The sequence below is a fragment of the Balaenoptera physalus genome, assembly GCF_965194825.1.
Source record: "Balaenoptera physalus genome assembly, chromosome: 20".
Lineage (NCBI taxonomy): Eukaryota > Metazoa > Chordata > Mammalia > Artiodactyla > Balaenopteridae > Balaenoptera > Balaenoptera physalus.
The window spans coordinates 18,351,731-18,419,876 of NC_138901.1; the positions used below are offsets into that span (position 1 = coordinate 18,351,731).

The window sequence follows — 68,146 nt, forward strand, 5'->3', positions numbered from 1 at the left end:
CATTTCTCCGAAGAAGACATACAGATGTGCCAACAGGCACATGAAAAAATGCTAATTATTAGAGAAACGCAAATCAAAACCACAATGAGGTATCACCTCACACAGGTCAGAATGGCTATCGTCAAAGAGTCTACAAATAATTTATAGAGGGAGAGGGTGTGGAGAAAAGACAACCCTCCTACACTGTTGGTAGGAATGTAAACTGGTGCAGCCACTATGGAAAACAGTATGGTGGTTCTTTAAAAAACTAAAAATAGAGCTACTATACGGTCCAGCTATCCCACTCCTGGGCATATATCCAGAAAAGACGAAAACTCTAATTCAAAAAGATACATGCACCCCAAAGTTCACAGCAGCACTATTTACAATAGCTAAGACATGGAAACAACCCAAGTGTCCATCAACAGATGACTGGTTTAAGGAGATGTGGCATAGATAGATAGATAGATAGATATAGATATAGATATTACTCAGCCATAAAAAAGAAATATTGCCATTTGCAGCGACACGGATGGACCTAGAGAATACCACACTTAACGAAGTAAGTCAGAGAAAGACAAATATTATATGATATCACTTATATGTGGAGTATAAAATAGGACACAAATGAACTTATTTACGAAACAGAAACAGACTCACAGACATAGAAAACAAACTTATGGTTACCAAGTGGGAAAGGACCGGGGAGGGATAAATTAGGAGCATGATACAAACAGATATAAACTACTATGCATAAAAAAGATAAGCAACAGGGATTTACTGTATAACACAGGGAACTATATTCATTATCACGTAATAACCTATAGTGGAAAATAATCTGAAAAAATATATATCACTTTGCTGTACACCTGAATCTAACACAATATTGGAAATCAACTTACTTTAATAGAAAAAATCACTGCCCCATGGAACTGATATTCTAGAGCTTGCAATAATTTCAGAAGTCACTCTGTTTTCCACCTTTACGCCTCTGACCACCAATTCTGTTGCGGCTACTGAACTTTGCAACATGTACATCTGCTCCGCATCTTCCACAGGACCTCATGTTCCCGAGGTCAAGTCTGGGCCACAGGTAACGTGTCTTGATCCCTTCCCTCCCACTCCCCTTTCCACTCCTCCTTCATGGAACACTTGTACCCCTTGAACACAGCAGGGCTCTCACGCTAGCAGGTACATTTGCTCGTCCTTGGCCTGTGATGCTCTCCCTCTCCTGGCTATCCAGCAAACTCCTGGTCACCTTCAAGTCATAGCTCAGACCCTGCCTCCTCCAAGGAGCCTTGCCTGATTTCCCCAGGCAGACGCTGGGGCTTCTTCTCCAGGGCTCCCTCTGTAAATGGTCCACCCCCCCAACCCCCATCATAACACATATCACACTGCATGGTGCAGTTTGCCTGCCCACCAGCCAGCCTTTCCTCTCCACCCTGGGCGCCTTGCAGGGCTGCAACCCGCTTTGATCATTTCTGCATCACCAGTGCCTGGCCCATTATCTGGCACATAGTAGGGGTCAACAAATGGTGGTGGATTAAATAAATGACGGTGAATGAGTAGTAGCGTGACTACTACTAGGGAGATAGGGAGAGGCTTGGTGAGAAGGGGATAGTGAGTTCTGAGCTAGCCCCAGGGCAGCCCCCTTACTGATCATCTGGACTGACCCCATGGTTAAAGGCAGGGTTCAGATGCTGCTTCTGCACCTTCTGGCTGTGGTGCTCTTTGTGCTCTGAGCTTATTTCCTTCTCTGTAAAATGAGAACAGGAGTCAAATCTATCTCAGGTTTGTTGCAAGGAGCATGGCAGATGCTTAGCACAGTGCCTGGCACATCAGCTCTCAGCAAAAGTAAGCTGCTGCTGTTATCACTGCAATTCATCATCATCACCCCCATCACCATAGGTGTCCATCCTTGCCTCCTGACCCACCCGTCCCCCTAGTGCTGTTCTCTACTATTTCCTCCCTTCTCACCCCCCAATCCATGTTTGACCCACTGTGGTCACCTTCCACTCCCACTAGTGCCTGGAACTTTCCAGGTGGAAGTCACCAAGGAGGGACCTCCTCCTCATAGAACCCTTTCCTCCCTTGACCTCTCAGTGGCATTTCTTCCTTCTTAAATGTCCCTCTCTGACTTCCATGACATGAACTCCCTGCTTTTCAGGACACCCTTCTGGCCTGCTCACTCTGCTTCTCTCCAGCCCAGACCGCTGATCCAGACCCAGTCAACTGCCTACCGAACATCACCACCCCACGTGTCACACAGACACCCGATGTCGATGTCAGCACGTCCAAAGCGGCTCCTTGCCAGCTCCACCACCCCACCCCCGCTCCTGAGTTCTACTGTGAGTGCAGAGATGAGCCCCAACCAGCAAATCCTCCAGGCTGCACCTCTGGGAGGCATCCTCCCGGTCTTGCCTTGCCAAACAGCCCCTGTCGCGGTCTTAACATCCCACTTCTTTACATCCTCACACCCTGCCCTTCTCTCAGCCCCTCTGCTTCTGCCAGAGTCAAAGCCTCATCTCTCAGCTGGGCCCTGACAAGTCTCCTTCCACTTGCTATTCAAGTGTGCTCTTTGGAGCAGCAACACAGCATCACCTGGGAGTTTGCTAAAAATGCTGGGTCTCAGACCTCCACCCCAGACCTACTGAATCATACTCTGCATTTTAACAAGACTCTCAGGGGATTCACATGCACTTTAAAGGTTGAGAATTGCTGTCCTACTAATCTAGAATCCCCCCACCCTAACCAATCCCAGACTTGACAACCAGTGTGCAAATAAGGCTATGCACCGCTTACTTAAAAGCCCTTACTGGCTCCCCACTGCCCTCAGGATTAAATCCAAACTCCTTAGCAAAATATCCTAGGTCCCCTTAATCTGGTTTTTGGTCATCCCTCTAACCCTCCCTCCTGTTCTCCTACTACACATACCACCATGGGGTGTCCACAGTGTACAACCTCAATACACACTTTGCTGGTTCCTACCTCTGTGCCTTTGAACATGCTGTCCCCCCTGCCTGGAAAGCTCTTCTGCCCCTTATCTGCCCGCAAACCCTCCTTCACTCACTTGGTCCCAGCTCAGGCTTTCCCTGATCCCGTAAACATGGTTACTTCCTTCCTGCCAGTGTCAGCACTGTTCTTGGCACTGTCACAGCCCTTATGATCTTGAAGTCATTTCTCTATATATCTGTCATTCCCACCATCCCAGGGACTATCTGTGTATCTCCTATGGCCTGCCCATGATGATTCAATGAAGTGTTTGCTGAAAGATGGAATAATACAACTTTTTCCAATTCTGCCCTGATGGCAACTATAACAGGAGAGATGATTAGACTTCAGGAAGAACTAGTGGAAAAGAAGAACATAGCAGGGCAAATGTGCTATTCATCCGTCATCCCTCAGCCTGGAAATTTCCCCAAGAGCAAAATCATCAACCACAGAATGTTAACTCCAAGGGGAGTTTCAAGATCCAGTCACCCAACCAAATGCCAGAGAGGGCAACTGCTTTGCCCAAGGTCACACAGCTGGTTAGGGGCAGGGCTGGGACTAGATTCCAAGTAGCTCTGGAAAAAGTTTGGGCAGATGGCTACCTCACCCCATGAACCTCTTCCCTTCCTACCCATTTTAACTCCCTAAAGGAAGTCCCTTATGTCCTAACATGGTCAAAGGGACCATGTGGGCTCAGTCACAGCTCTTAAAACACCTGCTGGGAGCTTGGCTGGCTGGAGTTGCCAAATGGAGGAGGGGATCCAATTATCTCCATTTTCCAGATTGGCAAACAGAGGCAGTGAGACTCTGTGTTACACTGCTAGCTAATTTGACACTAAGCACTGTGCTCTTCCTGTAGAAAGATCGGAAAAGCCAAAAAATCCCACCGGGGTAGAGTCACTATTTACAATAATCGTGACGACTGGCCTCCTAATGCTTGGGGGAATCCCCTCACTCCCACCAGTTCCTCTTTAAATCGAGCCTCTATCCCTCTTGCACAGGATGTCTGACTTAGGAAAGAACCTGTTCACCCACCCTCGCACCCCAACCAAGCCTACTGTAGAGACCACGGCAGAGTCATAACCTTTGACGGGGAAATCACCCCTCCCTGTACCAGGTACCTGACTGTCACTGCTCACATCAACCCTGAAGTTGGTACTACGTCCACATTCTGAGATGGGGAAATTGAGGGTCCTTGATAAGGCATTACTAATCCATGGTCAAAGCCAGTAAATAGTAGGCTGGGTATCAAGCCTAGGTCTTTCTGACTCTAGTGCCCGCGCTTTCCATTTGGCCATGCCAGACTCTCCCAGCCGGCAGGTAAACCACCTGAAGCCTCTTACTGGCTGGGCTACCTCGGGAAAGTAACTTAACCTCTCTGAACTCCCCCAAGGTCAGAAGCTTTGCTTTCGGGGGAGAAAGTGATATGCAAACGAGACGCAAATAAAATGCAAACCCGCGGGCGCCGGCGCAGTCCTTTACCGGAGCCCGGGGCTTTCTAATGCGGAGGGCGCGCCCCCGGGGCCGGCGAAGCGCCCGGCCAGCTAGCAGAAGCGAAACCTCAACACTCTTCAGCCTCCCCCGCTCAGTTCCGGGAACCAGCGAGCAAGGTTTCGTGGAAATGCGATCGGCGGCAGCCGCCTCGGATCCCGGGACCATCCAGACCACAGCCCACAGTCCCGGGCCGGGAGGTGCGGGGGCCGGCGCGGTCGGGCCCGAGCAGCAGCGCGATGCGCGCTTCCGCCCCGCTCCGCTCCGGCGGCGGCCGCGGCGGCCCCACAATCCCCTTCTGGCTCCGGGGACGGGCGGGGCGGGGCGGGGCGGGCCGAGCGGGCGGAAATAATTTTCTGTTTGGTCCTCTCTGCCCCAGTCCCTTAGCCGCGGGACGCGCAAGGCGGGCGAGCGTGCCGGAGGCGGGAAGCGGGAGCGGGAAGGCGCTGCCCTGGCACGCTTAGAGGGGCGGAGAGGGGACGAGCAGGGGTTGAGCGCCTACTGTGTGCCCTAGCGCTTTACAAAAGGATTTTCGTTAGATCTTCACTGCAGCCCTTGCTGGAGGGGGTTAACGCCCCATTTAAGAGGGACAAGCTGAGCCTCTGAGAGGTGAAGTCACCCGCCGAAAACTGCACAGCCAGGATCAGCCTGACACCCCAGATCAGTGCTCCGTTACGCCAAGGAGAGCGCGATGAACTTGAACCACTTGTTGGCCGAGTCCTGCTCTCGCTTGTTTTTCGTGGATCGGCACATAGTAGGTGCTCAGGAAGATGTTGGAAGATGAAGAAGGAGCTTGACAGCTCAGCCCTGGGAGTACCCCAGCGAATCCAGCTCAGCCCGCGGGGCACCGGGTTTCCCCAGACCTCGGAAGGGAACACTTGCGATGGGCGGACATCCCAGTTCGACGCAGGCATTCGGCGAACACGTGGTGGCGGAGCCCCAGCCCTAGCGGAGAACAGACTGGGTTCAAATCCCCGCTCTGCCGCTTTCAGACAGTGTGGCATTGGGCAAGTCACTTCACTTGCCCGGACCTAAGTTGCTCCATCAATAAAATGGGGGATATTAACATACACCCCAAAGGGTTGTGGGTGGCTTAAACGAAACAATGTTCCTAGTACACTTAACTAAACGCACAGGTATAGCTACCCGGCCATCCCAGAAGCTTCGGGCGGTGCACCTGTACGCGGTGAGGACCCGAACAAAAGTTCCTCGGCCCCAGTGCGCAAGTCGCCCACCCCTGGACGGAGGGACCGACGGGTCTTCGAGTGACCCTCGTCCAGCGAAACCCGAAACTACGGTCGGTCACCTCGGCCAAGGTCGGTCGCGAAAGCAAATATTCCAAAACTGGCGCATGGCTAGGGCTGACATGTTTGCGTTTAATTTCCTTGATGTTTTACTCTTGTTAGTAAAGGTAATTCGTTAGAAACTCCTGAGTGAGACTTCTCGTCTGTGTCTTGTTTAACTTTTCGTATGAGCGAAGTTCACAAAGCAGACCAAGATGCCGGCGCGTGGCAGTCCTTACGGGGATCCCGGCCCTCGGACCGGCCCCCAACAATACCCTGCTTCTCGGCCCCCTCCCCCAGGCACGGAAGCGGCAGAGACAGGCCTCCCCTACCCCCGGCCCAGCCAGTTTATACAGAGCCTCTACGACCTGGCGGCCCTCCGGATTCTTGTGTCCCTACAGGAGCAAGGGGAGTTGGGGACTGCAGCCTAGAACTTAGCTTCCCCGACCTCCCCAAACTCCAGTCTCGTCGGGATTAAGGGAGTAAATCCCTGATGCCACAGACCAGGTCAAGGACAAGTTCTCCCCCGCCCTACTCCCCCCTCCTGGGCGGGAATTCACCCCCCTTCCCGGATGAAAGGTACTAAATAGACGCGAAGGGAGGGGTGGTGGCGGGCCCCGGCCCCTTGATGTTCCGGTTGAACAGGTGCTGGTGAAAAGGAGGCGGACCCGGCGGAAGAGTCGGCCAGGGGGGCCTGCGCCGAAGGGGGGGTAGCCTCTTCCACGCCTCAGTCCTCCGGCCGGTTTTCCCCCCTCCTCTCGGTCAGCCCCTCCCCCGCAGGAAGCGTTCCCGGCCCCGACGCCTTTGAAGTGTCGCTGAAGCCCCCAGGGCTGCTTCTCCCCTCCGCCACCGCATCTTACTCTGCGGGAGTGTGACCTATGGTCCCTGCGGGTGTCCACCCCCCTTTAGGAAGTAGGGGGGTCAGGTTTCGTCCCCCTTGCCCACACCGGCCTTGGGGATGAAGCCTTCGGGTTGACGACGCTCCCTCACTTCTTCCCCAGACGCAATTTCAGGAACTTTAATACTTTGGGGTGCTGTGTGTGAGTCTATGTTTTGTGTTTGTGTACATGTATCGAGCTCAAGTGTAAATGTGTTGTTCGTGAGCACTTCCGCAGTAGTGGCTCTCTAACTCGCGTGGGTCTCTAAGCGCGCCTGAATGGCTGGACCTGGGGTGTGCCCCTCTGGGAGGGTACGGTAGTGTGGCTGGATGAAGCTGAGTGAGTCTGTGTGTCTGTGGGTGCCTCGGCGTGCTTCTGAGGGGTCTGAGTCCCTGTGCGTGCGTGTGTGCCTGTGAGCTGGACCGGAAGCTCCCCGAGGGCAGGAACACCCGTTTGTTCACTGCTCTATCTCAACGACTGCACATAGTAAGCATTCAATAAATATTTGTTGAATGAACAAATGTCTGCGTGTAAGAGTGTCTACCCTCCAGACAGACCTCCAAGGGAAGAGCCCGCGAGCGGCCACTCAAAAAGACCCCCTCACACCGAGGGGTGAGCAGCCCACGTCGCTCCCGCTGCTTCTAGCGCCCCTTCCCCTGATCTCCACCTCCAAGTTTCCTTGGGGTTGAAGAACAGTCGCAGAGACGAAGACCTGGGCGGAAGGGGCTGGCGAATCGGAGACCCGGGGCCGAGACCAAAGGGCAGGCAGATGGAGGGCTCAGGAGCGCCAACCGAGAGCCATAGAAAGAAAAAGGAAGAGGGAGAATGAGCGCAGAGCGAGCAAGCGAGCGAAAAGCTCCCTACCAAGCCAGGCTTTGTTCCCTGAACCTAAGACTTTACCCGGCGGCGGGCGGCGGGCGGGCCGGGAGCGAGCAAGCGGAGGCGCGCGGCCATGGCTGCCGCGGCCGGGCAGGGGGGCCGGGGAGGCGGCGCGTGAGCGGGCGGCGCGGGGCGGGCGGGCGCCCGCGATGTGCCACTCGGCACCTCCCCCGCCGGGCCCGGGCTGCGCGGCGGCCGGGCGGCCCTGGTAGCTGGGCGTGCGGCGCGGAGGGGGCGAGCCCGGCGCGCGGGTCTCATTGTTGGGGGGGGGCCCGTCGGGGCATGAGGGCGAGAGCACGGCGGGGGGGGCGGCCAGACAGAGCGAGCGAGGAGGAGGAGGAGGAGGACGCCGAGGAGGAAGAAGGAGGAGGCAAAGAAAAGAAGCGGCGGCGGCGGAGGAGGAGGAGGAGGGAGCGAGGAGGCGCGCGGCCCCCCGCTCCCTCCCTCCCCCCCTGACCCCCGACCCCCGCCGGCCGGCCCCCCGCCCCAGCCCCGGAGGGAGCTCATGGGAGTATGAAGGAGATGGTAGGAGGCTGCTGCGTATGTTCGGACGAGAGGGGCTGGGCCGAGAATCCGCTGGTCTACTGTGATGGGCACGCGTGTAGCGTGGCTGTCCACCAAGGTACGGGGGTGGCCCGCGGGGGGGCGGAGGGACCCAGGGGGCGGCGTGGGCAGGGAGCCCCCGGCCGCGCCCTCTGGAGACCTCCCGGGGCTCGGGCGCCCCTCCCCCACCCCACCTGAAGAGAAGGGAGGAGTCGGGGGGCTGCCCCCGCCGGGTCCTGGAGGACCGGGTCAGGCATTGTTTTCTTGCCTATTGTTCCAGTCCCGCGCCCCCCACCCCAAGTTGAGGGAGTTTGGGGACAGTCTAGGGGCCAATGAGTGCACTCTCCGCGCCCCACACCGCCAGTGTCGGGGCTGCTTGGAGAATGTTTACCTGCGAGGTGTCCCCTCCCGCCCGGTTATTTTGGTCCCGGCTCTCGGAGGGAGAGGTCAAGGGGGGGGGGTCATCCTCCCCTCCTGCTTCCGGATACTGGGAGGAGCGGAATTGGGAAGGGAGGAGAACGGTCCCAGGGGAGAGGGGACTCCTAAAATCCTCCGGGGAAGAGTTGCGGATAGGAGAGAGGTTGCGCAGGGGGCCGGGAATCGAGAAGAGGGAGGTTTGGAGTTTCCCCCAGCAGCACATGGTTCGGGAGTTAACTCCTTGAGGAATCTTGCCGAGGGCGCAGACTGGCATCTCCCGCCTGTCTGGCACAGCCAGCTGCCCCCCCCCCCACGCCCTTCCTGGGACAGCCCTTAATCCTGTCGCTGTCGGGTCTTCCCGCCACTCTCCTATTGGTTACCTGCACTGCACCTGCCCTCGGCCTTGACTTTTGAGCTGTACCTATTATAGTTAGTGGCAGAAGATGAGCTCCCTAGACCCCCGACTCCCCCGCCTCTTCCATTACTGGCCCTTTAAGAAATGCCCCCCCCCCAATAACAACAAAACGCGTTTGTCTATCGTAAATGTTGTTCCTCTGATTTTCTCTTCCTGATGATGAGGACTGGTCCTGGCAGGAGCTGGGAAACAGAAAGCTGGGTACAGAAAGGGCATGAGGGGAGGATCTTCTAGAAGTTTAAGGTCAAGGACTCAGACGTCCCACCTCCGCTTGGAGGACTTGGTTATGTGGTTGAAAGCTGGCTGCGTGCTGTTGGGCATTCCTTGTGGTCCTGCTGTCTAGTGAGTGCCCCCCAGGCTGGGAACAGCCCCCTGGCCTAGTTCTTTAGAGTCACCCCCTTCCCCCAGTTATTCTGGGAACAGCCACTGGTGACAGATTTGCTTGGTGATTCTCCTCCCTCATCCCCAGCTTGCTATGGCATCGTCCAGGTGCCAACAGGACCCTGGTTCTGCAGGAAATGTGAATCTCAGGAGCGAGCAGCCAGGGTGGTGAGTTTGAGACTCCTCTCTCCCCTCCTATACACCTGAGGATCCCCCCCCTCCCCACCGAGCTATGGGACTCTGAGGCTGAGGCTGGGGTGGGACTGTCACACAGGATTTCCTGTTTCCTGCACACCTGTCACCAACCCCATCTCTCCCTCAGCTTATCCCTCACTCTGCGTCACCTCAGGCGCCGGGCCTTTTATTTTTGTTTGCTTGTTTGTTTGAGCCTTTTATTATGGAAGGTTTCCAACCTGTACAAAAGTAGAGGGAATGCTATAATGAGCCTCATGTTGATGTGGCTCACCCGTCTTCAACAATTATCACTCGTGGTCAGTCCTGTTTTCTCTGTACCCCCACCAGTTCCTCCTTAGACATCTTATCATTACATCCTGGGGCCCTCTGAATGTGTTCAGGGAGGGCCCAGCTCAGCAGATCCCCCACCCCCTTTGGGAAAGCCCACCCCCCAAACCCCTGTGCCCCCTTTTATTGGCAGAGGTGTGAGCTGTGCCCACACAAAGATGGGGCATTGAAGAGGACTGACAATGGAGGTGAGAGGGGTGCTGAGCCCCAGGGCTCACCTATTGAGGTCAGCAAGGCCCCCTGAGCAGGGTCTGGGAAGGCAGGAGTGGTCTGTGGGTGGGGGTGGAATGAGGAGGCTGGTTTCCCTTCCCTTCCCTGGCTGGCAGTGGAGTCTGATGGGAAGGCCACGGAGGAGGGGACCATCTGCAGTATGGGGTTGTGAGAGGTGGGGGTCTTGGGCTCGCCATCACAGCTGAGGCCAGCCCCACACTGCCCCAGGCTGGGCCCACGTGGTGTGTGCCCTCTACATCCCTGAGGTGCAGTTTGCCAACGTGCTCACCATGGAGCCCATCGTGCTGCAGTACGTGCCTCATGATCGCTTCAACAAGGTCAGCGGCCCCTACCGTGCCCCATACCAGTCCCTTCCCTAGCCAACCCTTCTTGGGTCCCTCCAGCCCTTTCCTCATCCAGTGTAATTTGATTCTGTCCAACCTACACTTTCGGGGAACTCAGGAGGTGGGTAGGCACCTTCCACTGATAGATTCAGGCTCGTGCTCTGGAACTCAAGTGAAATAGTAGGCTCCCTTGTACAAGTACCGCCTGAAGGTAGACCTTAGCGAGCAGTTCACTTATTCATTCACTGAGCACATTTTACCGAGTGCCTACTATGTGCCAAAACTGGGGCAAGATGCTAGACACACAGTGTTTAGATTGATCAAGACAGGTGTGCTCCCTGCCCCACGGAACTCACACTTCTGTGTGGGAAGACTATAGGTATCAATAAACAGGCAAATAAAGTAAATGCAACTTGTGTTAAGTGCTGTAAAGAAAACAAACAAGGTACTGAAATAAAGGATACCCTGCGGGAGGCGGGGGCGGGCCTTACTTTAGATAAAGTAGTCAAGGAAAGAGACATTTTGGTTGAGACCTGGGGGATGAGAAGGAGCCATCCTTGATGAGGGGGGAGAGTTCCAGGTACCAGGCAGAAGGAATAGCATGTGCAAAGGCCCAGAGGTGGGGTTGAGCTCACCGGTGAGGAAGGCAGACACAGTCCCTGGCCTTATAGGGCTCACCATCCAAGGACTGCACTGTCCAGTATAGTAGCCACTGGCCACATGTGGTTATGTAAATTAATTAAAATTAAATAGAACTTAAAATTCAGTTCCTCAGTCACACTAGCCACATTTCCAGTGCTCAGTAGCCTGTGTGCTTTGTGACTGCTGTATCGGACAGTGCAGTACAGAACAGTTCCATCATCACCGAAAGTGCTGTTGGACAGCCCTGACCTAGGATCATGTGGAGAGGATGGAATTGAGGGGGGAGACCAAAGGATCCCTCAGGGGGAAGGGAGGAGGGCACGATTGTACTGTATCCTGCAGACATGTTACATCTGTGAGGAGCAGGGCCGGGAGAGCAAGGCAGCCTCAGGAGCTTGCATGACCTGTAACCGCCACGGATGTCGACAAGCTTTCCATGTCACCTGGTGAGAGCCCCGCCTGCCCTGCACCCACCCCGCAGGGCTCTCTAGCCAGCTGTACCAACCCGCTCCGAGGTTTGCCATGGATGGCTGCCAAATAGGTTCATCCTAGCTGCTGTCTCTTTGGAGATGATGGCAGTGCTTTCCTTGGGTGATCTTGGCTTCACCCCAGCAGGGATCTAGGAGGGTGCAAGGGAGGTGGCTGATCTGGTTTGTGGCCACACCCTTCTCAGGCTGACCTCTCTTGCTTAGTGCCCAAATGGCAGGCCTGCTGTGTGAGGAGGAAGTGCTGGAGGTCGACAACGTCAAGTACTGTGGCTATTGCAAATACCACTTCAGCAAAATGGTGAGTTTCATCTGGGCATGAGTGGGTCAGTCAGCCGTGGTTTAGAGGGTATGGGCTCCAGGCCAGGCCAGTGCCCGGTGCTGGGAGGACAGACGTGGAAGGCACTATGTCCCTGCCCTTGAGGAGCTCACCACTGGATGAGGAATAATTGAAGCACGGCTGAGGGGTATGAATCAGAGCTCAACCAGGCAGTCCATCCAGAGGACGGAGCTCAGGCCCTGCCTGTCAGAGGCTGGGAGGCTTCAAGGAAGAGGCAGCATTTAAGCTGAGCCAACATTTGTGGGGCTTGCTGTGTCCCAGCCTCTGTACTAATCTCTTTACGTGTGATTTTTTGTGTGATCTTCCCCCAAACCCTAAGAACTAGGTGTACTGCATTTCCCCGTTTTTATGGATGAGTAAGCTAAGACCCACTAAGATTATGTTATTTACCTCACAGCTGGTGTGTGGGATTCAGAACAGACAGTCTGAAGCTTCTCAGGAGCCTGCTAAGCAAAGACAGAGAGAAAGGAATCCCAGGCAGAGGGACTGGCATGGATAAAGTCCCGAGATGAGAAAGAGCATTCATAAGCAGCAGAACAGGGTGTGTGGTAGGGACAAGGCAGGAGATGAGGCGAAAAAGCTCAAGCAGGGCCAGAGCTGGACTTGCTTCTGCCCCAGGTTTACGGGCCCAAGGAGAGGTGGGAGAAGGGGTGCTAATCCATGTTTGTGGAGAGACGTGCGTTTCCAGAAGCTGTGGGGTGTCCTGGAGAGGTATGCTGTGGCCTGACTGGGAAGGCAGCTTGGACCTTACCCCCAGGCCACAGGCTTGTAACGCTGCTTGAAAGCAAGAGGGTAACATGATCAGATTTGTGTTTCAGGAAGATTACCCTGGCAGCCACTGTGAAGCCAGATCTGAAGGGCCAGGGCGGCGGCTGGGAGACAGCTGTGAGAAGGGGGGCATGGAGGGATGAAGCTGGATTCTAGAACCATTTCTAGATAGACTTGCCTACATGTCGGGGTAGCTGAGAAGGAGGAGTTGAGGGTGGCACATAGGATCCAGGTTCTCAGTGCTGGGTGGATGGGGCTTGAGCACCTGAGGGTGCTGTGAACAGGTGGTGCAGTAGGCTTCTATAGGGCTAGCATATGTCCTGGTCTGCCCCGGAGAGTCCCAGTTTGTGCCTTTTGCCCTGGTATAATTATTAATAGCTCCTCCTTTCATTTTCAGAAGTGTCCTACTTTGGATCATAAGTCATAGGGTCATCTAGGTGCAGGGTTTGATATCAACAAGGTAGGGAGCTCGGTTTGGTTCATAGGAGGTGCCAAGTGGGGATGTTCAGATTTGGTGGCTGTGAGGCCCCCGGGCAGGGTGGTAGTGGCAGCCCCAGGTGTATAAGGCTGGGGCTGGAATCCCCGGGTGCCCATCAGGTAGGGGGCTCAGGTGTGAAGAGAACCATGAGGTGGGGGAGTTTAGAGCTCAGCAGAGTAGAAGCAGTGCCCACCGCTGGGGAGGGATGGGGTCAGACGAGGCCTGAAATTAGTCCTTGGATTTGACAGTTGGAGGTAGTGGGTGACCTTAGAGGGAACAGCTATAAGTCTAGGACAGGTGAAGCCATCAGCCCAGGCAGTGGGGAGTCCAAGGCCCTGGCTGGGAGGAATGGCAGCACAAGGGTTGTTTCGGTTTTTCTTATGGACGTTTACTCCCCACCGCTTCTTAAGGGCAGCAGGTCCTTTGGGACAAAAGGAACCACTGTGTTTGGTGGAGGGCCAGGAACAAAGGAGAAGGGGTGATGGCTGGAGCAAAGTGTCTGGAGGAGAGGATGGGGTATGGAGTACAGGGGAGCAGGGGCTCCCATGAGGGCTGTCCCGCATGTCCTCCACCCCAGGGAAGGAGGTGGTGGTGGGCCGTGGCCCAGGGCCTGAGAGGGGCCAAGAGGGCACCATGAAAAGAGGTGGGCGGAGAGTGAGAGGCCTACCTCCATCCGTGCCTTGCTGGGCCGAGACGCCCCACCTCTTCTGGGCCTCAGTTGCTGCTGAATCTTGTGCACTGGACAAGCCAGTGGGGAAACTAGGATTCCAGTCTAGGGAACGCACTTCCGTTGAGCAGAGTATCATTAAGGACACAGGGTCCTCTTAGTGACAGGCAGGGCGGGGGCGGGGGTCCCTGATCTTCAGGAACCTTTCCCTAGGCTAGTGAGAGGAGGGCGTGGCAGTTCCTCTCGGTTCTCTCCCCAGAAGACATCCCGGCACACGAGCGGGGCAGGCAGCGGAGGAGGGGGAGGCACAGGGGGAGGCGGTAGCGGCTTCATCGCTGGCCGGAGGAGCAGGTCGGCCTCGCCATCCACGCAGCAGGAGAAGCACCCTTCCCACCACGAGAGGGGCCAGAAGAAGGTAAAAGTCTTCTCCCTCTAACCCTCCTGCCCACTCACAAACAACTGTTTCTTTCAAGAAGCCACCACAGGTATCCGGAAGGCCATAGGGCCTACCCCCTTCCTTCCTCTGAGGCCACTGAGGGCAGAGAGGGGACTGAGGAAGTGACATGTGAGGGTCACGGAGGGTGAGGTGAAGGCTTGGCTTCCCTGGGGCTCTTTGTAGCTGTGTGGTCCCTCCGTGTCCTCCCCAGGACACGACAGTGTCCCCAACATCTGCACACACGCCACAGTCTAGCCATGTGTCGGTCCAGTTTGTAAGTGCACACGCCTGCGTCCCCGCCACACGTCACAGCGTGCCCGGCTCCCGTCCCTCCGCGCAGCTCCGTGTCCCGGGTGTGTGCTCACGTGAGTGGTGCTCTGTGTCACTGGCATGATAATGGGACAGGCTATTTTTAGCAGGCAGTGAGGGGGAGGGGGAAGGGCTGTCGGCTCTCAGAGGAACCTGCCTGGGCCACTCCTGTCCCGCCAAAGTCCCCCAGTCCCTCCAGAGGGGGAGATGGTGCCCACAAAGCCTCGTCCTTGAAAGGACCCCACTCCCCACATGCATGTGCTGTGTTTATCCTGACCCAGACTGTTCCGCAACATCAGTTCCGGTCCCTTCTTCCTCCCCAGAGTCGAAAGGACAAAGAACGCCTTAAACAGAAGCACAAGAAGCGGCCTGAGTCACCCCCCAGCATCCTCACCCCACCTGTGGTCCCCACTGCTGACAAGGTACTGCTGCCTACACCCAGGAGGGATGGCCACAGCAGCGGGAGGGAGGCACGGGGTGAGGGGTCGGGGTGAGTACCCCGGGAACCTCCGCAGCTTCAGGTTAATATGCCTCTGCTCCCCACCCCCTGCTCCGCCCCCTCTACTCCTGTTCTAGCCCAGCAGGGGCCTCTGCTCCCCACCCCCTGCTCCGCCCCCTCTACTCCTGTTCTAGCCCAGCAGGGGCCTCTGCTCCCCACCCCCTGCTCCGCCCCCTCTACTCCTGTTCTAGCCCAGCAGGGGCCTCTGCTCCTCAGCCCCACCAGTCACTGACCAGCCAGGAGAGTAGGGGTGGGGTGGGGGGCACCACCCTGCCTGCTGGCTGCCAGATGTTCACATCTGCCTCTGTCCAGACAGAGGGCCTCAGCACTGGGCTCCTGTCTGCAGGTACAGTACTCATGGTGTTTCTCTGATTTTCTGGGGCCCATTTCCCCAGAGAGAGGCAGAGAGGACCCCTTCACTTTATCCCTCCTCCACATCAGGAGGCTGCCCAGAGGCTGTTGCCTAACCGAAAGCCCGCTCCATGCGGGCTGGAGGGACTGAAAGTGCGGCCCTTGGTGGCTTGCGGGGCAGGCCTGTGGACCACACCCTGAAACCCCCACTGATCCCACCTTCCCGGTAGGGGCATGGCATGTCAGGCCTGACTCCAGAAACTGGCACCATCTGGATTAGCAACCAGCAGGCCCTACCCGAGGCCAGGGAATGGCTAATCCAAGCCAGAGCAGCCCTCCCTGCCCCTCCTTCCAGCCCATCCTCCCCATGGAAGGAGAACAGGGGCCTGGAGACACTGCCTCCTCCTGTCACCATTATTGCCCCATTCACCTCCACTGGCCTCAGGAGGTTGGCAGAGCTCTGGGCATCTTAGCAGGAGGCTCAGGTATCAGGTTTCCAGGGTGATGTTGCTGTGGCAACTGTCCCAGTAACCCTCTCCCCTCCCTGCTGCCCAGGGCTCACCTGGAAAAGCTTGACGTCTGCGCCCTCTGGTCTTTCCCTGGGGTTTGCAGGCAGGGGGAAAGAGAGGGCCAGAGATCTAGGAGTTACCCCAGTGGCCGGGCATCCCTTTGGATGTGTTGGAGCATTCTGCCCATCCCCCTCCACCCACCCCAGCATTTCAGCCACCCCTCCCCCTGGGCCCTCTCCTCCCTTGCTCTCATAACCACATCTGGCTCCCTTCAGAACTCCAGCTGTTGAAAAGAACAAAGAAAAAGACAAGAGACCAGGGCTCCGCCCAGGAAGGGGCAGCACAGGGTGGCTCTCATTCTCCCATCCATCCTCCCTCTGGCATTTGTTCATTTACTGAATACCTGGTCTCCACCAGGAGGAAAAGCCACCCCTGGTAGTAATACAAAGCCCTAACTCACTCACCACATGCCAGGCTCCCTTCTGGAACAGGGGGATGGAGGGGATGCCTGGGGGATTTGCTCATTTAATCCTCAAAATAATCCAATGAAGTAGGTATTTTATTAACCCCATTTAATAAATGAAGAAACTGAGGCACAGAGAAGTTAAGTAATTTGCTTAAAAGCACACAGCTAGGGAGTGGTGGAGTCAAGATTTGAACCCGGGCAGTTGGGCTTGAAGGCCTGTTCTCTTAACCACCACAGGACACTGTCTCTGCAGTGTATCACTAGCAGCCATGCCATCAGAATCATCATCATTATCGACCCCATACTATGTATCTGGCATTGTGGTCCTCGTAATTCTCCAAATAGGCATAATTAGCCCCATAAGGACACTGAAGCTCGGTGAGGTTGAGAGACCACACAACATAACACGGTGGTAAACGGCAGAACCCACCAGGCTCACAGACCCCAGAGACCCCGCTCTTCCAGCCACTGCTGCCGCCCTCAGACATGGGGGACTGTATCTTGCGGTACAATGTGGCACCCGATGGCTGATGTGGGTGGGTACACGATACCCTGGAAGTAAGAGGACAGAAAGATTTGTTCCACCCCAGGTAGCTATAGGGTGACTTCACGGAAGAGGGGGCTCCCGAGCTGGATTTTGAAGGAGAAGATGTTTCCCAGGAAGAGGAAGGCTAGGCTTTCCGGGCAGAGGGCTGGGCATGGAAGCTCAGGTTGTCTAGGAAGGGCATGGAGTGGCCAGGGAGTGGGCTGTCAGCCAGGTGGCTGCATCTGGGGGTGAGCATGGAGGGAGTGGTGGTGACTGGAGGGCCCAGGAGTGGGGCCAGGGCAGCCCATTCTCTGTGGAGTTCCTCTTCCCTGCGTACACCACTTCCCAGCACAAGTCCAGCCCTCTTAGGCCTAAGTATTTCTTAAATGAGTGACTAAGAAGATACGTGCATCAGTACAGGCTCTGGGACTGTTTTCATCTCTCGCCTGCCCGAGGTGAAGGACAGACAGTTTCTTGGATTCAGAGCTCCCAACTCTTCACACCCAGAAGTTACAGAGCTGCCTCCCCATCTCCCTGGTCTAGGAGCTCCTGCCACTATCCCCTTGCCCGAAAATCCTTCCTGAAGCTGACTCTGGGCTCTCCCAGTAGAGCCCTAGGTCCTGTGTCCTCCTGCTCCACTCCCAAGTCAGGGTGAGCCCAGACCCTGGGAGCTGGCCTCGAGCCTTCCTCTCCTCCTCCCCTCAGGTCTCCTCCTCAGCTCCCTCCTCCTCCCACCACGAGGCCAGCACTCAGGAGACTTCTGAAAGCAGCAGGGACTCAAAGGGGAAAAAGTCTTCCAGCCATGGCCTGAGTCACAAGGGGAAGAAGCTGAGCAGTGGGAAAGGTGTGAGCAGCTTTACCTCCGCCTCCTCCTCTTCTTCCTCCTCCTCTTCCTCCTCCTCTGGGGGCCCCTTCCAGCCTGCAGGTGAGTGTGGGCATCCCGGAGGAGGCTGGGAGCGGGACAGTCTTTGGCCCTGAGCTTTTCTACTAAGGGCCTTTTTATGTTGGTTTGCGTCTCATTTGCTTCCTAAATTGGTTGGGGTGGGGGGAATCTCCACCAAGTGACTCCTCTCCACACCCTCCCCTCAGCCCTCTCCTCTCCAGGTGGAACTCCCCTCTGGTCTCCCTCAGGGCTCACCTCTCCAACCCCCATAACCATGTTCATTATCCCCTGCACTTATGCTGTCAGGTACCATTTTTAAAGCACCACCTCTAATCTCCTGTAATCTCTGTAGTCATGGAGTGAGGTCACTAGGGTGGGAGTTATTCTCCTCCTACTTTATCACAGGTGGGAAAGCTGGAGGGCGGGGACACTAGTCCCAGGACACAGAGACAGTGGCAGAGCTGGGACAGGAAACTCAGCTTCCCCATCCCCTGACCAGAGCTCTCTCTACTAGTGCACACTGGGAGCGGGAGGGAGGCAGGGGATCTGGGGTCCAGCTGTAATTCTGTTTCCCTCTCTGCAGTTTCGTCCCTGCAGAGCTCCCCCGACTTCTCTGCATTCCCCAAGTTGGAGCAGCCAGAGGAGGACAAGTACTCCAAGCCCACAGCACACCCCCCTTCGGCTCCTCCCTCTCCCTCAGCCCCCGAGCCCCCCAAGGCTGACCTCTTTGAGCAGAAGGTGGTCTTCTCTGGCTTTGGGCCCATCATGCGCTTCTCCACCACCACCTCCAGCTCGGGCCGGGCCCGGGCCCCATCCCCGGGGGACTATAAGTCACCCCACGTCTCGGGGTCCGGGGCCTCAGCAGGCACCCACAAGCGGATGCCCACACTGAGCGCTGCCCCCGTGCCCGCTGAGGAGACCCCTGAGACAGGCCTGAAGGAGAAGAAGCACAAAGCCAGCAAGAGGAGCCGACACGGGCCAGGCCGTCCCAAGGGCAGCCGCAACAAGGAGGGCACTGGGGGCCCGGCCCTTCCCTCCCTGCCCGGTGCCCAGCTGGCTGGCTTTACCGCCACTGCTGCCTCACCCTTCTCCGGAGGTTCCCTTGTCAGCTCTGGCCTGGGTGGTCTGGCCTCCCGTACCTTTGGGCCTTCCGGGAGCCTGCCCAGCCTGAGCCTGGAGTCCCCCCTGCTGGGGGCAGGTTAGTGACCCTTGGGGATGGAGGGTATCTCAGGGCCCAGCCAGTCTAGTGAGGGGACAGAGGCACAAACATGCAGTTAGAAGGAAATGTGATAGAAACTGCTCCAAAAGACAAAGGATGCAGATGACAGTCACCTCTGAGACACTCCCCCATACCCATTTTCTGCATGGTTGTAGCGGGAGAGCTTGCCAACAGGACTTAACCAAGTTTGGGTTGGGGAATTAGAAAAACTGGGAATTCTCCAGGCTTTAGCAGGGCAGTGGAATAAGCAGGCATGGCAAGCAGATGTCACCCAAGCAAGAAGTGACATCTTTGCAGCAAGAGGGTGAGACTGGTGTGTGGCCACATCCAGGGGAGTGTTCTCCTTGGGGAGAGGCTGCTCCAGCCACCTGACTAAGGTGGGGTGTGGGGGAGTGGTGACTCTAAGCTTCCCTCTGTGTCTGTCTTGTGCCTGTAGGCATCTACACCAGTAATAAGGACCCCATCTCCCACGGTGGTGGAATGCTGCGGGCTGTCTGCAGCACCCCCCTCTCCTCCAGCCTTCTGGGGCCCCCAGGGACCTCGGCCTTGCCCCGCCTCAGCCGCTCCCCGTTCACCAGCACCCTCCCTTCCTCCTCTGCTTCTATCTCCACCACTCAGGTGAGGCCTTACTCCTGGGCTCCGCCATCCCTGGGCAGGTGGGGGACAGCCTGCTGAGGACCCCAGCTTTCCATGGGAATTTGAGAGATTGGGCTTCATCACCACCAGAACTTCTCCCTCTCTCTGGTCCTCTCTCCTCCCCAGCACACCTGGTCCCCTCCACCCCGGTGCACACAGTTGTGCTCTAGATCCAAGAATAACCACCAGGCTGGACTCTACCTCCTTTCCCTCAGGTGTTTTCTCTGGCTGGCTCCACCTTTAGTCTCCCTTCTACCCACATCTTTGGAACCCCCATGGGTGCCGTTAACCCCCTCCTCACCCAAGCCGAGAGCAGCCACACAGGTATGTGAGTCTCTGACCCCATTCCCCTTTCTTCCCAAAGGCCTGAGGGGCACCTGTCACCTGCTTGTCACCCCAGAAAGGATGGGAGGGCTTTCTGGCTGCCCCCACCCTCTGGCCATTGCCCACCCTGCAAAAAAACATTCCACACACAACAAACCTACACTTTCACATTAAAACCCCCGTGAGGAGGCGGGACAGGACAGGGCAGAATAAATACTGCTCCATCTCACAAAACAAAAAGGCAGAGAGATGAATGACTTGCTCAAGGCAGTTGGGGTAGGGAAAGGCAGAGCAGCAGCTGAAATTCTGGTACCCTGGCTCCAAGCCTAGTTCTCCTACCGCTGTAGCCTAGCTCCCTGCTGGCCTCTTAGTGAGTTCTTGGGATCAGAGTTTACTGAGATCCCACCAGCTGGACAACAGGCTCTCTGGGTATTTAGGAGTTAAGGGGGCGGATCACAAGTGCCCCTCCCTCTCCCTGGAGAGTCAACCCAGCCCCAGAGAGCTGATTGGTGCAGAGGTACCACCTGGCCGGCTGGAGGGCGGGGCTTACCAGTTCAGGTAAGCCTTAAGGGGGCCGAATCTGATTCCAGAATTAAGAACCCTACAGAGTAGGTGACTATTTTTCCAAAACTCAAAGTGTAATTCAGTGGCCCAACAGAGGGTTTTGACGTCTAATTTTTTAGTTTATTAATATAAAAGTCATACAAAACTGATTATAATAGCTACAGTAATTAAGGCCTTGCTGCATGGCAGCTAAACCGTTCAGATTAACACTTCACATTTACTACCTTATTTTAATCCTCGTAACAATCACTTCAGAGAGGTTAGTTTCAAGCCCACGGTCACACAGCAAGTAAGTATCATATCCAAGTTCAACTCAGGACTGTGTAGGCCCCAAGTTTCTATGACTCTGAAGTTGTAAGTTTTCCAGGAAAAAAGTTGGGAGGTAGATCTGAAAGTAGCCAAGCTGCAGGAGCCTTTCTGCCTAGAGAAGGAGGAAGGGAGGAGATCTCATGGCTTTGCCTCCCACGGCGCTGGGTTTCCAAGCCAGGGCTCCCAGCGCCTTAAGAACTAGAACTGGCTATCTGGGGTTGGGAGATCCTGGGGAAAGGGGTCTGCGGTAAGTTCCCAGATCCCGCACCCACTTCCCAGGCGGGGACTGTGAGGCCGACGGCACCTCTTCCTCGCTGATCCCTGCCCCCCTTCTCCTTCCAAGAGCCAGACCTGGAGGACTGCAGCTTCCGATGTCGGGGGACCTCCCCCCAGGAGAGTCTGTCTTCCATGTGAGGGAGAGAGTGCCGGCTTGGGGGAGGGGCTGGGAGCAGGGCGGAGGGACTGTCAAGGAGGAGAGGGCGGAGAGGCGGGCGCGGGGGAGAGGGTGGGATCCAGAGGGGATGACTGAAACCCCTAAGGCGGGAGGAGGAGGGCAGGGAGACTGGAGTGGGGGAGTGAGGTAAGCCTGAGCTCGGTTTTCCCTTCTGACCCCAGGTCCCCCATCAGCAGTCTCCCAGCACTCTTCGACCAGACAGCACCCTGCGGGGGCGGCCAGTTGGACCCAGCGGCCCCCGGAACGACTAACATGGAGCAGCTGCTGGAGAAGCAGGGCGATGGCGAGGCCGGAGTCAACAGTGAGAAGGGGTGACGTCGGGCTGGGTGACCTGTCCTAGGACACCCCCAGACTCGGTCACCTTTCCCTGGTCCCCAAATGTCTTTAAGGTTCCGCCTGCGGCCCCGCCCCTGCCTTAACTCTGACCAACCGAGGGCCTTGCCTTTAACCCTCGCTGGGTCCTGCTCCTGGGCCCGCCCCCTTTTCGCAGGGCTTTTGGCCCTCGGGACCTCCTGGCCCTTATTTTTCTAAGCCCCAACTTCCGCCCGCCCCTTCCCTCCCAAGCACTTGGCCTCCACCCCAAGCCTCAGGCCCCACCCATGGTCCTCACACCTCCGGCTCCCCAGGACTCACCTGAGTCCCTCGCTAGCCGGCGCCTTCTCTGCTAGGTCTCAGTCCGATTTCCTCCGTCAGGCCCCTCCCCTCCAGGCCCTGCCCCCGGTCACCTGGCCCCGCCCCCAGCCTTTCCAGGCCCGCGGGGCTCAGGCTCTCTCGCATTTTGTCTGCAGTCGTGGAGATGCTGAAGGCGCTGCATGCACTGCAGAAGGAAAACCAGAGGCTTCAGGAGCAGATCCTGAGCCTTACGGCCAAGAAAGAGCGACTGCAGATTCTCAACGTGCAACTCTCTGTGCCCTTCGCCGCCCTGCCTGCCGCCCTGCCTGCCACCAACGGCCCTGTCCCTGGGCCCTATGGCCTGCCTCCCCAAGGTAAGGGGAATCCCACCCAGCCCGGGGATGGGGGCCTCTGCTGTGCGGTCGGAACTGGCCCTGACTCCAGCCCCTCACCTCCTTCCGTGATCCCCCTCCCTCAGCCGGCAGCAGCGATTCCTTGAGCACCAGCAAGAGCCCTCCGGGGAAGAACAGTCTGGGCCTGGACAACTCGCTGTCCACGTCTTCCGAGGTGGGCGCCACGGGGAGGGGCACCAGGGAAGGGCAGGAGTGGGGAGGTGCAAGGGCCTTCTAGTTGCATCTCTACCTTGCGGCTATTGGAGGCTGGACAATGGAGTGATTGGCTGAGTAATTGGTTGACTGACCCATTCATTCCTTCATTAAATAAGTAATAATTATGAGGTGCCTACTTAGCTCCGGGCATTGGCTAAGCAATGAGTGAGCAAATCGGACAGCCTTGCTCCTGGAGACAGGCTCAATCCAAGAAAATCAATAATTACAAATCAGGAAAAGTGCTAAGATGGAAATAATTTGAGGGCTATGAGAAAGAATGGAGGGTGGACTTCTTCTCTGAATATAAGGTGGTTAGGGAAGGCCTCTTTGAGAAGCGTTTGTGAAGAGTTTATTATAGTTTGTTGTAGCTACACACAAAATAATCCCCGTGTAATTGCTGGCGGTTGGGGGAGCAGTTGCTATTGTTATATTGTGGTTGTTCTGGAAATCAAACAAAGTGGGTTCTTGTTCTCCCTGCTACTTTCTAAATGTGTGACTTGGGCAACAATAATCGTAATAGTAACTGACATTACTTGCGTACTTGCCCTTTGTCATGTCCTGTGCTGAGACTTTTAAAGGGTTTGTGTGTTTCGTTTTCACAATAATTGTATGGAATAGGTTCTCCTCTTACCCCCATGTTATGAGTGAGGAAACTAAAACAGAGAAGCCACTCAAGCCATTAAATTGTGGACATGGGATTTGAGCCTGAATCTTTCACTCCAGCTGCCTGCAGAGTTGTTTAGCCTGTCGCCTAAGAACCAGTGGTTTCACCCATAAAAAGGCAGTAACGAGTTAGTACAGGTCAGGCACTGAACCCTGGGTCTGGTTCACCAGGTGGTCACTACCGTCATCACTGTTCAGTGTTAAACAAGCATCATGAGGGGTGCTGGGCCCCCAGGAAGTGACTTGTGAAGACTGTTTGGATTCTTAGCCTTAATCCCGGGCCTTGCTTCTTCCTGGGTGGCTCTGCCTGGGGGAAGGGGGGTGTGGCTGTGCTCTGTGAGAATGCTGATGGGTGCCGGGCCGGGGGCCAGAAAGGTCATGCTGGCCCCCTGCCCCTCTGACCCCTCCCTTCCCCCTCCCTCCCCAGGACCCACACTCAGGCTGCCCAAGCCGCAGCAGCTCGTCGCTGTCCTTCCACAGCACGCCCCCACCGCTGCCCCTGCTCCAGCAGAGCCCTGCTACTCTGCCCCTGGCCCTGCCTGGGGGCCCTGCCCCGCTCCCGCCCCAGCCACAGAATGGGCTAGGCCGGGCACCCGGGGCAGCGGGGCTGGGGGCTATGCCCATGGCTGAGGGGCTGCTGGGGGGGCTGGCGGGCAGTGGGGCCCTGCCCCTCAATGGGCTCCTGGGGGGGTTGAATGGGGCTGCCGCCCCCAACCCCGCGGGCTTGAGCCAGGCTGGCGGGGCCCCCGCGCTGCAGCTGCCAGGTTGTCTCAACAGGTGAGGGAGAGCTCAGTCTGGGGAAGGGAAGGGGGAGGCTGGCTCTGGGAGGGAATCCCCCCGAACACCCACAGTTCCTCAGAAGGAAAGCTGTCCTCTGATCTTACAGGGTCTAGAATCTAGTCACCCCAGGTTCTCCTTGGATGTTAGATGTGAGTGCCCTCCGGATGGTAGCTCTCCAGGGACAAAGTTGTCTGTTTATGCCTTGTACCCTAGCTAGCCTAGGTTCTCCTTCTGGGAAAGTTCTTCCCTCTGACGTGCCTCCCTCCCACTGTCCTCTCTGAGCTCAGTCCGTTTAGCTCTAGTCCTCTAACATCGCACATCCCTGCCTCTCCCCACCTGGGTCTGAGGGAGTCTGGGAAGTTAGGGGAGCAGGCGAGGAGGGTTCCGCTGTCCCTTCCCATGGTCTGTGATTTGTCCCCCTGCCTCAGCCTCACCGAGCAGCAGCGACACCTCCTGCAGCAGCAAGAGCAGCAGCTCCAGCAGCTCCAGCAGCTCCTGGCGTCCCCACAGCTGACCCCGGTAATGCCCCTCCCTGCCTGGGCCGCCTCCCCTCCCCCAGCTCTGCTGGAAGGGCCCTCTCAGAGCGGTCTGGGCCAGTCCAGGGAGGGCAGCCCCAGGCTGGGTGGAGATTGCCCCTAAGGGTCATGTGGGGTCAGAGGGCATAAGGGTTCCTCTCGGGGGGCCCCTGGGCACTGGGGAAGGGATGCTGTAGTGGCCCCAGATCACATCCTAGCGAGAGGATCTGGAGGGTGGTGAGTCCTCAGTTACTGAGCGTTTCCAATTCCAGCCCCAAGGCTCTTCAGTGGGGAACCTCAGGGTCTGCGTAGAGAGGTGGCCGAGCAGGTGACAGACACCGCTTCAACCAGAGCAGTCCCTCCTAGGTCTTTCTTGTGTGTTGAGTTCTGCTAAGAATTCCTTTGGAGGAAAGGAATTCCTCCTATTAAAAAGGAGAGAGTTGAAAAAATAGAAAAATATTCATTTTCATATAAAGAAACATGAGAAAGATACATAAGAAACCAATTCAATTGGTTATCTACAGAGGCCAGATGGCAGCAGGGGTAAAAGCAAGATTTCTGAAGATAAGCCTTAATAAATCACTTTGGGTTTTGGAACACTGAAAATGCTTTGCCTATTCAAAGCAAAAATAAATGACTCTTAAGGGAAAAAACAAATGAAAAAGAGGGGAGTTGAAAACTATTGACCTCATTCAGTGTTTCTCAACTTGGGGTCATACCATCCCTGGGGACATTTGTGGTTGTCATAGCAACTGAGGAATTGATTTAGTGAGGGGGGGGTGGGGCCAGGGATGTTAAACCCCCTGCACTTGGCCGGTAGTGGCCCGGCTGACAAACGCTGTCGGTGTGCAACCACTTTCTTGTCTGGATGGGGAGACTGAGGCCCAGAGGAGGGAGTTAGAGACGGAACCTTGACTGTCTCCCAGGTCTTTTGCCTCATGGTCCTAGTGTGATAGGATGGTGCCCAGGCCAATGAGGGCAAGATGATCCTGGGGACCACTGGCCAGTAAGCAATCTGGCCCCCTTGCAGGAACACCAGACTGTTGTCTACCAGATGATCCAGCAGATCCAGCAGAAGCGGGAGCTGCAGCGGCTGCAGATGGCCGGGGGCTCCCAGTTGCCCATGGCCAGCCTGCTGGCCGGGAGCTCCACCCCGCTGCTGTCCGCGGGCACTCCTGGCCTGCTGCCCACAGCATCTGCCCCACCTCTGCTGCCCGCCGGAGCCCTGGTGGCTCCCTCGCTCGGCAACAACACAAGTCTCATGGCCGCAGCAGCTGCGGCTGCAGCAGTAGCAGCAGCAGGCGGACCTCCAGTCCTCACTGCCCAGACCAACCCCTTCCTCAGCCTGTCGGGGGCGGATGGCAGTGGCAGTGGCCCCAAAGGAGGGGTGAGTAAGGGGTCCGGCTTGGGGGAGGGGCCGGGAGTGGGGCAGAGGGACCGTCCTGTCTCCCTTCTCCTGGATGGGCAGCGAGGGAGCATTAGAAGGTCCATCATCAGATGCATCATCAGAAGGAGGGAGGAAGCGACCCCTAGGGCAGCAGAGTGCCCTGCCCTAGACCCCAGGGCCTCTTCCAGCACATGGGTGCCCTCCTGCAGATCCAAGAAAGATACACTTTGCACATGGGCTAATAGCGAAAGGACCAATTAGAAAACGGCGTTCCTCTGGGGAGACCCATTAGGAAAGGCTGTTTCCTCTCTGATTGGACCATTTAGAAGAAGATGGTGCTCTGGGTGGGCCATCTCAAGAAAGGCGCTCCCGTCTTCTTCTGAGGGCAAAGGGCCAGAGCCCGTGTGCTGCCCTCGGCTGGCACATGCCTGCTTAGCTGGGTTGCCCTATGCAGGGCAACTCCCCCAAACACACACACACACAAGGTGACCCTGGTGTGCCGCCGCCAAAGCCCAGACCCTGACTGCACCCAACATCAGCTTTCTTGACCCAGGAAGCTATTCTCAACTGGGTGTTAGGACCAGACACCTCCCAAAGCCCCAGTCTTCCTTCCTGTTTTTCCAGACTGCTGACAAAGGAGCCTCAGCCAACCAGGAAAAAGGCTAAATCCACCCAGGCTCCTGCTGACCCCCCAAGTGGAGGCGCAGATCCTGGTTTGAGGGGTCCCAGCCTGGAGCGGGCACCTGTACCCAGACACTGGAGAGCCCCGGCCCAGAGCATGTGCTGAGGCCTGGGGAGTGTGGGGTGTTCCTGGTGCCGAGGACTGAGACCGAGAGGGGAGCCCCTTCCATCCGGCCCCCCTCGCCCTCTGCACTGGCCCCTTTGTGAGGGGCTCAGAAGGAGGACAGGCTCCAAGCCCGCCTAGGAGCCCCCACTCTCAGCGAATGTTTTGAGGTTCCCCAGAGAGCAAAGTGGGCCATGGCATAAGTGGGGGGTTGGTTGAACCCGCCACGTAAAATGGATTAGCACTTGAGTGGGATAAGTGGGGGGCTAGGCCCTGGGCCTGCCCCTGTGCGGAAGTCTTTTATGGAAGAAGGGGTGGCCCTACTTGACCTGCAGTTTCTTCCCAACTTGGGCAGATGGCAAGAGGGCTTCCTGGGACTGTTTCTCGCTGGGCCCCTTCCCCTGCCCCCGACAAGGGTCACAAGCTGAGCTTGTAAAAGCCCACAGACTAGGGGGCCGAAGAAGGGGTAGGATGGCATCAAATTTGGCCCAAGCCTCCCTACCTCTGGGGGGTGGGCCCCAGTGATGGGCTGGGGGAAGGCAGGGGGTGGGTGGCCCAGCCCCCTTGATCCCCTGCCCCTTGTTTGCACTATTGGATTTAGGAGTGCCGAGGGTGGGGAGATGGAGCTGCCTGACTCAGAGAGCGTGTATGCGTGTGCGTGTGTCTGTCCGTCTGTCTGTCTGTCTACCCCTGGAGCCCGGGCAGCCGAGGGCAGGGATAGGAGCAGTGCTCTGATGAGGCAGTATCAGAGGGGCGCTCCCAGGTCTTGTTTGCACCCTCTCACCTCACCAACTTTGGTCCCTCTCTGGGGCCCGAATGGTTAACAAAAACCAGAACCGTACTCCAATATTGGAGAGTAACTGGGGGCTGGGGGCTTTGAATCAGGGTAATATCCTGCCTTTCCTCCCCCAGACTCCACATGGTCTCAGTGCCCCCTCAGCGCTCCCCTTGCCCCACTGATACTTGGTCCTGCTTCCCTGGCAAAGGGGAGCCCCAGGGATTGGGGGACGAGGCAAGGGGGGTTAAGTGCCACTTCTTTTAGTGAAACCTTCCTCCCAGGATTAGCCAGCCTGCCTTCCCGCACTCCACCCCCACCCACCAGGGGAGACTTAAGCTTACGCTGACCTACAACTGTCCCTTCACCCACCAGCTATTTCCCCGGGGTGTAGTGGGCAATTCTCACCTTAAAGAGTCCCCACCTGCCCAGAGCCTCTGGTGGCCAAGGTTGAGGGCCGGTGGGACAGCCAGGAGAGGGGCGAGGTTGAAGCCTGTGTCTGTGTCGGGTGCACTGGGGTCGGAGCCAGGAGGAGCGTGGCCAGCTTCCCTGATGACCACGTCTAGTCAGTCTCTTTGCATGTGTGGATTTGTGTGTGTGTGTGTTTCTGTTTGGGTTTTTGTTGTTGTTGGTTTTGTTTTGTTTTTTAAATAAAGAAAAGAAGATGTGTATATTTTTGGCAATGACAGAAACGTAGTGCAGATATATTTTTGCCTGTGCTGCTCAACTGGTTTTTTTCTGATACTGAAAATAATATTAATATTCCTGTTGATAAGACTTTGTAAGATGTTAGGGAGCTGATAATGGAGAGGGTGGGTGGGAATCCTTCAGAGGCAATTTCTTAGGCACTTGCAAGGGCTTGGGGGGGAGGGGGGCGGCAGTTGTGATGACCTCAGAAATACTCACTTTTTATTAACGCTAAATATCAGTTAGAAAGAAATGATAGAATTCAGCATTTTATTCATCTTCATCTATTAAGCTGTCTTAACTCCCTGCCCCCAAACCAGTGAAAAGAAAAATAACCTTCAGAGATTCTTAGAAGAGTTGCTCATTCACACCCACACCCTTGCCCAAGGCCGGCCCACTTACAGCCAAAGTCAGCTTCTGTTCTGGACAGTGAGGGAAGTCAATCCACCCCAAGGCCGCTGTGGCAGAGAGTGAGAGGTCCAAATGACTTAGTGCACTGGAACCAAGACCTCCCCTTCCCTCCAGCACCCGAGAGTCTGGGGTTCTCATCTCCAAGAGTCTCTGTTTTCTGACTTTCCCCAGGCTGGGGTGCAGTGGCAGGCAGGCAGGTTAGATTTGAAGAAGGGACCCAGGCTGGGTATGGATAGGTGCTGTGCCTCAGTTTGGGGCAGGGGGACATGAGAGCGGTGGTGCATTTCCTCTTTCGAGGGAGCTTTATAATAGGAAAGGTCTGGAGCGCTTCAGGACGGAGTGGGGTCCCAGTGCAAGGGGTATGGCTACCGAGACACCCCCCCACACACACACACACCCCTGCTCCCAGCCTCAGTCCCTTTCTCTAGGATGAATTTGGATGGGGAGTAGAAAGGGATGCAGATTTATATATGGCTCTGTCTAGGGGAGGGGAAGGATGTGGTTTGCAGGGCGGAAGTGGAGTTTGAAAATGCAGAGTGGCGCTTTAGTATGTCATCCCCCTCAGCGCAGAGGTGTGATTGCAGTGTGCATGCAGAGCCGCTGTCTCGCCTTGAGGTCACAACTAGTGCGCGAATGTCAGAGCTGGAAGGGACCTGTCTTTAGGTGTCTTTTGAGCCAGCTCCTTGCTTCACAGGTGATAGCTCCAAGCCTAGGAGGGGCAGGTGCTCAGGGGCAGAGCCAGGACCAGCCCTCAGGACCTTGGCCTCCCGGTCCTCGGCTCTCCTGTCCCACTGCACTGCCTCCTTGTGGCTGTCCGTCTGTCCCTGTGTGTGTGACGCGTGGTGTGAGTGCAGGGCTGTGCCGGGCTGGGGGGTATCTGTGAAGCACTGTCTTAGCTCAGAGCTGATGGATCCTCTCCAGAGACAATGACACTTTAAAGGTTGCCTTTTCTTCTCTAAGTTTTTCCGATTTGTTGATGAGTTTTTCCCCTCAGACTCCTAGGTCTATTGCTGCCTCCAGGCGCCCTTCCCTTGAGGCGATGAGAGCACCCCTGCCCACTCCCGTCCTGAGTTCTAGGGAAGTACTCCTGGGAAGGGAGCCGGGGCCTGGGAAAGAGAAGGAGCCAGCTCTGAGAAAGGGTCACCTTCTCCACACGGCCCTTTCCCAAACTGGAAATGCAGACAAGTTTTCAAAGGCACAGGCTCCCCCTGCCAGCTTCCAGCATCTTCCTTGGTGTGTGGTGGGCCAGAGTTAAGGGTAGGCAGCTTGCTTCCAGTTCTCCTTTATCCCAGTTTATTTCCTGGGGAGAGGTGCCTGGAGGGATTAAGGTCACTTCAATTGGGAGTTTGCAGGAAAGTGGGGCATAGTACCCTGGCTCCCTCCGGTCACATCAAACCAGATTAAAAGTGTGTCTGGCTCCCAACCACTTTGACTTGATCTACTGAAAAGTTGGGGACTGAGGGGGTGCCTTCATTGCCCTTTGGTCACGTCCTTCAGCCCAACTTGGGACTTAGGTGGTGGGACTGGAGACCCAAACCCTGGCTCCCCGCCTGTCCCCCCCCCCCCTTTCCGCCCCAGCCTGTCTCAATGTAGCAGACCCTTCCTAGGGGAGCAGGGAGGGGAAGCTACAGTTTGTAAACCCAGGGGCTCCTTTTTCATTCTTTCTAAAGCCTCCTTTATATCCTCAACCCAAAAGGCAATGCCCCTCCCCTGCCACCTCCAAGCCTGGAATTGTGCATAACCCGGATCTTGTATCTTTGTATAACGGATGTTATTTGTACGAAGGGCAGTTCGTAAACAGCACTTGTTCTTTTAATAAAAGAATGTTTTACAAAAAAAAAAAAAAAAACATCCAAAGAGACCCTGCTTTGTCTGGCTTTACTGAAGGGAAAGGGAGGGGGAGTGCCATCCGTGGGAGCCTTGGGAAGGGATCGGGGGTGGGGGGATGGTCAATGAACATTTCTTTAAGCACTTGGAATAGTAGTTCACAGATCAAAATGCACAACATACCCGAAATACCCTGCATATTGAAAACGCAGATACCTGTGCCCCACCCATAAGAATGTAATGTGTAGGCCTGGGCCAGGCGCGAATCCGATAAAAAAACAAGCTCCCTAGGCGACGAGATGTGTCCGCACCGCGCTTCTAGAAGCACTGCCCTAAGGCTCCGCAAGAGAAAACGGTTCCGGTCAGGGTCCCCGCTCGCAAGTGGGGGGCCCGGGAGGCGCAGGCAAGGAAATGAGCGGCGATGCTCCGCGCGGGTCATTCGCAGACACGCGGGAACCAAAGGGGGCGCCGGAGAGCCCTCCACACCCCGGGGCCCCCTAGGCGGCTGCGGGGTCGGCTCCTCGGCCCGACTTCCGGCGGCTGGGGCTGGTCGGCTTGCGCAGGCCCGCGGCCCGCACCGCGCGAACCCCGCAGCGTCTTCCGGGCCGAGGCGGGGCCGGGCCGGCGGGAGGCGGGGAAGCGGGAAGGTGACCGGGGCGCGAGGCGGAGCCGGCGCGGTGGCGGCAGCGGGGCTGGCATGGGCGGCGCGGGGGCGCTCCTGAGGCCGGCGGCCCTGGTGAGCAGCCGCGGCCCCGCCGGCCGGCCCCCCCACTCCCCTCCCGAGCCCGCCCCGCCCGCCTCTCGGCTGAGCGTCCCTCAAGCCCCTACGTCGCCTGGTCCTTTGCAGCCCTCCCTGAGCGCCCGCTGGGTGCCAGCACCTCCCCCAGCAACTCCCGTTCCTCTCTTGGGACCCCTTATTCTTACCCTCGTATTTCTCCCACGCGCTTACTAAGCCCTGTCGTCTCTTCCCTCCCAGATGACTTCCCTCTGGAAGTCTTCCGCTTTCCATTGACTTTATTTTTCTGTTTCCAAACCACCGTCTTGCGATGCCTGCTTGCCTTGCAGAAGCTGAACCAGAGACGGGACATCACCTCCTGGCTGGTAAGTACTACCCCCCAATGCCCCGTTTCCACTTCTCTCTGCCCTAGTCCCCCAGGTCCAGAGACCCCAAAGGTAGAGACCAGAGGAGGGAACCAGAATGGGTCAGCCCTGCGTTGTAGATTTCAGCCTGCGACTGCCTTGTCTATAGCTACCTTCCCGATGGCTCAGGGGAGATAGAGTGACCAGAGGGCACAGGGCAGGGAGCAGGCTTCTGCCCTGAGAACAGCGGTGCCTGATAAACCCAGCCCTAGGTGCAGTTAGTCCCGCCTAGGCTGGCAGGATCCTGGGTCTCCCCTCCCTTGCACCCAGGTGAGAGCCAGGGTTTGAAAGGAAGGCCTGGACCCCGAAACCTATGTGCTTGCATGGCCTTGAAATCTCTTCTCTATCTGGAGCTCAGGGGCCTTATGGTGTCCTGGGGGGGAGTGTCCTTGCAGGGTGGCATCAGATCAGCCTCCTGCAGAGGAAGCCTGTCACCAGCCAAGGCTCTTGGGAAATTGGACAAGGCCACAGGCAAGAAAGTGCTTCCAGGGCGTGAGCTGACCCTCACTCCCTCATCTTCTCTGCCACAGGCCCGATGGTTCCCCCAAACCCCAGCCAAGTCCGTGGTGGCCCTAAAAACACCCATCAGGGTGGAGCTGGTGGCTGGGAAAACCTACAGGTGGTGTGTGTGTGGCCACAGCAAGAAGCAGGTGAGAGACCTGTGTCCCCCTTCCCGTTGATATATGACACCTGTGGTTGGGGACGCTACCTGTTGCCCAGGAACTCCCACCCGAGATGTTCCTCTTTTTCCCACACATACCTGAGGGACAACAAGGGAGACTTGGGGGGAGGGATACTCTCAGGCCAGCGCCACCCACAGCCCTGAGCTCACGTTCTCTGCATCCCCCGCTTCAAGATGCAGCCAGAGAGACAGAAACCCAGTCCTGGGGCCAGTCGGGTGGAGCTGGTGTTCTGTCCTCCTCTCCTGGTGCTCCCTCCTTCTCAGAGGCTCTGGGCTCTGCCCTGAGCAGCTCGCCCGCCTCTCTCTCCCCTCTCTCCTCCCTCCTCCTAGGAAGCATCTGGGTCAAAGGTTCCCAGGCCTCGGACCCCAACATTGGGAAGACTTTGCACAGCCTCTCTGGCCCCGTGTGCCCCTTCCTGGCATCTGCTCCTGAAAACCCTCCCTTTCTCAGTTTCTGTGACTTTCCTGGCTTCTTGCTGTCTTGTCAGCCTGGCTGCCTGCTCCCAACTCCTTCTCTCTTCTGACCCAGGAGCCTTTCATCCAGCAGGAACCTGCTCCATATTCTTAGCCTCCGGGGTCCCTTTCTTTCTAGAGCTGGCTCTGAACTGTGTTCCTCCGAGCGGCATGGTGTGGTGTCAGCAGCCCAGGGCCCCGAGTCCCGCTTTGCCACTGATTTGCTGTGGACTTTGAGCAGGTCCTCACAAGGGTGGCGCTGTGCAGCCCACTGCTGAGGCCTAGCACAGGAGGGCCCTCTGTGCCTCTCTGCCTCTTGCCCTCTGGGACAGGTTGCTGATTTTTATCTGCACGCGTCTCTCATCCACTCTCCTATCCCACCCTGACTCCAAGGCCAAGAGGCCTTGGGTCCAGCTCTGCCACTAACTAACTAGCTAACCACCTCTCTGGGCCTGTTTCCATTACCCAGGAACACCTTCCAGGATGGAAGGGCATAGATGCTCACACCAGGCAGCCAGTTTGCTGTGGGACGTCCCCTTCCCCCCTTCCCAGTTATTTCCTGGAGCCAAACAAAATTGATACCCCAGTCTTAAAGCCCACCCAGAGAAGTTTTTACCCCAAGAATATGGAGAAGGAAATGAATTTCATGAACCAATGGAGACTCAGAGCCATTAAAAAAAAAAAAAAAAAAAACACCTATCAGCGTAAACATTGCTGATACCTAAGGGCCCGTTTCGCCTTGAAAATTCTGTTCTTGTGTCCTGGTCCTCTGGGGACCCCAGAAACTACTCCTGTAGAGACTCTTACTGAACACTTTCTACTGGCAAAGTGCATAACCATTATGTGTTTTATTTTCTTGGGATGACGCTACTCTTTTTACTGTCACATTACAGATGAGAAAGGTGTGGTAGTGAACCCAGGCAGCATCACTTAGGAGTCTGGGCCCTGACCCCTGTGTGCTGCTCCTCCCAGCCCTGCCCCGCCTCGGCAGGTGGGGTTGGGTCTCTAACTTTCTTTCTTTCCCTCACCAGCCCTTCTGTGATGGCTCCCACTTCTTCAAACGCACTGGCTTATCCCCACTCAAGTTCAAGGCCAAGGAGACCCGTGTGGTGGCGCTCTGTACCTGCAAGGCCACCCAGAAGCCCCCATACTGCGATGGCACCCACAGGAGTGAGCGGGTGCAGAAGGCAGAAGTGGGCTCCCCACTCTGAGGGGGCGGCTGCTGACGGGCCCAAGAAGGGATCACCCCAGGGACCCCAGTACCCGTAGCTGGCTTGTGAAGAACTTGCTCCTGTAACCCGAGGTCTCCAATCTGGGGCAGCCGGAACTGGCCCCTGCCCCAATGCCTGCTGGCAAAGATGGCATTAAATAGGCGTGCCGGCCCAGAGCAGCGTTCTTGTGGTCACTGGTGTGAGGGACATGACCGGTCGGTCCCTCTTCAGGATCTTAACATGGGCTGGGGACACCTGACTGGCCACAGGGAGGGGGCAGTTCAGGTTCATTCCATATAGGCAGGCTGAGCCCAGAGACAAGAGGAGGAGGCCAGGGCACCCACCCACCCTTTCCCTGTCCCCTCTATCCCAAAGAACTACAGGCTCTGGAGAGTATGCAGCATTTATTACAAAGCCAGGAGATACAGGTGTCCCAGGAGGAGGATACAGCCACAGCACCTCAGACACAGGACGAGGTGCGAACACAGACAAACCCACTGGGGGACACCTGACCCCAAATACATAGGTTGTGATAGTCTTGCCTCCTCCCCTCATCCCGATCTGACCTATGTACATTGGAGGAAAAACTGGTGGGCAGGGGTCTGTTGGGGTCTGCCCCTCAGGGGGCAGACCACTTGACTTCTTGGGATGGAGCTGAGGTCAGATCTCACAGGTTCTGTCTTCTTGTGCTTTTAGATGCCTGTTGCTCTTTCCTGACTTGGCCTCAGCTGCGGGTGGGGAGGGCACTGGAGGACTGTTTGCCTTTGGCAAAGTCTGGGGTCTGTGCTTATCTGAGGTCAACCCCCCCTTCCACCTCTCCACTACAGGCCCCCAAGTGAGACTTCCCCATCCGCCTTGCTAGTGCGGGCTCCTGGGTGGGGGGCGTGGAAGAAGGAGGTGAAGCGGTTCACAATGCTGACACCACAGTGGAAGTTCAAGGGCTGAGGCCTTCTGTGGCCTCAATCTTCTTTTCCACGAGATAAATGATGCAAAGGCCACACACACAGGGGGGAAAAAAAGGCAGAACTATCTATTACACAAAGTCTCTACTGCAAGAGGAGGAGGTAAGGGAGATGCCCTCTCCACTGCCCACTTGCTCCTCAGAACCAGGGGATAGGCTGCATTTGTAAAAGGCACTGTCTTAGCAATTCTCTGGACATTCAACAATGGTGGGGGGGAGGGTACTGGTCAGGGTCAGGGCAGGACAGCGGCCAAGATGGGGAGAGAAACAGGGTGGACCTCATACACAGCCAGCTCGAGTCGTGCCTAAAGCTTTGGGGGTTGGTGGGGGCCCTTCCAGCACCGCATATGCCTTGGGAAACAGAAGGAGGATGGGGCAGGCCTTCACGGAGCCTCAAGTGGCCCCACCAATCCACCTCTAGGCACCCCCAAAAAGAGCAGAGCAAATTACACAAGACCGCCTAAAAACGAGCACCCCATCCCCCACACATACACACACACATCAAGTTTGTTTCCTGTGGCATTTAAATTAATCTGGTTGGTCCATAGAAAATAAGTATGTATATTTGGTTTCTCCTATGTACATATATATATAGATTTATTTATAAAACCCATCCCCGACCCCTAAGGTGGGGGGAGCTGGGGAAAGTAGAAGAGGTGGAAAAGGGGGCCCAGAAAAAGTGGAGGGGTGGAGAGGCATTGCTGGAAAAGGAGGGAGAGGGTCCCTTTCCTCAAGTTAAGGGGGGCACGGGAGCTCCGTTGACAGTCATCTTGCGCCCCCTGCTGGTGGAAGGCGGTGTCTGCAGGCAGTTCGAGGTGCCCCCGTTGGCAGCTGTGGTGGCCCCACCGGCTGTCGCGGGGGGAGTGGGGGAGGTCGGGTGGGGGGCCGAGGGGCCATGGGAGCTGGGAGAGCCATGGGAGGGGGTGGCTGGGCTGGGCAGGGAGGAGGAGGTGGCCGGCAGGGTGGCAGGGCTGGGAGCCTTGTCGCTGACTGACTCACACTCAGACGCCCCGCTGGTATTGGTGCCCTCGGAGGGGGTGGGCGCTGTGGGTAAGGTGAGCCGCTTGCAGGCTGGCTGGACGCGATACTTGAGGGGGAGAGGGCCATTCTGCAGGGAGAGGGGAGGGGAGGGCGTCAGGAGAAAGAGGCTCACGGGGCAGCCACCCACCTTCACCCCACGGCACCCAAACAGGGAGAAGGGAAGGTCCAGGCCTTGGAGAGGAGAAAGACTGGGTAGAGAGGAGGAGACACGCAACGTGGGACTGACCAAGCAAGGCCGGAGAGACAGGGGCACACAGAGACCCAGAGAGGAAGGGAGCGCACGTAAGACCCGAGACAGAAAAAGGAGAGAGGGAGGCCGAAGAGCAGAAGGCGAAGTTTACTCCTCCACGCCCGAACTGGGGCACGTGATCTGCCCAAGGATGCTTTTCTCCTTCTGAGTGCGGAAAGTCATCAGTGAGAGAGCGTCCGGAGGCGGACCTGGTGTGGGGCAGGCCACCCTGGACATGTCCGGCTCATGAGACGAGGGATAAGCTGTCTGTGATTACAGCAGGGTGGCCCACGTGATGGCCCAGTGTCCCCTTTCGGCCCTGTCCCCTTTCTGGCACCACCCCACCCACTCACCCGCCGCCAGGGGTAGATGTAGGCGATGTCCATGAGGGTATAGTATTCCTTCAGCGGCTCGTCCTCATAGAGAACCTCAACCTGGAGGAGGGAAGGGAGGACAGCTCAAGCCTCCAACTGTTCGGCAAAGAGGCTCCAAGCAGGTGGTCCCTCGTTACTCTGGGGTTTCATGATGGATTCGACTTCCCTATCAGAGTTGTTCCAACATAACTCCTGACCAGCAGGTGGGAAGGGATCCAAAGAAGATACCCACATCATCAACAGCCCCAGCCCCAGCAATCCACACAGCGGTCTGGGTCCCCTTCTATCTCTGGCATGTTCTCCAGGGAGCTAACAGGCAAAGAAAAGGCCCAGGTGAGAAGGAACTTCTGGAGCAATGACTCTCACCCAGGCTGCACAGTGGAATCACACCAATGCTTGGATCTCACTCCCAGAGATTGTTTTAACTGGTATGACATGAATTGAGTTTTAATCTCAACAGGCAACCCCTCACATAATTCTGACATGTGGCAAAGTTTGGAATCCACTGTCCTAGAGCCTCAATAGTCCACAGACCAGCAGCACCAGAAGCACCTGGGAGCCTGCCAGAAATGCAAAATCTACTCAATCAGAATCTGCATTTTGGGACTTCCCTGGCAGTCCAGTGGTCAGGACTCCGCGCTTCCACTGCAGGGGGTGCCAGGGGGTGCCAGGGGGTGCATCTTCGATCCCTGGTCAGGGAACTAAGATTCCTGCATGCCTCTAGGCACGCCCCCCTCAAAAAAAAAAAGGAACCTGCATCTGCATTTTAACAAGATCTCTAGGGGATCATACACATATTCAAATTTGAGAAGCAATGTCCTAAAGCTCCTTGGCAATTTCAGACTAGCATTCCCACAGCCAGCTGGCACCAGATAAGGCCCTGCATTTTTACACACACACCTCTGCCATAGTTCTAAACGTGCAAGCATGTACACACACACACACACACACACACACACCATCTTGGTCTCATGCACCTCTGCACACTGGCTTCAGCAGACGCAGACTGCCCCACCCCAATCTAGTTTTCAATTACCCTTCTACACGGGCTCAATTACACAACCGTGCAGGCCCTTGGTGACGCCCAGCCAGCCCTGAACAATGGCTGAGATGCACAGATTGTCAGATGCATCCACACACGGACACGTTTTTCAAAAGGGCCCAGGGACTCACCTTGTACTTGCTGGGCACATCCATCTTGTTGCGGAGAAACTTGGCGAGATGCATGACAGTCATGGCTGCTGGGCATCGCAGGAAGCGCACCCCTGTCTGCTGCGGGAGAGGCACCCAAGGGCTGGGGTCCACCCCGGCACTCTCTCCCAGCCCACACCCCGCTCCTGGGCAGGCCCCAGCACTCACTTTCTCCTTGTCACCATCCCCATTTTCCAGGGGGCCCTTCTTCTCTTCCCGGTCCCTGCAGAAGGAGAAGGAATGAAGCAAGGGAGACCCTGGAGCAGGCAGGATCTAACTGCACACATCCGGAAGGCCCTCCCAGAAGCACCCTTTCCCCCCAGGGGAATGGGGACGGCATGGGAGAAGGGACCCGGCCTAGGACTCCGAAAGGACCAGGCATGGGCCAGACTTGCCTGACGCCTTCGTAGAACTCGATGGAGAGGCTGACAATCTCGTCGTCGCTCAGAGCCCCCTTCTCCTGCTCCAGGACCTCGCCACGGTCCTCGTTGGAGCCGTTGGGAACTGCAGAAGGAGAGAGCTCTGAGGCGTTGGCCTGGGGGGGGACAGGAGCCCCACCAAGGACCCAGGGATCTCAGAGCTCAGTGCGGTGAGCCCAGCCACGCCTGGGCTGGGGAGGCCGTGTGTGGTGCCCACCGGCCCTCCATGCATCTGGCCCTTACACCTGGGGCAGCGCCACGCGCACACACACGTGGACACACTCACCTTCTGTCAGGGGGTAGGCTGCATAGAAATCCCGCCTCCGTTTCATCTCATCTAGAAGAGAGGGAGCAGGCTGAGGCGGGGAGCAACAGCCTGGGCAGTGGGGGAGTGGGGGAGGGGGCGGGAGGACGAAGGGCGTAGGTACCTTTAAAAAGCCCAGGGACCAATTTGTAGACGATGTCTTGAAGGGTTTTGTCAGATCTGGAAAAAAGCACACAGGGGCCTGTCGGCAACCACCTCACCCTGACTCTCCAGCCTGGGGCCCCCTCTTCCCACCTCCCTTCCCGAGATCCAGGGCCCAGGCATGGGGCTCCCTAGAGGCCTTGCCTCTACCTCTCTAGAATTTCTCAGCTGGATACATCCCTGAGGGAAGGAAGGGGATTCGGTCCATGCCTGGTGCTTCTCCTCCACCTGCCACCCTGGCTTCAGGAAGCAAGGAGGGCTGGGGGACAGAGGGCAGCTGCCCCAGAGGATGGGCGGGGACAGGAGGAGGTGCTGGGCCCACCTGATGCTCAGCAGCGGCCGGGTTTTGTGCACCTGTACGTCGCACATGGGGCAGTACTTGTTGGTCTCCAGGTAGCGCACAATGCAGGTTTTGCAGACTTGGGGGGGTGGGGGGGGTGGTGTGGAGGGAAGAGGAAGAGTCAGAGTCCCCTTCATCACCCAGGACCAACCCCCATGCCCCCTGCTCGGGTTCAGGTGTCCCCTCTTCTCCACCTTGTTCCCGCAGCTCAGGCCAGTTCAAAGACCCAACACAGTCCTGTCTTGCACAGATGGCAACTGCCCCTTATCATCCATCGTTGGGGGAGGACAGAGTGTGTGTGTGTGTGTGTGTGTGTGTGTGTGTGTGTGTGTGTGTGTGTGTGTGTTCGTGGAGCCAGTGTCATGCACCATGCAGAAGGTGAGCCCCAAGTCCCAAGCCCCCCGGACGGAGTACAAAACAATAGCCAACCTATGAAGACACCTCCCAGGGTCCTTGACCCCCAGCCACAAGCCCGTGGTGCACACCAGGGCACCTGCGTCTTCAGGGAGTGCAATTTCAGCCACAGAGATTCAAGGAGAGAACTGAGATTTCAGGTAAAAGTTCCCCAAATGAACTTCTGAGCTGAACCTTCCAGTATCCCCTCCCAGGCAGCCTCTCAGGGACCTGGGACCCTCACCAGACACATGGACATGTTCGCTCTTCAGGGCAGAGGCCACCCACCCGAGGAGCAGCCCCTCGACCCAACTCACAGGAATGCAAGCACTCCACGATGGTAGTGGCGTCGATGAAGTACCCCCCGCAGAGGGCACACATGAGGTGAGGGTTCAGCTCGGTGATTTTAATCCGTGTGGTCCGATGCATGATGCCGGGGTGGGGGGCAGGGGACTGGGGAGCGTCACCCTGGGAAATAAACATGGAATCAGGAACCCACAGAGCCAAGAGCCCCTCCCACACTCTACTCCACCTGCCCCACAAGCGACATCGCTCCTGGGCCCAAGGCCCTTCCTTTCCCTTTAAGGCCGGACAGGGTGCACGTGTGGGGATGGTTCTTTCTGACTCCCTGTGAGTGTTCCCTGGGTGCCAGGGGCTCTGGAGATTTCATGACCTTGAGCAACAAGGTCAGGTTCTATCTCAGGACAGCAGAAAGACTGAGGTTAGACCATAGGAAGTACTACTCAACTCTCCAGAGGATGTGGGGAGGCAGGAAAATGGAAGAGAACAGAGATTTAAAAATTCTCCCTGGGCTTCCCTGGTGGTGCAGTGGTTAAGAATCCGCCTGCCTAATGCAGGAGACACGGGTTCGAGCCCTGGTCCTGGAAGATCCCACATGCCGCGGAGCAACTAAGCCCGTGTGCCACAACTACTGAGCCCGCACGCCTAGAGCCCGTGCTCCCCAACAAGAGAAGCCACCGCAATGAGAAGCCCGCACACCACAACGAAGAGTAGCCCTAGCTCACCACAACTAGAGAAAGCCCACGTGCAGCAACGAAGACCCAACACAGCCAAAAATAAATACATAAATAAATAAATAAATAAATCACACACACACACACACACACACACACACACACACACACACACACACACACAATTCTCCCTGATCCCAATCCGTATTCACTCAAGTGAACTCACTAGGAACTATGAGGAAACTTAGACTCCTGACTGGGTCTTTCTACTCCATCCTACCCTCCTTCCATCCCATCACTCCTTACTCCTTCTCCAGGAAGCGTTCCCTGGAAACACTGGGGGCACGACCGCCCTAAGGCTGAAGGGGGCACCCCATAACTTGTCCTTGCACTGCTGCGTCCAGCCCCAGCCCCGGAGCAGCTCCCTGGAAATGCACCATATGCTGACCATGCAGGTTGTAGGCCTGGTGCTCAAGCAGGAAATACTGAGGATGGTCCTTATGTGCCCAAAGTTGGGAACACACAGCTCCAGCCCGCCCCCTGGCCCAGCCCTGGACTCTGCAGGTTAACTGCAAAGTCTGGGCAAAAAGACTGCTACTGCCCCTTCCACAGGAAGGCCGCCATGTGCCCCGACAAAGAGCCTGCTGCACGTTGCCCCTCCCAGGCACACGCAGGAATCTCCCCACGTGGGCACTGCTACCCACCCACCGTATCCTGTCTGCAACCTGGCCACAAGCTGCCCAGTGACAGACCACAGGCTCTCAGAGATGCCTGCCAAAGCTATGCAGAAAGTTCTCCCCACAGCCCACCGAGTGCCCAGCCAGGCCCTGGCAGGGTCCGGGGAGGAAAGGCAAAGCCCAGGTCTGGACTGGCTGACGTGCTTACTTCTTGGTATAGAAATCCAACCTGCACCCAGAAGCGATGGCACCTCCCTCCTCTTTCCCAGAGTAGAAGCCCAAGGGGCGGGGCTTGGGAGGGCGGCCAAGTCCCGACAGCTCTTTTACAACATACATCCTTCTCTCCTTTCCAGAAAGATTTCTAAAGCCAACACATTGGGTTTTCTAGGACCCAAAATTCACAGCTGGGAAACAGCAGTTTCTATAGAGACCCCAGAATGAGTTTGGCCAGGACCCAAACAGCCAACAGAGGCTGGCCAGAGACCGAAAGAGATGGAGAGACACAAAGGCCACATGTGAGAGAGACACCAAGTTGCAGGGCAGACAGAGATGAATAAGCAAGCCCAGAGCCAGTGGAGACGCAGCGGCCAAGACCTGCAGACATGGCCCGAGGAAGGAAAGGGGTTCCCGCCTCCCCTCAGCCAGCTCTCCCTGCATGGGTCCCCTCTTCATAATTATGTAGAAGCCTTGCTGGCTACTACACTGTTTGGTCGTTCCCATAGTAACCCCTGGCAAGATGCCCAAATATTATTACAACCATCCAGAGGAGGGAACAAACTCCAAGTGGCTGACTCGCTGAGCGTGTGTAATATCCATCGGATGTGTACAGGCTGCTGGACCTCCAAAGGTACTTCATGTGACTACTTGCCCCATGTGTGTGTCTTGTCCAAACGAATCTAAGTGTGTGTGTGCACAGCCAGAAACAAAACATTTTGGGGTCTGATAATATATGAGGGTCCTGGTTGCTATTGGCAAATCTCATGTCTTCTTTTCTCTGTCTCTCACACACACTTACACACACACACACACACACACAAACACGTGGGCGCTTCACACTGCCTTAGCCACCTCATTCACATACTCACTGTGTTTTCAAAACAGACACTTGCTTTTAAGAACTCCCATGCAGTTCCCTCCAGGCCAACTGTGGCCTCAACATGCAAGAGCTCCTAAGCAAATGGCTTTGACCCTCACCCTCTCACTTCTGCAAGCACTCAGACCAAGACTACCCCTCAAGCTCTGTTCTGGATGCACGGGTGAAGGCAAGAGCTGTGGTGCTTACTGGATGAAATGTTCCTCCTTCTCCCTTTAAGAAATGAGCCCCCTTGCCACACTCCCTGCTCCCCCCCACCCCATCCCCAGGGGCCTCAGACCTCTGGGGCTGGGGGTGGGGAGAAGCACTGATTGGTTCCTCACCTGATTGCCATGGTTACCTGCAGGGCCCTGCCAGCAGGTGCCAAGAACAACTGTAAACAGGAGCTCTGTTCCCTCACCCACTCACCATCTCTCTCCCCCCATGAGCTCCCAGGCCCCACATCTCATACCCAGCTCCTCCCCAGCTGCAACTGGCTGGACCTCCAGCTCCCATCACCTTAGGGAAGAGCCTGAGGGTGAAGGAGAGGGAGAGACAAGTCCCAAGAAGCAGAAAAAGGGAGACCAAGGGCCATTTGGAAGTGGCCCTGTGGAGCTCTGGGGGCTTTCACAGGTCAGTACTGACCACATCCCCACAGTGAACCTGAGCACCGTCTCCCACCCACAATACCTCCCCCAACCGGGGGCCAAGTCCTTCAATATCTTCTGTCCCCAAACCACTGTTTTTGCAAGGGCATCATGGTGGAACAGCCCTTGCTCCTGGCCCCTGGTGCCCCGGGTTTCAGCTATAGTGGCAGGAAAGGAGCTTGATCAGCACCCAGCAACCAACCCCAACTCCTCCTTGCCATCCAAGCCTGGCATGTGTCTTTCCCCATCCTCAAAGCCCCCTACTTATAGAGATCACCCCCGATCTCTCCATTCTTACCAGTCTTTTCTGGAAGCTCTCCCGTAATTTAGACTTCTCTCAGCGTCAGTTTTTTTTCTTTTTCCCCTGCAGAAATAGCCAATCTCTGATAACCCAGAGGTTCCCTTCTGCTCCTTCAGATGCCCAGCTACAGAATTCTTTGCTCTGCTTTCCCTCCACATGAAATTCACCCAACTCCCTTACTAGAAAATCTCCAAGTCTTGGGAAGAGGCACTGAAGGTCACATCCAGACATCTAGAATTGCAGAGGTGGAAGGGATCTTATTAGAAAGCACCTTGTCCAGTCCTTTCATTTTACAGATGAAGAAACTCAGAAAGAAGTGACCTGTCTCAGGTCATGCAGTCACTCAGTGGCAGTTCTAGGACTAGACGCAGCCTGACTCCCGTTCCAGTGCTCTTTCCACACTGGCACCCAGGCCGGGCTTCCTACTCATCTAAGGAACCAATAAGCCTGGCCTGACTCCATCCAGGCAGGCGGAAGGTAGAAGGACTCCAGGTTCCACAGAAGACCATTCAGTGAGCCATCTGGGCCAAAACATAACCAACAGTACACATTCTCGCTTTGAAGTAGAAAGAGGAGAGGGGGCAGAGGCTAATGGCCTCACCCAACTTTCCTGATACAGATATGGAAGCAGGCTCTGTGGAAGCTCAGTGAGCCAGACTGTACTGGGTCCCAGGAGTTCGGGTTCAGCTGTGCAACCCTGTGTATTTGTGTGTGTGTAGGGAGAGTAGGGGGTGGAGGTCTGTCTGGGACACTGTCAAACTCTCAATGTTCCCTGATGCTTGACCTTGGGTGGAGGATCTGCACCTCCCACCAGCAGCATCATAAAAGTCCTCTAGTCTCCTGAAGACAGGCTCACTCTACCCTCCCTCCCTTTCCCACCTCTCAGCTTCCTAAGGTCAAACAAAGACAAAAATCCAAAATATACACAGATGCACACTGCCAGATACACACACACACATATGCACACACAGTCAGACACACCCCCTCCATTTCTCTCTCACATTCACAACACACAAGGCCAGACACTTGGCCAGACACACACACAGACACACCCCAACACCCATAGAGCCAGACCAGAGCCAGGCCCACGCTTGCCAGATGTACAAGCCGCCCCCACCCACCCCAGGAGCACACAGTCTGACATCCCTGCCTGAAACCAGAGCTGCAAACACACACCACCCTTCTGTGCATCCCCGGTCTACCGAGGGTAAATTATAACGTAAGTCTTCCAGCAACAAAGGCAGTGCAGCTCCCAGCCTCGCTCTGGGGGCCAGAGGCTGGAGGAGTGGGGTGGGCATCCAACCTGCATGAAGACGTCCCCTCTTCCTGTCCAGGCTCTCTCCATTCCCATGGCAACAGCTCCATCAACCAAGATCTCCCAGGGAAGACCAGAAGCAGGAGAGAGCACCCCCCACAAAGACTTCAGCTTGAACCCCGCCCAGCTACTCTCTGGATCCCAAGTCCCAAGTCCCACCTCAGGCCTGTTTCCTGCCTCATTCCAAAGACAGCTCTAAGACCTCAACCCCCAACTCCGAACCAGGAAACCCCGGGGAAAACCTCCCCACCAAAAAGCTGTAACAGAGCTGCCTTTATGCTCCTTCTCCAAGTACTGGCACCTTGGAACAGAGTGGAGAGGGGGAGGAAGAGAAATTATAGAGTTTCAGGAACAGATGCAAACTGCAAGAGGCCCAGAGAAGGAGGCTTAAGAACGGAGTGGGAGACAACCAGGAGACCACCCCCCGGCCCCCAGAGACAGGGAGGCCTGGAGACTGAGGCAGAGCAGCGTGGTGGTGGGGGGGGGGGGCTCTCTGAGAGACAAAGACCAGGGGGAAGCGCGGGGCAACGCTTCCACAAGATTTACAGGCAAATTCACCATCCCCAGGCCTCCTCCTTCCCCACCTCAAGCCATCCGGAGCAATTCTGGGCAGACGGGGGCAGTGGGGGAGGGAGAGAGGCATGCCTGGGCCCCCCGTGGAGACAGGAGGGGCAGGGGTGTCTGCTCGCCGAGGGGTCCCATCCCCTCAGAAATAGAAGCAGGAGGACCTAGGAAAGGAGGGGGCAGCCGGGCTCCCCAGTGGAAGAGCGGCCAGTCCGCCAGCCCCCTCCTGCATCTGCGGGCGATAGAAAATATCGCGATAAATCTTCCCCATCTCCATTCTACCCCCTCCACCCCGGCATCCCCAGGAACCTGGGTCAGAAGATCAGAGACCCCAGTTACCGGGTGGCCGCTCCTACCTTCCCTAGAGCCAAACTTTCGGCGGGGCCCAAGGAGGGGTGTTCCGGAGAAAGAGGCTCCGCCGAGGTGGTTCGGGGAGGGGGCGGGGCGCCCAGTCCCGGGATGGCGGGGGGAAAGGGACCGACTGGGGGAGGTGCCCGAGAGGACCGGTCCCGGCAGGGAAGAGCGCCCTCCCCCGGCCCCGCAGCAATCGAAAAGCTCGTCCCCTTCCTCCCAGCCTCAAGTCCTCGCGCGTCCACGACGCCCCAGTGCCCAACGAAGAAACCGAGAGCGACCCCTCCCCAAACCGAAAGGAGTAGTGGGAGAGGTCCAGGAGCTGCTCTGGCTCGTGGGGAGGGCTAGGGGGGCAGAGATCCGCCCCAGCGCGGAGCCCCAAAGCCCTTGTGGCTGCCTCGGACCCTCCCCCTCGCTACCTCGGGAGCAGGGTCTAGGGGGGCTGCGGCACAAAGAGGTGGTGGTCGAGGGAGACGCCAAATCGTTAAAAGGGGAATGCACTTCGGCCATCTTGGAAGGGAGGAAAAGGAAAAGGAGAGAGAAAAAAGGGAGAAAGGCGGACGGGGCGAGCTAGGACAGGGGCCGGCGGGGGTGGGGCGGAGACGCGAGAAGGCCCGGCTCGGAGCCTACCCCCACAGGGGTTTGTAAAGAAGGATGTACCGGCTCCCAGTCCCAGTCCCCAGATGGTTACGGGGTAGGAGGAGGAGGGAGAGGGGAGTCCGCGTCCGCTTACCTGGGTTCGGGGTCCGGTGGGTCTCGGGGAGGGGGGGATGGGAGGGAGGGAGGGAAGGGAGGGGAGGGGAGCCGCAGCCGTGTCGCTCGCTCGGGCGGCGAGAGGGGAGAAACCTACGGTAAGAAAGGAGTTTGTGAAAGCGGTTTGGGGTGGGAGGGAGAGAGGGGAGGGGAGGGGACGGAGGGGGGAGGGGAGGGACCGGAGCTCGGAGGCGGGGGGAGACAAAATGGCTTTTTTCCTCCAGACAAGAGTAGGTCCCGCCCACCACTCACCCACGTGACCTCATTCCTTCAGGGTGTTTGCGGAGAGGGGAAGAGGAGGAGGGGGAGAGGCTAAGGCTGCGCCCCCAACCGGGTGCCGGCCCCCCAAAAACTAGACCACGACCTCACCCTTCCTCAACTAACCCCTGCCCCCAAAATATGTGTGCGCCCCCCCCTACCCCCTGACCCTGCGATCCTCGCCCCTAGCTGGAGCGCCTGGAAAATGGTGAGATGAAGACTGGGCTGAAATGTGGCTCGCTCTGCAGCCCTCCACCCCTCGGCCTCGACCAAAGGGCAATGTGCTCAGGCGGGGGACGCGACGCTTCTGGCCACGAGTCCGGGTTATTTTCATTCACTTAAGTGACACTCCCTTGACATTAATAACTGCATGGGTGAGAGCGAGCGTCTCCTCCCCACTCCCCTTGCCCTCTCGGCGGCCCGATCGGCGGCTCTGAAACGCTGCGCCCAAGACCCGGCCCGGGCGCTTCGGGGGCGCAAACCGCCGGGGGGACGGAGGCAGAGGCCTGGAGGGACGTCTCGCGGCGAGGGCTCGGTTTGCTGTGGTGGAGGCTGGCGCCTCCGGTGTGCTTGGTCAAGATCGGAACGCAACCTGGGCCGGGAGGCAAGCTGAAGACGTCAGCTCAGACTCCGGGCCCGGGACACAGTAACCTGGCCTAACGCGAGAGGCCCGAGTGCACTCGAAAACAAGGCGCCGGGGCTCGGAAGTGGGCCCGCGCTTTTTTCCTGCCGGGCACTTATTCCCGCATTTTTCGCCCGCGCGCCGATTGCGCCCCGACCTCTGCAAGGTTGGTGCGCCTAGCTCGCCCAGGCGGCGGGAGGAGTCCGGCGAGCGAAAAGGCGGCTGGTGCCCGCCTACTCCGATCGTCGCTCCGGGCTCCGGTACCCAGTGGCTCCCGCCGGGAGGAGAAAACTAGGAGGGATCTTGGAAAAGCTGGGAGCAGCAGCTGAGGCCGGCGCCGGGGAAACCGATCGATACTACGTTATGGAGACTACCGTGGGCCCGCCTCATTAGGACGATCGATTCGCGTATTCGTTATTCAGGATTTATTAGGGATGATCATTATGTCAGTCGCTCCAAAGAGCTCGATTAGCCGGCCAGAAGCGCCATTAAGCGCACTGGCGGTGGGTGGCTCAAGTTAGGAAATTAGGAAACGAATCTTCAGCAAGCATCCGACCGCCTTCCTCTTCCTCCTTCCCTCCTCTTTGGCAGCCCAGGCAGACCCGAAGCTGAGGCCCCCGGGCTGAATGCTTTCACCCTTTGGCTGGCGACCAGAAGACCTGCGGACACTGGCCGCCAAGTGACCCCAGCTTCAGTCTTTGGCGCACACCCACCGAGTGGGGGCGGGGAGGAAGAGGAAGGGCTGGAGAGATTTCCGCCCAGAGAGGGTGGTCTGAGAACCCGCGGGAGCAGGGCCGGGGAGGATTCGGTCACCTGCTCTCCCTTCCTTCCTTGTGCGGGGAGACCGGGAGTTCTCCGCCCTTCACGGAAAGGGGGCTCTTGGCGGGGACACGCCCACTGTCCCTAGGGCAAGTGTGTTGCCGGCATCCTGGACTCTGCCCGGGAAGGCTAGCGCATCCTCTATGGTCCCCTGCGGGGAGGGGAGTGCAGCAGGGACTCCTGGTCTGCCACTCCTTTCGGGCTAGAAGATCCCGGGCAAGAGAAACCTGTAGGGGTTTCGCGAAGGTCTCGGTCTCACCCATGATCCACAGGGGGCACCCAGGGGCTGTCTTGAATGAAGGTGGGAGAATATCAGCTACTGGGAAGAAGGCTGACGTCCCTCTGAGTCCCCACTGCGGCCCTTTAATCCTGGAGTGCTGCCCAAGGGGACGACCGTGCTCACTGGGAATCCGTTCATTTGTTCCTCAGACAGTTATTAAGCGCCAATCACGAGCAAAACCACAAGACAGAAGACCCCACTACCCACTAAAGCTTCATTTTAATCACTTCCATCACTTTCCAGTCCCCACATCCCTGGCCTTTCTGGCTTTATCAGGAAAACCTCTGACCAAACCTTTCTCGCTTCTGAAGTTGCCAGGTTTCCCGACAAAGAAGTACCTGTCCTGTGCCATTGTCAAAGACTACACTAAGCACAGGGGTATAAAGCTGATGAGCCGGGCTTTTGCCCCACAAGGTGCTCACAGGCCGGCGCGGGCAAGCCGGAGGGTTACACAGCCTGTCCCGTTAGCTTCTATGGGCACTGTGTATCCTTCCGTTTGCCGCTTACCACCCCCCACCCCCGCCCCTGTAAACTCGAGGTAAGGGTGGGTGAGCACTGGGGAAGGCTTTCAGAGAGGCTTCCTTTCAGCCCAGTCTTGAGGAGACACCAGAAGTGGAAGGGAACTGCTTGAGAGAGTCCTTAGCTACCCCTCTTAAAAGTGGAGGCTCCCACTCCCAGCCCAGGGAGGCAGCTCTGGCGGACGTGAGATGCCATAGCTTCCCCTCCATTGTGTTAGTTGTAGTATTTCAGGAGGTCACCTAGCTGACAAACTCTTCATCAGAAGAGTCACTGTGTGTGTCATAGACTAGAAATTTCCAGAGGGCAGGAACTCGGGAATCCAGGTAATTATTTCCAGCACATATACCAAGGGATACTGCGAGGATAAGATCTCCTGGAAGAGGATGACAATGGTAGGAGAGGGCAGCTCCTCTAGTGATATTATGACTATCTTTACCTGTGTTCTTTATCCCTTCTCTCTCCCCAAAACAATGTCCTTTGTCAGATTCTGCTTCTAGTTCCGCATCCTCTTCCCCACGTCTCTGTATTTCTAGAAAAAAACCTGTTTTGTTGTTGTTGATTTATTTTTTCTCATGCTTCTCATATTAACTTAACTGCTTCTCTTTTCCCTCTCTCCATTTTCTCCGGGTCTTCCTTCCACTCACCCGCCTATTTCTCTGTCGTGTCCCCTCTTTCTGTCTCGCTCCGTATATCACAGCTGTGTTTTCCCTTTCTCACCTTTCTCTTCATCCCTCAATTTGCCACTGCCTTTGTCTCTCGCACTACTTTATTCCTTTCCAAATGTAATATTTCGAGATTGTAACATTGATTGAAGCAGACAATGGAAAACTGTTCAACCTCCACTGCAAATTCATTCTTAATCCTACGAAAAATGCAACGTTAAACGTATTGCATGGTGAGACAAAAACCTGTCTTTGCCTTTCCTGCAATCCAGCTTGGGGGCGGGGTGGGAGGTAGGCGGAGGAGGGAAGTGCTGGAGACATTATCCCGTCATTAACGGAACAACAACGAATTTTCAGTCACAACGACCCTCTGATTAGCTATAGAAAAAGTGTTGTCCCTGCTATTTCAATACAAAATTTGGCTTTACAGCGGTTAGGAAAATAATGCCTTTAGGTTTTCCTTTTCAGGGTGGAAAAAAAGCAGACAGCGTCCCTGGGTGGGCTCGAACCACCAACCTTTCGGTTAACAGCCGAACGCGCTAACCGATTGCGCCACAGAGACGGTGATAACGACTCGTGTCGCAGTGAGCCGAGTCAATGGGAGTGAGCCTGCGACAGCGCAGGACTCGGAAATTCCATAACCGGACGAAAGAAGTCAGACCCAAAGAAGGGTCCGGATCTGGGGAGGGGAGCAGGCGGGACGTGCTCGCCTCCCCTCCATTGGCTCGGGGGTGGCGGAAATCGTCGCCTGCCTCCTCTGGATCTTAAAGTTGGGGAAGCCCGTGATGTACCTCTTTAGGGTGATCTGAGATTGGGGATACGTGAAGTCGACCTGCTGAGAGTCCCCCAAAGCAGAACCACCTTCGGCTTCCAAACGTCCCCTTTGCAGCCCAACCCCTGCAGCCGCAGAATACCCGCGACACCCTCCCTGTGCCCCTCCCCGTCGCAAGAGTAAATACGCACTTTACGGGCACCTCTTAAATACTAGGCACAGCTCTAGTCCAGTGCATGTCCAGAGCCTAGCATGGTGCCTGGCATACAACAGATGTAAGGATTTCTGGAATGAATAAATGAAACAAGCTTCATGAGTAACATGCCCGACCCACACAGCGTGCTCTTAAGCAACCCCGTGGCCCTTCACTGGAGCCAAAGGCACTTATCTCGGGTTTCACTAGCCCACGTGGGAGCAGGTTCCGGCCAGCGTCTCCTGCGCCCAGAGACTGAGTCCACCGCTATACCAGCGTGCACCGCGACGCCGGGCTCTTCCGCACTGAGAGTGACTTTTCACTTTGCGCTTTCCTCACCTTGGTTTTGGCTTCTCAACCAAACTCCTGTCTGATGACTGACAAAGATGCACAGCCAATAGGAAGCCAAAATGTTCCGGAAGGGTCGGCCTCCCAGCCAATAGAGAGAAGGCAGCGAGAGTGGTTGCGCAGTGAGCCCCGTAGCCGGTTTGCTGGAATTGTGGCTATTGGAGGTCCTAATACGCCGCAATCATGGTGAGGTGGGGAGCAAGGAGAAGGGACACGGGGTAGGGATTGAGGAATGGGGAGGGGTGTCATGGGGAGTTTGGGAGGCGGAGAGGCCTGGTGGTCGATTGAAGGAAGCGGCTCCAGTTTGAAGGGGGAGCGGACCGCGGTGAGGACCGAGGCAGGGAATGGGGCTCCTCGCAGCCTCACAGCGCTAATCTCAGAGCTGGAGTTCAGGGCATCCAGGCGCCTCCAGAGTGGAGGACGATGCGTACAGGAGCCTCCGAATCAGGGGCTGCGCCGGGCCGCGTTTGGCCCCTCGCGCTGAGCCCTTCCGCTCTGTCTGCTTCAGTCTATTATGTCCTATAACGGAGGGGCCGTCATGGCCATGAAGGGGAAGAACTGTGTGGCCATCGCTGCCGACAGGCGCTTCGGGATCCAGGCCCAGATGGTGACCACGGACTTCCAGAAGATCTTTCCCATGGGCGACCGGCTGTACATCGGCCTGGCCGGGCTCGCCACCGACGTCCAGACAGTGTAAGTGTCGGGGGTCCCCGCCTACACCCAGGCTTCTTCTTGGACCATTCTTGCCTAGCGGCTTGAGTGGCGTGGGTGTTAGTCATCTACTAAACAACATCAATGAATCTGAGACTTTGCCGAACACCGTAAGCAATAGAGTGGTGTCCTAACCAACTTAGCAGCATTTACTCTGTGCCAGACACTGTGGAAAGCACCTTACATCCATGGACTTTAATCCTCTTAACCACGTTACCATGTTGTTGTCCCATTTTGCAGATGAGGAAACTGAGGGTCATAGAGAGTGTATTGCCCAAGATGTAAGCTAATGAATGACCCCCAGGATCCCAATCTCTGAGGCCAAAGCCCATGCTCAGCCCCTAAAGAACTTCAGGTCTAGTTGGGAGAAAAGGCAGGCATACAGAAAGATAACTAACCCATAATAAGCTGGTGCATATTAACTGCTAGAGTAGTTACCTAGTTGACAGTGGTTCTCTGAGAGAAGGGAGAGTCTGGGAGATGAAATAGGTGGCTCTTGTGATGGTCCGGGTGTGAAGGTTGTGGTTCTGATGGGGTGGTGAGGTGGGAAAGGAAAGGAAGGCATTTCTGAGAGTTGTTGCTGACCAACCTTAGTGGCTACTTGGATATTGTGAGGCCAAAGAGTTAACCATTGAAGTCGGGGTTCGTGTCTTTTTTATTTGTTATTAGTATCTATTCTAGTACTTGGCATGTAGGCACTCCAGAAGTGTTTTAAAGATGATTTCTGTTTTGAGCATGTTGACTGAAATATAGGAATTGGGAAGACTGGTTTTAGGGGAAAGGTGATGGCTTTGATTTTGATACCAATTTTAAAGGGACAAGGCAAGCCAAGTAGAAACATCTTCTGAGCAGTTGGGGTCTTGAGATTATATCTCAGGGCTGGATAGACATTGGTGATCTGTTAAATCTATGGGAACAGATTCTGGAGAGACAAAATATACAGAGGGAAAAAATAAGCTGCAGCTCCAGAGCTGAACTGTATATTCAGCAGTTGGGGAAGAAGAGAGGCCAGTGGAAAAGAGGGTCAGCGTTTCAAGAGGGAAGATGTGGTCACAGGTGGCCTAAGGAGCAGCAGTTCCTAGACTTTGTTCTGAGAAGGTTGATAGTTCACTAAGGTGGGTGGGAGCTTGTCAGAAAATTTTCTCTCTCATTTCCCTGAAACCTCTCTAAAGTCTCAAGAACAATATATTTTGGAAATTCTTCCTGAAATCTAACCCAACCAGCCCTTTTTTTCCATTATTGGTGGAATCAGAGAATGATAGCTTAGCATTCCTGTCAGTACGAAGGCCCCCATCAGCCTTCCTCTCTCCAGTCACTGCTGTTCCCTTCACACTATTTCCTTCTCTTCAGGAGCCTCTTCTCACCGAGTTTGCATGTTTGTGGGCAGTAATTGCTAACTTCACTGGGCCTCAGTTTCCTCACCTGTATGATGAAGCTTAGGTCGTGTCTAAGGCTCTTTGTTCTGGTGTCCTGTTACTCATTGCTCTGCTTGCAGCATGTGTGTCACTGGTCTGTTCCCTGCAGGGCCTATCCCTGGGCTCTGAGATGGGACTGGAGGAGGTGTGGCCTACTTTCTTAGGCGCCTTTCAGTCCCTTAGTGCAGCAGCTGCTGCTTATTAACACCCATACATTATCTCACAAAATAAGGTGACTTATTTTGTGCCTATCTTAGGGATGGAAAAATTGAGTGGTAAGATGAAGGCTTAGCCCAGCTCAGCTCTCTCAGTTCACTGCTCTTTCTACTGTAAGCTGCCATCACTGTGTCTGCAGGCAGACACCTGCTCAGAGTGTACTGTATAAACTATTCCTCAAAAAAGGGGGGGGGAGAATCCACTTCTTAACTCCCCTTTTCTCACCCTAAAAAAAAAGTATGAGAAAAAAGGTTAGCAGAGTGGCATGTTTATGGGTAGAAGTGTTGGACAAGACTGAAAAGCGGATGTGAGGCTGGACTTCTGGTACGAAAATCACTGGCAGATGGGGAGGAGTCTCTTGGCAGGGGCTGGGATTGTGTGTCTCCTTAGGCACCTCCTGACCTCCATGAGGCGGACACCAGGGGACACTCAGCAATGACTTACTCACTTTTCTCCTTTTACCACAGTGCCCAGCGCCTCAAGTTCCGGCTGAACCTGTATGAGCTGAAGGAAGGTCGGCAAATCAAGCCTTACACTCTCATGAGCATGGTGGCCAACCTCTTGTACGAGAAACGGTGAGTAGAAATGTAGCCTGGGACACGGGGAATGCAGAAACCTTTGACTGGGCAAGTAGTGTGGAGGGGGCACCCAGGAAGGAGATTCCTCCTCGTTGACTCATTTCTTATTTGCTGGATAGTATCCTTATTTTCTGGGTCTTTTCTGTGGACCTAACAACCAAATAGGAAAGAAAGGGCTACTTCAGAAGAAGGCAGGGAATGCAAACAGCAAGTGAAGTTGCTCCCAGGAAACAAAATTAACGCTACCAAAGTGTGCCCTGGCGTCTCCCAGCCGGGAGCCACCCTTACCCAAGAGCTTATTCTGTTGTCATTAGATGCTCTGGAATACACGGAACCTAGGAATTGGGTATGTTAACTTTTAACATTTGAGGACTTTATGAAGAGAAAAGAAGGGGCCCCTAACTGTAGAATTCAGTGCAGAAGCTGGGATGAAATTGAAGGGAGAACCCTGTGGGTACTTTCCCCACCCACCTCTGGGCAGAACTGGGTGGCAAATGGGAATGTAAGTTGATACAGCCACTATGGAGAACAGTATGGAGGTTCCTTAAAAAACTAAAAATAAAACTACCATATGAGCCAGCAATCCCAGTCCTGGGCATATATGTGGAGAAAACCATAATTCAAAAGATACATGCACCCCAGTGTTCACTGCAGCGCTATTTACAACAGCCAGGATATGGAAGTAACCTAAATGTCCATCAACAGAGGAATGGATAAAGTAGATGTGGTACATATATAAAATGGAATATTATTCAGCCATGAGAAGGAACAAAACTGTGCCATTTGCAGAGACGTGGATGGACCTAGAGACTGTCACACAGAGTGAAGTAAGTCAGAAAGAGAAAAAGAAATATCGTATATTAAAGCATATATGTGGAATCTAGAAAAATAGTACAGATGAACCTATTTGTAGGGCAGAAATAGAGACACAGACGTAGAGAACAAACGTATGGACACCAAATGGGGAAAGGAGGGGTGGGATGAATTGGGAGATTAGGATTGACATATATACACTACTATGTATAAAATAGATAACTAATGAGAACCTACTGTATAGCACAGGGAACTCTACTTAATGCTCTGTGGTGACCTAAATGGGAAGGAAATCCAAAAAGGAGGAGATATATGTATACATATAGCTGATTCATTTCATTGTACAGCAGAAACTAATACAACATTGTAAAGCAACTATACTCCAATAAGAAATTTTAAAAATGGCCATTTAAAAAAAAAAAGACTGGGTGGCAAGAAGACAGGTTAAGCTTTTTTTCTGTCCTTTTTTTTTTTTAACTTTTTATTTTGAAATAATTTTAGACTTTATAGAAAAGTTGAAAAAGTACTCTTTAGCTTTCAGAACTAAGTTTTTGCCATTTCCATACCTGGAGCAATATTATTGTCTTTTTACTATTAAAAAATAAACAAAACAAATGGTTACCTTTTTTTTAGGTTTATGTTAATATCTTCAGCTATGAATTGTCTGCCATATGTAGTAACCATGTTTATCAATATCCCAAATTGAGAAAGGCTTAACAAAAGATTTTTTAAAACTGGTTCATGGGGGTGGGGGGAGAGGTCTTTAGTTTTCTTTTTTTTTTTTAATTTAGGTGTAATTGATTTACAATATTAGTTTCAGATATAGGGAGGAAGTCTTACAAAGTTGTACAGATTAACTCACATTTAGGTATATATTTAATGGCTCATGTTTACTCAGCAAAAATACAGGACATTGAGGCTGACCTGGAAAATTCTAGATTCTTAGCTACTGTAACCAGGAGCTTTCTCTACAAGCCCAACTGAAATAATTGATTTTCCAGCAGGATAGGCTAATGCAGTGATTTGCAAAATTGAGCCATGTACAGACCCTTTTTAAAGTATATAACTTCTCATGGACCCCAGAGAATCCATCCAAGCACCTCTGTGAAACACTGCCAGCAAAAAGTAAACACTGACCTTTAGGTGGTACCGTGATATCAACATGACTGGAAGTACAAACGCAGGCCCTGAGACATGTTGTATTTAGTTTTAAGGTTGTTACCCAGATAGTACAGGACATTCTTATATTAACTTTGTTTTCGGTTTATTGAGAGGAAAATACAAAATTTAAGATTTGTTAGAGAAATTTGATACCCAGGGATCTGTTTGAGAAATGCCAGATCAAAGCACGCTACTCCAACCTCTTCTTCCATCTTACAATTATTATTTTTTTTATTTAGAATTAGTTTTTTTTTTTAACATCTTTATTGGAGTATAATTGCTTTACAATGGTGTGTTAGTTTCTGCTTTATAAAAAAGTGAATCAGTTATACATATACATATATCCCCATATCTCCAGAATTAGTTTTTACAGAGTTGTAACTTAAGATCATGCCAATAGAAATTACTGAGAGCTGATATAAGACATGGAAAATGTCTGTTTACTTACTGTTTCTATTGAGGATAGTGGCCATTACTTTTTGAGTATTTTCTGTTTTCTATCTAAATATCCCTAAGATTGATTCTTCTCAAAGCTCAGGGTCTAGAACAAGTTTCTGATAAGCTGTTATTTCCTAATGGCAAACAATGAAAATAACCCAGCTCACTGAGTATCCTTCTTTGCTTTGCCTGCTGGGAGACTCAGAACAAAACTTTGTGTTTCGTCTGAGTATCTTGTATTCTTGATTTTGGGGTTGGTTTTTTTTTTTAGTTGGTGCATAGGAAGAACTTTTTTTTTTTTAATTAATTGAAGTATAGTTGAGTTACAATGTTGTGTTTCTGGTACAGCAAAGTGATTCAGTTATACATATATATACATATTGTTTTTCATATTCTTTTCCATTATGGTTTATTACAGGATATTGAATATAGTTCCCTGTGCTATATAGTAGGGCCTTGTTTATCTATTTTATATATAGTAGTGTGTATCTGCTAATCCTAAACTCTTAATTTATCCCTCCCCACTCCCTTTCCCCTTTGGTAACCATAAGTTTGTTTTCTATGTCTGTGAGTCTGTTTCTGTTTCATAAATAAGTTCATTTGTGTCATATTTTAGATTCCACATAAGTGATATCATATGGTATTTGTCTTTCTTTTTCTGACTTACTTCACTTAGTATGATAATCTCTAGGTCCATCCATGTTGCTGCAAATGGCATTATGTTTTAGCGGTTTGGTTTTATTTTTCAGTGTTTTTTCTACAAACTGCTTCAAATCCTTTTTTGAAAGCAGTAAAGGTATAGGTGTATAAATAGAAGATTGAATGGTGATAGGACCTGGATGAGGATAGGGAGAGTAGATTAAAAAAAAAACAACAACAGAATTCCCAAAGAAAGGAAGAGGAAGAGAGGGTCAGGGTGAGGAGGATATGAAGGTAAGTGTCAGAGAAAAGAAGAAAAAGTCTTAGAGCATTGCTAGATGCCAGGAGAGAGGGAAAGGGGATTGTCCCAAACGCGCCCTCCACTTTCCTCCCTGGGTCTGGGCCGGGGCCTTGTCTGAACAGGCCTGAACAGGAAAGTGAATGTTCTTGAGCTCCTTTCTCTCTCTGCTCCTGGCCCCCACAGGTTTGGGCCCTACTACACTGAGCCGGTCATTGCTGGATTGGACCCGAAGACCTTTAAGCCCTTCATTTGCTCTCTAGACCTTATCGGCTGCCCCATGGTGACTGATGACTTTGTAGTCAGTGGTACCTGCACTGAACAAATGTACGGGATGTGCGAGTCCCTCTGGGAGCCCAACATGGTGAGTTGGTGGCATGGAGCAGGGCTGGGTTCTGAGGTGCCCACCCCTTGGCCATCAGGGGAAAATGTGTTTACCTGGCAGGTAATGGGAAGAATGGTGCAGGTAGGAGAGAAAGCCACAGCTGCTGAGCCTTGGAAGGGTGTCTAGAAACTCCATCTGCCAGGGCCTTGGCTCCCAGGGAGAGCACCTTCCATGAAGAGACCTCAGTCAGATATTTGCTACAACAACAAATAATTCCCCACGTTGGGTTTACAGGGTTCTCATATCCATTCATTGAACACACAGTTAAGGTGTAGGGTTAGGGGCAGCTCAGAAGAATGGGCTGTGGAGTCAGGTTGTCTGGGTTGGAAACCCAGATCCACCTACCATCTCATTAGTTATGTTCTGGGTAAGTCACTTTACTTCTCTGTGCCTCCACTTCCTTAGCTGTAAAATGGGGATAATAATAGAATCTATCTTATGAATCTATCTCACTCATATCTTATGAGTGGTGGTGTGAGGAAATCACCTGGGAAGACTGGAACAGTACCTGACAGGGTTGGCTGTTGTGCCAGCTCTGCCAGGCTCCGGGGAAACCAGATAGTCTGTCTTCAAGGGCTTATTGCGGTCTAATGAAACAAGACAGACCCACAAATACCTGTTGAAATGAAGTTTGCCAGGAAGAGGAGGAAAGAAAGGGCCTGGTTGGCAGAAGGAACAGCCTGTGCAAAGGTCAGAAGTACAGGAGGGGCCCAATGTGTTTAGTGACTGGAGAGAGCTTGCTGTGGCTGCTGGAGTGTGGGCAGAATGTGGGGCGAGAGGAAGGAGGAGAGTGAAATCAGGATGAGACTTGGAAATGCCTTGGATGCCACGCCAAGCAGTTGGAACTTTTTTTTTTTTTTTGAATTTTTGAATTTTATTTTTTATACAGCAGGTTCTTATTAGTTATCCATTTTATACATATTAGTGTATACATGTCAATCCCAATCTCCCAGTTCATCCACCATCACCACCCCCCTGCCATCTTCCCCTCTTGGTGCCATACATTTGTTCTCTGCATCTGTGTCTCTATTTCTGCCCTGCAAACTGATTCATCCGTACCATTTTTCTAGGTTACACATATATGCGTTATTATACGATATTTGTTTTTCTCTTTCTGACTTCACTCTGTATGACAGTGTCTAGATCCATCCACGTCTCTACAAATGACCCAGTTTCGTTCCTTTTTATGGCTGAGTAATATTCCATTGTATATATGTACCACATCTTCTTTATCCATTCGTCTGTCGATGGGCATTTAGGTTGCTTCCATGACTTACCTGGCTATTGTAAATAGTGCTGCAATGAACATTGGGGTGCATGTGTCTTTTTGAATTATGTTTTCTCTGGGTACATGCCCAGTAGTGGGATTGCTGGGGCATATGGTAGTTCTATTTTTAGTTTTTTAAGGAACCTCCATACTGTTCTCCATGGTGGCTGTATCCATTTACATTCCCACCAATAGTGCAAGAGGGTTCCGTTTTCTCCACACCCTCTCCAGCATTTGTTGTTTGTAGATTTTCTGCTGATGCCCATTCTAACTGGTGAGAGGTGATACCTCATTGGAACTTTTTCTTTTGACATGGTGTCAAAGGCAGTAATAGACCTGAGGAACCAGAGGCCTGCAGGTCGGTGCGGCACTGAGGTCCTGAGCAAAGAGAGTAGCAGTGGGGGAGCGGGGCAGCCAGAGTCTAGAGTACTTGGTCTCTTAAAACAGAAGTGAGGGAGGTGGAGATGCTGAGGACATTTGAGTTTTCTAGCTAAGCCAACCAAGATAGAGGAGGTAGTGGATGCAACAGGTCTGGGGGGAAATGGGTTCATGGTTGGACAGGTTGAGTTGTGCAATACCTCTGAGCCACCCAGGAGGAGAGTCCATGAGACAGCTGGTAAAGCACATAGGAGCCACGGGGATTCTTCCCCCATTTTACAGAAGAGGAATTGAGGCTTAGCGAAGGGACATTGACTTGCTCAAGGTCACACTGCTGGTTAGCGGAGGAAGCGCAGGGCTTGAACTATATCTTATGTAACCTTGCTGCCTTCTGAGAAGGAGCTGAGGGGGCTTCTCGCATCCAGGGAACCATCCCTCACTCCAGACACGGGAGGGGCCAGAGCTGGGCACCTTGAGCCTAGAGAAGAGAGAGTTAAGGAGCCAGACCAAGTGAGGGTCCAAGGCTCTGGGGATTGAAAGGTTTCTGCTCTGTCGGCAGGATCCAGAACACCTGTTTGAAACCATCTCACAAGCCATGCTGAACGCTGTGGACAGGGATGCAGTGTCTGGCATGGGAGTCATTGTCTACATCGTGTAAGTGTGCACTGGGAGAAGTGTGGAAGCTTTGCAGACACGTGCCTCTCCCCTCCTGCACAAACACCCCATCTTCCCAGCCCCCTAGTCAGGTGTGAAGTAAGAAAGGCGCTTGCAGCAGGCCCGGGAGAGCAGAAATCTATGCTTCCTAAGGGCGGCAGCTAAGGTGGGAGCCTACCCAGACTCCCCTGGCCTCTGTCCGGTGAGGCTCCGTGTCCCCGGGTCTCCTCCCCTTGCTCACAATAGACATCTCTTTCCCTCCTGAACACTGTCCCCAAAGTCTCAGGGACCTTTGTGGGGATGAGCCACAGCAGAGCTACTGCAGATTGATCAGAATAAATCCTGGGTGGCTCCTCTCCTCTCCCAGCTCACACCAGCACGGAACCCACAACTGTGTGGTGTACTGAGCCCTGGGAACGTTTTCCAACCCCCCAGCCAGATGCCTAACTGCCACCCTCTTTCCCTCTTACTTGTTTGGGGCTGTCACCAGGAACCTGGTATCCTCCCAACAGCTTTCCTTGGGAACCTCCCAGAACAAGCATTTGGACGCTTTTGTTATGGGGTAACCTGCTTAATTACCGTGAAAAACAGGCTGGGGCTAATACAGAGAATTTACCACCCCAAGGATCTTTTCCCTTCACTGGAGTGAGACACCTCACACCTCCGTCCTAAGTTACTTGTTCTCTAGGCCTGGGGAGCTCCTTCCCTGCTTTGGAGCGCTTCACGCTCCAGCCCTGAATCATCCCAACTCTTGACGGCTCCACCTATGGAAATTTCTCCATTCTCCCCTTCCTCACCACAGGCCAGGAAAACAAGCTAACATTAGTGTAACATGGGCAAAACAGTTAACCCCAGAGTGAGGACAGCTGTTCTAGTTTGTCTCGCAGTCTAGAATGGGTGTAGATGTTCTGTGACTTTCTCCCTCTGCAGTGAGAAGGACAAAATCACCACGAGGACACTGAAGGCCCGAATGGACTAACTCTGTTCCTCCCAGAGCCCACTGTTTTTTTTCTTTTTTTTTTTGTTTTTTAAATAAAAGATTTTCTTTCACTCCTGCTTGTCTTTGAGTGTTTTACCACAGATCTCTGTCCCCACTTGGGCAGTTACAGATAGCTACTCGGGGTATAGCTCAGCCCTCAGGTTTTCTTGACTTGCAGCGTGCTCCACTGGCCCACCAGTGGGGATAGTATCTACAAATCACTTGTTGGGTACCTGCTATGTGTTCGGCCCTGCACAAAGTGCTTTACACATTCTAGAATTTAATCATCATATTGACTCAAGGTAATATACATTAATTATCCTTGTTTAATGACAGTTCAATAACTTGCCCAGGGCCACTTTGTGGTAGGGCAAAGATGTCAACCCATGTTCCATTTGACTCCAAAGCTTAGCATCCTTTTTACTCAACTCTTGGAAAGCCCTTAAATCTTCTTTGTTTCAGGTAGAAATTTGGCCAAGTATCCATAAGTAATATCCTTGCACATCAGTGTTTCTTTTTTGTATGGGTGTGTTTTTTTTATTTTTTATTTTTGGGTGCATTGGGTTTTCGTTGTGGCGCACAGGCTTCTCATTGCGGTGGCTTCTCTTGTTGCGGAGCACGGGCTCTAGGTGCGCGGGCTTCAGTAGTTGTGGCACACAGGCTCGGTAGTTGTGATACAGGCTCGGTAGTTGTGGCTCACGGGCTCTAGAGCACAGGCTCAGTAGTTGTGGCGCACGGGCTTAGTTGCTCCGTGGCATGTGGGATCTTCCCGGACCAGGGCTCGAACCCGTGTCCCCTGCATTGGCAGGTGGATTCTTAACCACTGCGCCACCAGGGGAGTCCCCACATCAGTGTTTCTTAACCTTGGCTGCATATTAGTCACCTAGGAAGCTTCTAAAACAGGTATTTTGATCCCATCCCTGATTTATTTGGCCTTTTAAAGGGGCCTGGGCACCTCTTTTTTCAAAAAGTTCCCCAAATGATTCCAGCTTGCAACCTGTAGCAGATGCCCTAATAAGCAAGTAGTTCCTAAACTTTAGCCTCCATTAGAATCATCTGGGGCGCTTGTTAAAGCAGGGGTCCCCAATCCCTGGGCCTCGGACCAGCGGGCGAGTGAGCGAAGCTTCATCTGCCGCTCCCCATCGCTCGCATTACCGCCTGAACCATCCCCCCCAACCATCCGTGGAAAAATTGTCTTTCATGAAACTAATCCCTGGTGCCAAAAAGGTTGGGGGTCACTGTGTTAAAGCACAGTTTCTGATTCAGAGCTGCAGAAAGCCCTAAGAATTTATGATTCCCAGGTGCTGGTCCAGGACCACACTTTGAGAACCACTAGATTTTAAGCTAAAAGTTTAGATGGAGAACCGGAGGCACGTAGAGGTGACTTGTTAAGTCAGCAACATAGCTAGTCAAGAGAGAGCTAGGACAGGTGTGTCGGGTGTGTGGCTCCCAGCAAGTGTTGGTTCTACGCGGCCGGAGAAGTGAGGGGCTGTTGGTCCATTCCTCAGCGAGTGTGGTAACGGCAACTGACAGGCAGATGCTCCGGTGCCTGTGCTCTTAACCGTTGCTTATTAACTGCATCTGAGAGTGGGTGACCAAAGTCACTGACTGTTCTTTCTCCAAACTCAAGCCATACCCTGATTTAGCCCAAGCAGCCCCTAAAACTGGGACCAAAACCTTTTAATTATGAAAAAGATAGATAAAAGGCTCATTTCCAAAGGACTCATACATAACAGGTGTGTACACAAACCTTTTTTGAATTTTATTTTTTTCCTCGGGTTGGAGATTCATCTTAACATGCATGCATCTTAAAACAGTTAACAGGGTCTCGAATTGTTCCGAGCAGACATTAGACAAGCACAGGGGGTTGAAAATTCCTATTTAAAAAAAAATGGAAATTGCAGTGGGAAATTGAGAAGTCACACACATATGGTGGGGTGGTAGTTTATCCTGCTCCCCGAAAAGCTGAATCTAAACTTCATTCACATTTTTTTATTACAATGACCTGACCTGATGCTTGGGTGTGCTGAGCCGCACCAGGCCTTCCCCCAAAGGTTGTTGGTTCCCACTTCCTCCCAAAATGGCTCTGAGTAAGGGGAAGGGGCTCCTCTGGAAGTTTCCTCCCCAGCCTCCAAAGGATTGCCCGCCGGGGACAGCCGATTCTCCTCGTCCCTCTGGAGACGCTCTTCCGTAAGTGGCACGTTTCAGAAGAAGGCTAGGGCTGTGTCACAGAGCCGCCTGCAGATGGCTGGTAGATTTGGGGGCAGTTTGAATGTTTTCCCTTTGATTCCTGTGCTCAGGCTGGAGCCTCCTCCCCACATTTCTGCCAGAAAAAAGTGAGGTCCCTGGAACTGGGGGAGCCACAGGTCTAAGGCCAGAGCTTTCTAAGGGTTGTTTTAAACACACTGTCCCTTCTGGCCCCTAACACTTGAGTAGCTCAAATGCTGGGGATTGCTGAAATTTCTTCTCTCTCCCAACCTGAATTGGTAAAAAGACAATTAGGAGGGTGGGACTGGCTACTGAGAAAAGTCCTGGGTCTTTGATCCACCTTCCTGGGGCAGGCCCTGGCAGACTGTGAAGAGGGGAAAGTCAGTAGGGCAGGAGTATGTAGTCCCAAGCCCTGAGCGCTACCAGGGTACCTGTTTTGAGGCCTAAAGCACAGGCAAGAGAAACAGAAGTAGGAAGAGGGAGAAGGGATGACGAGCTGCCTGTGGAGGGAACCTAGGGAGTGCCACTGAGAGCAGCCACAGGGGCGACTCATAGCACGTCCCACAGACCAGTAACCCCTGAGCTAGATAAGGAGACATCGAGCATTGCCTCAGGCTGTGCTTCTGGAACTGCTGGCTTCCTAGCCTGCCCCATAACCCCCAAACTGCAGGGCACAGGGAATGAGCTTGCACGGGGGGACAAAGACTCAGTGGTTCATTAATAGGAACAAGGGCCAGAGGCCGCCTTCTAGTGGTCTAGGTGGAGTTTTCAGAGAACCCCTTACTTGGGTGGGGAGACCTGGGAGACTAGAGTTTTCTCAGCCATAGACTTTCAGAAGAGGGGCAGGACGGGAGAAGCTGTGACTGGTTAAATGGCAGAGGGAGAGAATGGAGAAAAATCCTGCCCTATCCCCATCCCGGCCTCACCCAGTCAGCCATGTCCTATTCTTATGCCTTTGTTCTTGGGAGACCCCAAATTATTCTGGGATGCCATGAGACCATTCAGCTTTTCTCCATGGCTCCAAAGAGTGACGGTGAGGGTAGTCCCTTCCCCTCAGACACCTTCCGCCCAGAGAGGGCATGGTGGGACTTGGAGAAAAAACACAAAGGTTTGGGGATCACTTCACTTTCTCTACATTCAGACTGCAAACCAAATTTAACATCTTCATCGTTACAAAAAGAAGAGAAAAAACTTGTATAAAACAAGATAAATAGCTTTTAAACATTTGAATGCCAAAGGAGTTAAAGGACCAAACCCAAGGTTTTGAAGATAGCACAGAGAATGAGCTTTTAACAAAATTTAAAATCCACCAAACCACAGCTTAAATGTTTTGACCCGGTCAACAATACTGTCAGAAAAACAAAAAGAGCATTTAAAACAGAATGCTACCTCTCAAAATGTAAACAATATACAAAACAAAAACAAAAGCCCACAAAAACTCAATGTTAAAGAAGTTAGATACCTGGTAGCTCACCTTCAACTGATAACGACTGGTTACACTTTTCGTACACATGATGGCGACACGATCAGCAGACCAAATGCAGGAAGCCGAGGGAGCCCAAGGTTGTGGAGGCTGCGAGAGGACAGCCTGAAAAGCTTGGGAGATGTTGGGCTCGACTAGGAGCAGATCCAAATTTTCATTCTTGATTAGGAGGTGGGGAAATCAAGTCCAAACATTATTCCTACTAATCCCTTCCTAAGTCAAATTTGTTTTCTCCACGAGCCACTTGGTTCCAAGTTCTTCTCCAGGTCACTTTGCGGTCTTGCTGCTGACATTCAGAGCTACCTACAGCCCCTTCCTGGGGCCAGGGCAGTTGTTTGGCCCCCGTCTGCCTCTTCCAGAAGGGTTCCGACAGCCCCAGTAGAGTCCAAGAATGCGGTCTCCATTCCTCCCTGACCTAAATACTGTGGGTTGGGCACAGAGATGGTGCTTGTTCCTGCTCCAGAAGCTGAGCTTGGCCAGGTTTGCAGGGAGCCAAGGAAACCAATCCATTCATTCAAAATGGTTCCACACACTTTCTTTCCATTTGCGGAGTTATCTACAAGTTTTACCGTGTCTCATCCCAAGACCCCAGTTCCTGGTGAGATGGTGAGAAGACGCAGGAATGTACCTCCCCCAACACAGGGCTGTTTTCTCTCCTAGCCAGACCAGACTGCTCTGATGGCATCGCAGAAGGACACAATTCTGAGGCTTAGGTAGCCGGCTCAGAAGGTGGGTAGAGCCCCTGAAGGAAGCTGCAGGATGCCACTCTTGAGGAGGCTTGTGGGTGGCAGATCTGTGAAAAGTCTAGAGGGGACAGCGAGGAAAAACAGATCCAAAGTTGGGGCCACGTCGAATCGCACATCAAGCCTCCAAATTGGATTTCCCAGGTCAGATCCTCAAGTGGCTCAGAAGCAACCTCAGGCTTGGGTGCCACGCTCCAAGGTGGGGGGCACCACTCCCTGCTGGCCACAGCCATCCAGGTGACAAACCACAGGGGGTCAGATTACCTACACGGTAGCCCTGGGGGTTGAAGAGGTATCTCTGCAAGGAGCACCCCAGGCACATGGAGATCTGCCCCCAACTAAAAGCTCACCTACAAATGAGAGTGCCTGGGAGAAGGTCAGAAGGAAGTAAATGGATGGAGGGCACAAGACCTCATTCGATACTCATCAGCTTTTCTGGGCTTTCCCAAGGGGAAATAACCATTTAAGCACGAGGGTCCTGTTATATCCAAAGGTGCTTTCTAGTTCCTCTTGACTCAGTGGGAGGCTTTATAGAGAAGACATCTGAACTCCAGGGGCCGAGAGAGCCCAGGAGCTTGGGTGATGATCATGGGGTTCTCTGAGAACCAGCTGTCCGAGAGCCCAGCAGCCCCCGACCCCTTACCATCCCATGAGGATGAACTCACTCCCCTCTGAGATCTCTGATTCTGATCCAAGATGCCTGGTGTTGATCTGGAGTGTTCCTTCGGGAAGAACAGCATTTAGATGGAGGAATCATGTAACATTTCACTTGGAGCTGAGGCTGAAAAAGTGGAGGAAGCTGTGCACAATACTCCATGAAATTAAAAGTTAATCTAGACAAGATCAAATGCAGCAGGGAGGGCAGAGGTGTCTAACCTCCTCTCCTGTGGCACCAGAGCGCTTTGCTCTGAGAGGACCCTTCGCTGGGTCTATGGGTGCTTCTCTAATCGAAGGGAAGTGAGAGCAGGTCAGGGATGGGGAGGGTGGATAGGGTGATGACATACATCGTTATAAATAGCAAATCTGGAGCAACGAAATTTCAGAAACAAAACCCAAATAAACCCACAAAGTCATCTCTAGCCCCAAGGTATCTTAAAAAGTTACAGGGTAACAAAAAGGAAACCCCTTTTTAACCTGGGTCAAATGGGGGGGAAATCAAGGGTAAGCAGGTGAGGTTACATCCTGTGAGCACGTGCACACACAGCACATCCCCTCCTCTCCAGCTAGTCTCTTCCAGTGTCACAGGCTGCAGTCGCATTGCTAAAGCCCTCCCCTACCCGCCACTCTGCTCCCCACCCTCCCATCCAGCCCAAATAACACCCTCTCCCTCTTCCAATCCCCGACCCCACATCCAGCACTCTGGCTCTGGCTGAAGGTAGAGGGTAACTACGTCAGGATGTTGGACATGAACTCGTTGAAGCGTTTGGAGTACTGCTCAGGGTTCACAGTTGAGATCTCCGCTCCCGCCTGTAATACACAGAGGCCCTAATCAGGAGGCTGCGCCTAGGAGGGGCCTGGGTATTCAGGAGCCTCTGGCTCCACATTAGAGTTGAATACTACCCCCCGCCCCCAGCCGGGCAGGCCACCTTGAGAAATGGTTCCCATGTCTCAGAAGTGCCCTGGCCCCGCTCCTCTGATTCACAATCCCAGGGCTGCTCCCACTGAAGCAGGAACAAGACAGTGGGGAGGCGGCAGAGAGGCCCCAGAGCTCTGGGGGGCCCCTGTTTAGAGAACAGTAGCTTGAAGCCCATGGGGAAACAGGCCTCTGGGGAGCAGTGTGGGCATATAAACAAAGCTATTACTGGCGGTCAACAAGATGCATGACATGTCCAGCAGCCCTGGGGGAAGGAGCCAGAGAACTAGGGGAAAAACAAGTTGGGCGTATCAGCCAGCTGCAGGGAGAGGATGGGACGTAGATGGCGGAGAAGGAACACAAGGCAACCGGGTGGGCTGCTCTTCCTGTTCCCTGTGCTGGGACAAGGGGCCAGGAGAGCACCTCCTTAGAGCAGGCGGCCTCCCTGCGGGTCTGAGGCCCCAGCCCCCGGGCCTGGGTGGAGACAGGGAGAACTCACCCCGTGTTTCACTGTTTTGGCAGCATGTGCAGCTTTCTTCTTAGCATCATACGGCGTGAGGATATCGATGATGGCCATGAAGTAAACCTCCTTCTTGGGGGCACCTGAAGGGGGAGGGAAAGCAGGAAAGGAGGAAGAGGCAGGGAGAAGAGCAGAAAGCAGCTGGGTCCATAACCCTTCAGGTATGACATCCAGGTTCATCCCTATCATTTTGAATGTGAGGAAAGGAATGACCCAAGGAGTTCTTCTTAGAAGCTTTCATAGCGCTCATCTTATTTGATCTTCACAGCCACCCTGTGGGGTTGACGTGACACTATTTAGGAGGTTTTGTCCATCCCATGAACCAGAGCTAAACCAGGCCTCAGCTATCCAGGATAAGCAAAGAGGTGAAGGAAGGCCTGACAGAGAAGGACCCCAGCGCCCCAGAAGACAGAGTTACTGCTGGTGACCCAGGATGGAGGCAGAAAGGGGCCAAAGTCAGCAGTTAATAAGATGCAGGCCCACTGAAGTGGGGGAGAGGGGGGTAGGATGAGGGCTGGGGACGGGGCAGGCAGGCAGAGGCTCCTACTTACTTTCATGGCTTTTCATGGCATAGACATCAACAGAGGGATCAAATTCCCCAGGACCAAAGAACCGGGGAAAGCTGAGGAGGTTGCCAGGGCTGTCCGGAGGTGTGCCGTAGGAGCAGAGCAGGCTGCCACCCATCCCGTCGTTCTCACACTCCTCATCCTCTGCCCGCTCCTCCACCTCCATCTCCTCCTGCTCCGCCCGGTCCACATCGTGGATGCCCACCAGCAGGCTATAGTCCATGATCTTCAGCTGGGCCAGGAACTAGGGAGGTGGGGGCAGGGGAGATGGGAGGAAGAGGTTACATGGGACATCTGGAGAGGCAAAGTGGCATCTGGAAAGGGGAGAAAAGGCATTCCTTTCAACTTAATTCTCCCATTCTGAAATACAGCAGAGAATAAGACATCAGAGCCTCTGCCCTCAACGAGCTCAATGTCTAATGGAGAAGACAGTCATTCCACAAGGGCGAGGAGTCGTGGGAGCCGACAGCAGCGGGGAGAGGGCCTCCCTGAGGAAAGGAGTTGAGCCTGACCCAGTGAATGAAGAGAAGTCAGGCAGGCAGAGGCTGCGGGAGTAAAAGTAGAAGGAGCACTGCAGGAAGAGGGAAGAGCCAATTCTGTCTGGGATCAGGAGAGGCCATGATGAGGTGGAGGAAAGAAATAATGGAACGCTGCACTGGGCATTTCTCATCCATATAACGAGTGCTGGGAGCAGGATGGTATCTAAGTCTCCTGAGCTAAGACTCAATGACTTGGAGAAGAACAAAGAGCGTGGGAACGATACAGGATGGAAATGGCCAACTGGCATCCCAGTTTAACTAGTATGAGGCCAGAGTCACTGGTCCCAGTCCTCTGTGAACTAGCCAGC

General features: G+C 54.3%; 4 protein-coding genes across 13 annotated transcripts in view; 2 read left to right on the forward strand and 2 right to left on the reverse strand.

The window, feature by feature from the left end:
• The first annotated feature begins 7,625 nt into the window (after positions 1-7,625).
• LOC309649820 (protein AF-17) lies at positions 7,626-33,909 on the forward strand. Of its 7 annotated transcripts, none has more exons than XM_082440256.1 (22): positions 7,629-8,123; positions 9,346-9,425; positions 9,913-9,967; positions 10,218-10,327; positions 11,318-11,421; positions 11,668-11,761; positions 13,973-14,128; positions 14,782-14,880; positions 17,515-17,653; positions 18,276-18,890; positions 19,348-19,529; positions 19,763-19,871; positions 21,088-21,154; positions 21,360-21,499; positions 21,987-22,184; positions 22,289-22,377; positions 23,509-23,858; positions 24,290-24,380; positions 25,407-25,763; positions 31,313-31,348; positions 31,918-32,037; positions 33,554-33,909. In XM_082440256.1, exons 1-22 carry the CDS (start codon positions 8,015-8,017, stop codon positions 33,731-33,733), a joined length of 3,480 nt encoding a protein of 1,159 aa, XP_082296382.1. In that variant the 5' UTR covers positions 7,629-8,014; the 3' UTR covers positions 33,734-33,909. The 7 variants fall into 7 exon arrangements, with proteins under 7 accessions (XP_082296383.1, XP_082296385.1, XP_082296384.1 ...); XM_082440254.1 differs by having other exon boundaries at positions 7,630-8,123; positions 17,515-17,734; XM_082440255.1 differs by having other exon boundaries at positions 7,630-8,123; positions 13,976-14,128; positions 17,515-17,734.
• Positions 33,910-34,120: 211 nt separating this feature from the next.
• On the reverse strand, positions 34,121-45,962 carry PCGF2 (polycomb group ring finger 2). 3 transcript variants are annotated; one of them, XM_082440263.1, is made up of 10 exons: positions 45,782-45,962; positions 39,465-39,615; positions 38,737-38,833; positions 38,377-38,432; positions 38,235-38,285; positions 37,925-38,033; positions 37,698-37,752; positions 37,512-37,610; positions 36,318-36,398; positions 34,121-35,802 (listed from the first exon to the last, which is right to left on the reverse strand). In XM_082440263.1, exons 2-10 carry the CDS (start codon positions 39,574-39,576, stop codon positions 35,425-35,427), a joined length of 1,038 nt encoding a protein of 345 aa, XP_082296389.1. In that variant the 5' UTR covers positions 39,577-39,615; positions 45,782-45,962; the 3' UTR covers positions 34,121-35,424. The 3 variants fall into 3 exon arrangements, with proteins under 3 accessions (XP_082296389.1, XP_082296388.1, XP_082296387.1); XM_082440262.1 differs by having other exon boundaries at positions 37,512-37,607; positions 45,782-45,913; XM_082440261.1 differs by lacking the exon at positions 45,782-45,962.
• A 4,355-nt stretch (positions 45,963-50,317) lies between these two features.
• PSMB3 (proteasome 20S subunit beta 3) lies at positions 50,318-60,277 on the forward strand. The gene is made up of 6 exons (XM_082442395.1): positions 50,318-50,460; positions 50,783-50,967; positions 53,084-53,191; positions 56,730-56,907; positions 59,133-59,227; positions 60,158-60,277. The coding sequence occupies exons 1-6, from the start codon at positions 50,458-50,460 to the stop codon at positions 60,204-60,206; spliced, it is 618 nt and encodes a 205-aa protein (XP_082298521.1). The 5' UTR covers positions 50,318-50,457; the 3' UTR covers positions 60,207-60,277.
• Positions 60,278-61,947: 1,670 nt separating this feature from the next.
• PIP4K2B (phosphatidylinositol-5-phosphate 4-kinase type 2 beta) overlaps positions 61,948-68,146 on the reverse strand; it is a 26,519-nt gene continuing 20,320 nt past the window's right edge. For both annotated transcript variants that reach the window (XM_082442387.1, XM_082442388.1), the window contains 3 exons: positions 67,285-67,543; positions 66,713-66,816; positions 61,948-66,107 (listed from right to left, as the gene is read on the reverse strand). In XM_082442387.1, coding sequence (XP_082298513.1) covers positions 66,027-66,107; positions 66,713-66,816; positions 67,285-67,543 — 444 coding nt within the window. In that variant the 3' untranslated portion in view covers positions 61,948-66,026. The remainder of the gene's footprint in view (positions 66,108-66,712; positions 66,817-67,284; positions 67,544-68,146) is intronic.

Bases quoted from the DNA above. Each gene is read 5' to 3' on its own strand.
- PCGF2 (XM_082440263.1), bottom strand. From the start codon at position 39,576: ATGCATCGGACCACACGGATTAAAATCACCGAGCTGAACCCTCACCTC. The intron at 38,034-38,234 runs GTGAGTGTGTCC...CTCCTTCTGCAG, and splicing joins AGCCTACCCCCTGACAGAAG to TTCCCAACGGCTCCAACGAG. The intron at 35,803-36,317 runs GTGAGTGGGTGG...CTCTCCCTGCAG, and splicing joins ACATCTACCCCTGGCGGCGG to AATGGCCCTCTCCCCCTCAA.
- PSMB3 (XM_082442395.1), top strand. The intron at 50,968-53,083 runs GTAAGTGTCGGG...CTTTTACCACAG, and splicing joins GCCACCGACGTCCAGACAGT to TGCCCAGCGCCTCAAGTTCC. The intron at 59,228-60,157 runs GTAAGTGTGCAC...CTCCCTCTGCAG, and splicing joins GGAGTCATTGTCTACATCGT to TGAGAAGGACAAAATCACCA.
- LOC309649820 (XM_082440254.1), top strand. From the start codon at position 8,015: ATGAAGGAGATGGTAGGAGGCTGCTGCGTATGTTCGGACGAGAGGGGC. The intron at 19,872-21,087 runs GTATGTGAGTCT...TCTCCTTCCAAG, and splicing joins AGCCGAGAGCAGCCACACAG to AGCCAGACCTGGAGGACTGC. The intron at 23,859-24,289 runs GTGAGGGAGAGC...CCCCTGCCTCAG, and splicing joins CTGCCAGGTTGTCTCAACAG to CCTCACCGAGCAGCAGCGAC.